The sequence below is a fragment of the Rattus norvegicus genome, chromosome 5, assembly GCF_036323735.1.
Source record: "Rattus norvegicus strain BN/NHsdMcwi chromosome 5, GRCr8, whole genome shotgun sequence".
Taxonomy (NCBI): Eukaryota; Metazoa; Chordata; class Mammalia; order Rodentia; family Muridae; genus Rattus; species Rattus norvegicus.
The window spans coordinates 29633514-29705602 of NC_086023.1; the positions used below are offsets into that span (position 1 = coordinate 29633514).

The 72089-nt window shown below is 42.6% G+C and overlaps 1 long non-coding RNA gene and 2 pseudogenes across 2 annotated transcripts; all 3 read left to right on the forward strand.

Moving 5' to 3' along the window:
* The first annotated feature begins 19509 nt into the window (after window positions 1–19509).
* Window positions 19510–41767, forward strand: LOC120102830 (uncharacterized). Its single transcript, XR_005504656.2, has 2 exons — window positions 19510–33270; window positions 35743–41767. It is a non-coding gene; the product is annotated as an uncharacterized LOC120102830 (long non-coding RNA).
* Window positions 41768–43156: 1389 nt separating this feature from the next.
* Wsb1-ps1 (WD repeat and SOCS box-containing 1, pseudogene 1) lies at window positions 43157–58072 on the forward strand (annotated as a pseudogene). The gene has a single exon (XR_005504657.2). The product of XR_005504657.2 is annotated as a WD repeat and SOCS box-containing 1, pseudogene 1 (transcript).
* A 10807-nt stretch (window positions 58073–68879) lies between these two features.
* On the forward strand, window positions 68880–70483 carry LOC134486922 (high mobility group protein B1-like; annotated as a pseudogene).
* Window positions 70484–72089: the final 1606 nt, after the last annotated feature.

Here is a 72089-nt window from a genome sequence, read left to right on the forward strand (position 1 = left end):
TAATTTATTGGATATTGGATTTCATTTTCTTATTGTGCATTCCTTCAAAGGGGACTTTCTTATATATTCATGGATGTGTACTCACAAAGTCTCCGTTTTGCAATTCCATTTTTGCAATGATCTTGGTAACATAGTGAGCCCAGCTACATAGTGAAAATAGAAGTGCAAATGTTGTGCACCTACTTCAAATGATAAACTTCCAAATACTTTCCCAAAAAAATAACCAGATATCGGTGAGCAAAGGACAACATGGACTGGAGATCGCTGTTCTGCAGTTCCACTAGATATCACTTCTCTGGTATCTTCCTTCCTGAGGTCCCAGGGCCAGGCCTGAGGGTGTTAGAGTTTGGACCATGATCCTGTACTCATGCCAAACAAAAGATTCAGGAGGTTGGGCAGGGAGTGGAAAGGCTTGAGGTCAGGGGAAAGCTCAACTTTAATGGGTACATAAGTTCAGGAGTGAGTCTATTTGGCATTGCCATCTGTTCTTGACATAGTTGTGTGGAATCCATATTAAAATTCCACCTAACATCATAACTGTAAGAATGTAAAAAATCATGAAGCAGGCCCTTTGCAAATTACTTTCATTGTCCTTTTCGATGCCCACTTGGCTCATGCAGTTTCACTACCACTAGGACCAAACAAGGGGATATTGTTGATAGAGTTAGAGGTTCACTGGGTCTCTCTGATAGTCAAAGGAATAGACTGTAGGGAAAACTGGAAGGACAGGATTTCAATAATGAAATGGTTGAAGGATTCTGCCAACTGTTGACCTCTGAGCCTTAGGAGCATTGGGGGATGTATTCTAAAAGTAATATTCTATGGATCAATCCCTCCCTCATGGAATACGGCAGGCCCAAAATAAGAAAAGAGCCTATCCACCCTTCCCTGGACTCTAATGAGAGTTTTCATGGTGTCTTTTTTAATGTCTTGTTCATTATTTCCACCTGCCCAGAATCCTGAAATATATACGCACAATAAAGATTTCAAACTATGCACAAATCTTTGACTGTTAATTCAAAGGCTTTGGCTGTGAAAGCTGGGCTATTAGATGACAGCATTCCTAATGATTGGCAAAATTAGGGGAAAAGTTCCTAGCAGAGTTTTTTAGTTTCTCTATGATCAGTTTCAGTCTGATGAAGAAAGCTTCTACTCACTCAGAAAAGGTATCAATAAATAAAAAACAAGCATGTTCTTTTATCCTACCCTAGCAGGCCATGTGTCAGTTAAATCAGGTTCCTATAATTCGTCATAGTGTTGACTACCGGTATGAAATCCCTTCTGGGTAAATGATCACTTTTTTATTTATATAAGTATGAACATGACATCTGACTTTGACATCTTCTTCCACACTGTCCAGTGTAGTAGGTATAATGTACCCTGGTGTTGGAAGCTCGTGGGTTCTGTGGACCCAAGACAAGTGGCCTGGTGAAGCTACCTGCCAGAAACCTGCCAATTGTTTCTGGAAGAATCATCTTTCCCTCTGGTGTTCACCACCAACCTGTGGGTTCAAGCTACGTATTTAATCCTTTTGCATCCTCACCTCTTGGTTATACTTGAATTACCCAAGATGCAAGGCACAGACCCCATGAAACTCAAGAAGGATGACCAAAATGTGGATGCTTCACCCCTTCTTTAAAAGGGGAACAAAAATATCCATAGGAGGGGATAGGGAGGCAAATTGTAGAGCAGAGACAGAAGGAACAGCCATTCAGGGCCTGCCCCACATGTGGCCCATACATATACAGCCATCAAAACTAGATAAGATGGATGAAGGTAATAAGTGCAGACCGACAGGAATTGGATGTAGATCGCTCCTGAGAGACACAGCCAGAACATGTCAAATACAGAGGCGAATGCCAGCAGCAAACCACTGAACTGAGAACAGGACCCCCATTGAAGGAATCTTAGAAAGGACTGAAAGAGCTGAAGGGGCTTGTGACCCCATAAGAACAACAATGCCAAGCAACCAGAGCTTCCAGGGACTAAGTCACTACCCAAAGACTATACATGGACTGACCCTGGGCTCCACCTGAATAGGTAGCAGTGAATGGCCTTGTTGGGGTAACATTGGAAGGGGAAGTCTTGCCAAGGTTGGACCCCCAGTATAGGGGATTATTGGAGGGTGCAGTAATAGGGGTTGGATGTGGAGGGGAACACCTATATAGGAGGGGAGGGGGAAGGGTTAGGGGGCTGATGGACAGGAAACCAGGAAAGGAAATAACATTTGAAATGTAAATAAGAAATATCCAATTTTTAAAAAATGGGAAAAAAAACAGACCTACAGAACCTTTATATTAAAATAAGCCAAGGGTGCAACCTGTAAGCAGTGAGCCTCAATGGTCTCTGCTTCAGTGCCTGTGTCCAGGATCCTGCCTTGATTTCCTGCCCTGACTTCCTTCAGTAGATTGTGCTATGGAATTGTAAGGTGAAATAAGTCCTTTCCTCCCCAGTTCCTGTTGGTCATGGTGTTTTATCCCAGCAACCGAAATATTGCAAGATATGACGCTGCCGGCCAGTTAGTCTGGCACACACACCAGTAAACCAAGGACCCTGTTCGATCAAGTGGTGGTGAGCATCAACAACCGAGGTTGTCCTCTGACCTCCACATGTGCACCACGAAATGCACATGTCTGACCTCATATGGATGTGCACACACACATACATGCACAGCACATACTCCATACATAGAGCAAAGGAAGATCCAACTTGTGTATGTATGTACGTGTGTGTGTGTGTGTGTGTGTGTGTGTGTGTGATATTTCAAACCTCTGTTAATCCTACAGAACTAGTGTGCTTACCCCTCAACAGGTGAGGTCGGCCAATAACTAAGCCTCTAGCATAGCCAGTCAGGACTGAATCTTGACGCAGACCAACAGTCAGTGCTGTTCCTCTGTCTAGGGAGTCATGGCTCCCGAGAGGCATCTACCTGGGTGACAGTTATCCAGAGCTTTACACACTGTTTCACAGAATGTTTTTCAAATATATTAATTCCTTGACCTCTCACAGAGCCATACGGCAATACGGATCCCCTTAGAGCTGGGTTCAGTCCCTGTGCTCTTTCCTCGTCTCACTATTTGTTGAGCTCTTCTCACAGAAGCAGCCAACGCTGCTCCACATTTCCATGGACTTAGTAGCTGTTTGCCTTTCTCACACCATAAGGAGGCTCCACTTATTTTGGAGCTGTAGTCTGTAAAGGCCATAGATTGGGAGGTTCAGGTTTATAGGCCAAGGGCCCACATGATGGGTGTTTGGTAGACACTAATAGAACCGGAGATAAAACACATCCCTGCAGACTTTTATTTCTTATCTTAGGTCTACAGGGGTTTTGTCTGCATGTATGTCTATGTGCTATGAGCTGTGAAGTTCCTGTGGGGACAGAAGAGGGGGTCTGATCCTGGGGATTGGACCCTAGTCCTCTGGAAGAGAGTAGCTAACAATGGCTTCTGAGCCATGTCTCCCCACACCCACCCCCACAATTGTTACTGATAAAATTAAAGATGTAATCTTTTAAAGCACAAACCCAAGAAAAAGGGACTTAACTCTTTTTAATAGTTTGAATACACCTTAGCTTAATTGGTCAGGAAACTGACTACAAACATTCATTTGTACAAACCTCTCTTAATTCCATGCTGCATCGAGAAGTGAAAAGCGGGCAGAGGTGGCCCGTGGGCTACATTTGGCTGATGTAGCATGGCTGTGCAGATGTGGTCCCTAAAGCAGCTGTTTCTTCACCAACTTTCTCTGCTGTCATTTCCCTGAGAAATTGGAAACCAAGGGAATGGGATTCCTTGCCATCTCATTGGCCAGGAGAGAAAAGAACAGATCAAGAAGGTAAGGAATCAGTTGGCTACTTCAAACCTCTCATCCTCCACTGCCAACCCTTCGCCCTTACCCAGGGCACCAGCAGCTGCAAAAACCAGTTTTTTGTTTTTCTGGTTTTTTTTTCCAGAACTAAATCTGTGTTTATCACAAACCTCTGGAATCTTCTGGAGATGAAGTAACTTTTTTCTTCTCTTAGTCTTTTTCCAGGCCAAATTCTGGAAGGTCTTGGGGCATTTCCGGTGAGGATAGAGTTTCATTTTTGTTGGTCATGATGTCTGTCATCTCTAGATCACAATTTCCTTGGGATGAAGGATCATTTGTCTTCAGCATGCTTTACAAACACCACAAAGATGACAATGCATAAAGGTGCTTGCTATGCAAGCCTGCTGAGAAGGCTTTACTCTGTAGAACCCAAAGATTGGAGGCAGAGAACTGACTCCTCAAATTTTTCCTCTGATCCCACATACCCACAGTGTACTCCCCAGTATCATATGCACACAATGAAAATTGTTTTTAGTTTAATATTATTTTAATTAGAAATATCTGGAAAGCTGGATAGACATGGAAAATAAATTTAATTCTAACAAACAATTTTTTTGTTTTTTTAATTACCCCCCCAAATTGTTCTGCACCTGGAAGGTTAATGCTATGTCTATAAGGCTTTCTACTATGCTATTCAATGCTTTTATTCTTATCAACCAGGCCAAAGAAGCTGCATTATTTATTTTCAAATAAGGAACTCAGAAGCTGAATCCACAGCCCCAGAAGTGAGAAACATCCCATCCTCTATATTCCTGTGGTCAATCAATAACTTATGCTCTAGTCTGCTCTGGTATCATTTCAACGAGTTGGCAAAATGTGTTATCATATTCATATAGTCTTGTCTTCTGTATTCCAATCCTCTACATATATAATGTACACACACACACACACACACACACACACACACACAAATGTACACAGAGAGAGAGACAGAGACAGACAGAGACAGAGAGACAGAGGCAGAGAAAGACAGAGAGGTAGAGAGTATTTAGTCCTTAAATTTAGAAATAAAATTGCCTAGAGATTTTGAGACCTTAGTAGGTCTTAGCCAGTCTTCCTAACCTTGTGTGTCCTTGTGGAAGTCAAGAGAGGTTTCTCTGTTGTGCTGGGGACTGTACTTCAATAAAACCTAATTTTAATTCTCAAGTGGATGTAGCTTAAACCCTAGGGATCAGGTTGAAATCTGAACTTGCCTGTGTGTGATAACTCTAGAGTAAGTAAACAGCAGAACCAATCATTGTTATCCTGGTTGCAGGCTGTGGGGCCCCCACAGGTCACTGAGACTTTTCAGCAGTTTGGTCCTGGCTGTAAAGCAGCTCTTGGCGGTGCAATTGGTTAAACTTGCTTCATGGCAGACCCCTAGCTGGGAATTAGAATAAAATGTGTAGGCTGTTTACTTTGATATTAACACCGAGAGAAGGAAGGCTGGGTTGACAAAAAGACAGGATTTTGGTCCTTCTTGCAAGAGTCCTTCACTGGACTCCTGGAATTATTGCTTAATGGCTACACTACTGGCTTTGATTTAGCCGTCTGCACCTTGGTCTCGGACTCTTAGTTCATCCCTCTGAAGACTCAGCAGTCTTCAAATACTTCTGGGAAGATCTTTGGTCCTCTTCCAAACCTAAGTTACTGTCTCTCAGGCCCCGTGAAAAGCCCACAGTACCTATGGATGATGTATTTATTGTATATTATATATTGTATATTGTATATTAGGTGATGTCTCTCAAGGGCTTGGTCTTTCTGTGTCTGAGTTTGACATAATAGGGTCTTAATGAATGTTTCCCAAATGAGTGACGACTCCATGAGGCCTTCACCTATCTTTCCATACCTAGACAGAAGGAAACTATTCCTGAGTCTTAACCAATTTGAGGTTCTTATTCTAGAAATCAAAGATCCATGCAGCTATTAGACAGACTCTATGCTAAATAAATGCAAATTGTATGAAGCAGTCTTGGACCCAACAGTATTTTAGATACCTAAAGGGAGCGCTAGAAGAGTCAAATAACACTGTTTCTGCATCTGTGATATCAGCTGATGCTAATGTATTAGTCACAAAATATTACAACCTTACATTTCATCAGGATAGACTCTGGAATACTCAATCAGATGTTTAAACACCCGCATTCCAGAATGAATGGTTATCACTGGGATGGAGAGGAGGGGAGGATAAATTACTTCTTTCTGTGATCATCTTGAACATAAACAGAAAACCACACCATACCACTATCCAATGGTTTAACAACAAACAGTATACTCTAGCCAACTCCATAAGCATGGGAAGACAAGAGGGGGCTGGCAGTCAGAGACAAGGAATCGCACATGGGCTCGGAGTGAGTTAAACTGACAGGAGAGTGGTTGGTCTACACTGATCTTTGTGTTAAAATCCTCTTCTGTACCTGTTTTTTTAAGTTTTGGAAAAGTATTATTACAAACTAAAATTAATGTCACTAAAATTTTGTAAGTTGCCCATCACTGCAGGCTTGAAAACACAACCGAACTAACCTGTGTTTTTCTCTCAGACTCTTGTTCTCAAGCTTCATTCTCACAGCTGTAGAAGCTCAGGGGTGCTGAGGATTGGGACATTGCTTCAGATTATACCCCAGGGCAAATGAACTCTTGGATTAAGACAGAAATAGGAAGAAAATGGAAATGCTGACTCCTATGTCTGTTATGACAGAGAGTGAGAAACACATGTTGATCTGAAGCATAAGGGACAGATCGGGTGAGATTTTGTGCCCAGGAATACACACAGTTGGGAGCAGTGTGCATGGTTTGCTCCTGCCATGCCTACTGGTCTAACTGGCCAGATCTGGGTGGCCAGGTGACAAAGCCCTATGGCAAAGACTGCCTTATCTTGGACCAGACCAGTTTCCTCGTTTCTGGCACATACATAAAGTACAATCTCTGCTCTCCTGGTAGTTATGTGTTATCGTATTGCTGAGTTCTAACCTTCCTATTGCTGCCTAGTCTCTGATGCTTTTCTCTGCCCTGGCTGAATAGAGGCCATCTGAGGTCACAGGAACAAGTGAACCTGGACAGAACCTAGACCTCAGAATGACAGTGTTGGGTGGTTACTGCCTACATGGGAATACGCATTTGAATGATATGTAAATCAAGCAAACACAAAGAGCACTATCATGTCATGGTGATGAGAATTTAAAATTGACCTTTCTGGATGTTGGGATGTCTGGGATTAGCCTAATGAGTGTGACAATGTCACCTTGCGTTTCCTCTGCAAGGGAAGCTGGTAAAGCTGAGTCTTTAATTGGATATATATATCAGCTGTACTGGTCAGTGATATTTGGTGGAGAACTAGCAGAATTGCCCACAGTACAAATGGTGCAGGGCTTGCACAATAATCAGGAGAAAGGGAGACTGAAATAATTCCTTGGAATTTGTTATTAGAAAGTCTGAGAGTTTGTAAGAGCCTAGTGTATTGTCATCAGATTGAAGATGCATATACCCAAAAGATGCCCCAACATATAAAAAAGTCATGTGCTCCACTATGTTCATCACAGCCTTATTTATAATAGCCAGAAGCTGGAAAGAACCCAGATGCCCTTCAACAGAGGAATGGATACAGAAAATGTGATACATCTACACAATGAAATATTACTCAGCTATCAAAAACAATGACTTTATGAAATTCATAGGCAAATGGTTGGAACTGGAAAATATCATCCTGAGTGAGGTAACCCAATCACAGAAAAACACACATGGTATGCACTCATTGATAAGTGGCTATTAGCCCAAATGTTTGAACTACCCTAGATGCCTAGAACAAATGAAACTCAAGACGGATGATCAAAATGTGAATGCTTCACTCCTTCTTTAAAAGGGGAACAAGAATACCCTTGGCAGGGAATAGAGAGGCAAAGATTAAAACAGAGACTGAAGGAACACCCATTCAGGGCCTGCCCCACATGTGGCCCATACATATACAGCCACCCAATTAGACAAGATGAAGCAAAGAAGTGCAGGCCGACAGGAGCCGGATGTAGATCGCTCCTGAGAGACACAGCCAGAATACAGCAAACACAGAGGCGAATGCCAGCAGCAAACCACTGAACTGAGAATAGGACCCCCGTTGAAGGAATCAGAGAAAGAACTGGAAGAGCTTGAAGGGGCTCGAGACCCCATATGAACAACAATGCCAAGCAACCAGAGCTTCCAGGGACTAAGCCACTACCTAAAGACTATACATGAACTGACCCTGGACTCTGTCCTCATAGGTAGCAATAAATATCCTAGTAAGAGCACCAGTGGAAGGGGAAGCCCTGGGTCCTGCTAAGACTGAACCCCCGTGAACTAGACTGTTGGGGGGAGGGTGGCAATGGGGGGAGGGTGGGGAGGGGAACACCCATAAGGAAGGGGAGGGGGGAGGGGGATGTTTGCCTGGAAACCAGGAAAGGGAATAACACTCAAAATGTAAATAAGAAATACTCAAGTTAATTAAAAAAAAATGCAGGAACTATGAGTCACCAGAGGTAGAACAGTATTCTTGGGTATGAAGGAACGAAATGAAAACATGAGAAGCCTGCTTCTTCAAACCCAGCAAGAGCTGTTCATAGTCTGAGGTTTACAAAGGGAAATGGTTTGGTTGTGGTACAGAGGCACATTCAGCAAGGAGGGCCCCACGTTAAGATAACTTGAAGTTTTTGTATATCTTACAAAAGTCAGTAAGTTTGGAGTCCCACAGTCCTTCATCTTCCCAGTGAAGTGTTGGGGTTTGAGAATCACAGAAGCCAGACCCCAGAATCAAATAGTGTATAAGTACAAAGAGAGTTTATTCTGCAGAAAAGGCCAGCATGCAGGGGTCACCACATCAAAATGTCATCCCAGACAGAGATGCTCAGGCTTCTTTTATAGGGAACTGGGATAGTTTTCTCTAATATGATTCATAGGGGCCAAAGCCCTGAAGTTAGGACAATTTATTGGCTATTATGTCAGTGTGACATAATATAAAACTCCATTGGTATGGTGAGGGGATGCCCCAGATGGACTGCATTCCTGCCTCAAGAATGAGAAACCACAGCAGAGGCTGCCCAGCACAGATGTCCAATCCTGAGGTAAGTTACCTCCCATTCATGTAGCTCTCTTCTGGCTGCTCCTCAGTTGGGGATCTTATTCTCTTATTCCTGGACTTTGGGGGTCTGTTTCTGGAGCAGATGTTTTATGGCCTAGTTTCCTGGTCTGCTCCTGGTACTGATGACCTATGAACTCCTTTTTGAGTGGAGCAAAAAAATGAAATAAATAGACCCCTTCAGAAGCTTCTCAAGAGGAAAAATACAATACTGAAAGAGGAACTGGTATTCTAAATTGTAGAGCCTGTAAAAAGGACTACCATTTAAAGATTTAAATAATACCTAGCAATCAATAGGTTCAAGATCTGTGGAACAGAAGGAAGCTAGTACATCAGAGCTGGGAAGATGGTTCATTGAATAAGGTATGTGCCATAAAGTGTGACGACCAGAGTTCGAATAAATCTGATAGCTTGTCTGTCATTCCATGGAAGATTCAGGAACAGAAACAGGATCCTCAGCATGAGATGGCTCACTAGACAATAAAAGGGCAAGCTGCTAGGTCCACAGGAGACCATGCCTCAGGAAATAAAGTGGAGAACAACAGAGAAAGGAAACTAGCAACCAGCTCCTTCGAGTTGTCCTCTGTCTTCACATGTGGAATGTAACATATGCATGCACACATAAATAACTCTTCAGATAATTAATAAAGAAAGAAATATTATTCTACAGGGAAAGAAAAGCTACTCAGCTGATCAGCTGCTTTACCACAAGGTACCTAGTAATGTAGACTCAAAGGACAGCAAAGGTCAAAGCAATCATTAGTTCCAGACTCATATTTCTAGTACATATCCACAGAAACTCTTATATCTGTACACACCAACTTTGAAAGTTCATATGCAGTACGAATTCAATTAAGAGAATATCAAAAGCAAAAACTAAAAGCCTAATGAAGAATTATTAAATTTGTGCTGTGGACTACACAAAGGGATTGAGCCATTAGAATAATGGGTCTTTGGTTTTTAATTCATTGGTGGTAAATATAAAAGTATATAATGATTTTAATGGTGGATCATTATGTAAGAAATAGGTGTTTAGTTTTTCCTCTGGCTTCATACCTTCTAAATATTATGATTCCCCAAATGAGGAAGTGCTGAGTGTATCTTTTATTCTAATAGTTTTGGGGACAGTTTATGACTTAAGCATCTGAGACCTCTATGATCTCTAAACAATAGGAGTATATGTATATGCTATGAGATGACTGGTGACAGCCATCAAAGGCACAAATTAGAGGTGAGAGACTGAGTCTAGAACTAGGTTTTACCTCCAATCACCCTCTAACTTAGCTGTGAATAGCTGTAGCTAGGCTCTGTCCCTGCTATCCCAGTGGTGACTTGGAGTTCACCAGAGAGCCCTGAGCAAAGCAGCCACTAGCAGCCATGCCTGGTATCTCTTGATACAGGGAATTTTGATCTTTGGAAGAAGATTAATGTCAGCTGTTGGGAACATGCCCAGACAGGGTTCTTAGGAAATGAAGAAAGGGTCGATTCTTAAAGTTTCACCATTAAGTAATAAGAAATCATCTATTTGTCTAGATAGCATGAGTACAAGATAGTGCACTTTTGTAGTTCTGCAGAAATCTGCTCAAAAAGGTGAGCTAATTCCTAGTGACTGTTATGTATATTTAATAATAACTGGAAAGCAAATTAATAGCAAGAATCTTTGCCCAGATGTAATCACCTCAGCCTTGCCTGAAGAAGGGAATCCAACATTTCAGCCCTTGGTGGAAACATCTCAGAAAGGTCACCTGCTAGTGTCAGCTTCTCTTAGATGCCTCCTGGCACCAAAGCTTCCTGTTAAAGTTGATTTCTCTCATACATTGTATCACAGAAATGGCATCTCACTAGTATAAATGATCAGATATCAATGTGGCAAGGCATAGCATAGCTAATAACCCAAAATGACAGCATTTGATACCTCTGGGGTGCATATTAACCACATGATACTCACCATTGTTCTCTTCACTTGGATTCAGGTCTGTAAGATGAATAATTTGTGGGGTCCTCGATTGGTTTTTAAAAGAACTCAGCAAGTGTTGATTGATCTGAAAAATCAATATTATCTTTGATCTTGATATTTTGGTCATCTGAGGCCTTTGTCTAAATCTCATTATGTACAGGACAACATTGGATGGCAAGCTCAGGACATACCCATGAATGTCATGTGTGCTGTGACTATCTAGTTGTTATACTATCGATGAATGAACAAGTGATTCCCATATTGCTTTATTCATAGTCATCTGGTTCTGATCACAATCTATGAATCTTGGAATCACCGTCTTTGTGCTGGATGTAGGTCCCCAAGAATGCCCCTGGATTATTTTGGGATTGCATCTTGTATATACATGCTATTTGGCTGATTTAACAATATCCAGAATCATTCATCATAGCACTCCAACATCATATTATCTGATCTTTCCAAGAGAAGAGATTGCTAGTCCCTACTTACCATGGCATATCATGTATGGTAGTTCTTAGAAAATTCATTGTAACTACTTAACCTGATAAACAACTTCAGCAAAGTGTCAGGGTATAAAATTAACTCAAACAAATAAGTAGCCTTCCTCTAACTCAAAGGATAAACAGGCTGAGAAAGAAATTAAGAAAATGACACACTTCACATAGTCCCAAATAATATAAAATATCTTGGTGTGACTTTAACCAAGCAAGTGAATGATCTGTATGGCAAGATCTTCAATCTCTGAAGAAAGAAATTGAGGAAGATCTCAGAAGATGGAAAGATCTTCCATGCTCATGGATTGGCAGGATTAATATAGTAAAGATGACCATTTCACCAAAAGCAATCTACAGATTCAATGCAATCCCCATCAAAATTCCTACTCAATTCTTTATAGAGATAGAAAGAGGAATTTGCAAATTCATTTGGAATAACCAAAAACCCAGGATAGCAAAAAATATACTCAAAAATAAATGAACTTCTGTGGGAATCACCATCTCTGACTTTAACAGTATTACAGAACAATAGTCGTAAAAACTGTATGGTATTGGTACAGAGACAGGCAGGTAGATCAGTGGAACAGAACTGAAGACCGAGAAATGAACCCACACACCTATACTCACTGGATCTTTGACAAAGGAGCTAAAACCATGCAATGGAAGAAAGATGGCATTCTCAACAAATGGTGCTGGTTCAACTGGAGGTCGGCATGTAGAAGAATGCAAATCAGTACATTCTTATCATCATGTACAAAGTTTAAGACCAAGTGGATCAAGGACCTCCACATCAAACCAGATACACTCAAATTCTATTAGTTTGAAAGTAGAAAAATTTCAACACCCCACTCTCATCAATGGACAGATCATGGAAACAGAAATTAAACAGAGACGTAGACAGACTAAGAGAAGTCATGAACCAAATGGACTTAACAGATATTTATAGAACATTCTATCCTAAAGCAAAAGGATATACCTTCTTCTCAGCTCCTCATGGTACTTTCTCCAAAATTGACCATATAATTGGTCAAAAAACGGGTCTCAACAGGTACAGAAAAATAGAAATAATCCCATGCGTGCTATTGGACCACCACGGCCTAAAGCTGGTCTTCAATAAAAATAAGGGAAGAACGCCCACATATACGTGGAAGTTGAATAATGCTCTACTCAACGATAACCTGGTCAAGGAAGAAATAAAGAAAGAAATTAAAGACTTCTTAGAATTTAATGAAAATGAAGGTACAACATACCCAAACTTATGGGACACAATGAAAGCTGTGCTAAGAGGAAAACTCATAGCGCTGAGTGCCTGTAGAAAGAAACAGGAAAGAGCATATGTCAGCAGCTTGACAGCACACCTAAAAGCTCTAGAACAAAAAGAAGCAAATACACCCAGGAGGAGTAGAAGGCAGGAAATAATCAAACTCAGAGCTGAAATCAACCAAGTAGAAACAAAAAGGACCATAGAAAGAATCAACAGAACCAAAAGTTGGTTCTTTGAGAAAATCAACAAGATAGATAAACCCTTAGCCAGACTAACGAGAGGACACAGAGAGTGCGTCCAAATTAACAAAATCAGAAATGAAAAGGGAGACATAACTACAGATTCAGAGGAAATTCAAAAAATCATCAGATCTTACTATAAAAACCTATATTCAACAAAATTTGAAAATCTTCAGGAAATGGACAACTTCCTAGACAGATACCAGGTATCGAAGTTAAATCAGGAACAGATAAACCAGTTAAACAACCCCATAACTCCTAAGGAAATAGGAGCAGTCATTAAAGGTCTCCCAACCAAAAAGAGCCCAGGTCCAGACAGGTTTAGTGCAGAATTCTATCAGACCTTTATAGAAGACCTCATACCAATATTATCCAAACTATTCCACAAAATTGAAACAGATGGAGCATTACCGAATTCCTTCTATGAAGCCACAATTACTCTTATACCTAAACCACACAAAGACCCAACAAAGAAAGAGAACTTCAGACCAATTTCCCTTATGAATATCGATGCAAAACTACTCAATAAAATTCTGGCAAACCGAATCCAAGAGCACATCAAAACAATAATCCACCATGATCAAGTAGGCTTCATCCCAGGCATGCAGGGATGGTTTAATATACGGAAAACCATCAACGTGATCCATTATATAAACAAACTGAAAGAACAAAACCACATGATCATTTCATTAGATGCTGAGAAAGCATTTGACAAAATTCAACACCCCTTCATGATAAAAGTCCTGGAAAGAATAGGAATTCAAGGCCCATACCTAAACATAGTAAAAGCCATATACAGCAAACCAGTTGCTAACATTAAACTAAATGGAGAGAAACTTGAAGCAATCCCACTAAAATCAGGGACTAGACAAGGCTGCCCACTCTCTCCCTACTTATTCAATATAGTTCTTGAAGTTCTAGCCAGAGCAATCAGACAACAAAAGGAAATCAAGGGGATACAGATTGGTAAAAAGAAGTAAAAATATCACTATTTGCAGATGATATGCTAGTATATTTAAGTGATCCCAAAAGTTCCACCAGAGAACTACTAAAGCTGATAAACAACTTCAGCAAAGTGGCTGGGTATAAAATTAACTCAAATAAATCAGTAGCCTTCCTCTACACAAAAGAGAAACAAGCCGAGAAAGAAATTAGGGAAACGACACCCTTCATAATAGACGCAAATAATATAAAGAACCTCGGTGTGACTTTAACCAAGCAAGTAAAAGATCTGTACAATAAGAACTTTAAGACTCTGAAGAAAGAAATTGAAGAAGACCTCAGAAGATGGAAAGATCGCCCATGCTCATGGATTGGCAGGATTAACATAGTAAAAAAATGGCCATTTTACCAAAAGCAATCTACAGATTCAATGCAATCCCCATCAAAATACCAATCCAATTCTTCAAAGAGTTAGACAGAAAAATTTGTAAATTCATCCGGAATAACAAAAAACCCAGGATAGCTAAAACTATCCTCAACAATAAAAGGACTTCAGGGGGAATCACTATCCCTGAACTCAAGCAGTATTACAGAGCAATCGTGATAAAAACTGCATGGTATTGGTACAGAGACAGACAGATAGACCAATGGAATAGAACTGAAGACCCACAAATGAACCCACACACCTATGGTCACTTGATTTTTGACAAAGGAGCCAAAACCATCCAATGGAAAAAAGATAGCATTTTCAGCAAATGGTGCTGGTTCAACTGGAGAGCAACATGTAGAAGAATGCAGATCGATCCATGCTTATCACCCTGTACAAAGCTTAAGTCCAAGTGGATAAAGGACCTCCACATCAAACCACATACACTCAAACTAATAGAAGAAAAACTAGGGAAGCATCTGGAACACATGGGCACTGGAAAAAATTTCCTGAACAAAACACCAATGGCTTATGCTTTAAGATCAAGAATCGACAAATGGGATCTCATAAAACTGCAAAGCTTCTGTAAGGCAAAGGACACTGTGGTTAGGACAAAACGGCAACCAACAGATTGGGAAAAGATCTTTACCAATCCTACAACAGATAGAGGCCTTATATCCAAAATATACAAAGAACTCAAGAAGTTAGACCGCAGGGAGACAAATAACCCTATTAAAAAATGGGGTTCAGAGCTAAACAAAGAATTCACAGCTGAGGAATGCCGAATGGCTGAGAAACACATAAAGAAATGTTCAACATCTTTAGTCATAAGGGAAATGCAAATCAAAACAACCCTGAGATTTCACCTCACACCAGTGAGAATGGCTAAGATCAAAAACTCAGGTGACAGCAAATGCTGGCGAGGATGTGGAGAAAGAGGAACACTCCTCCATTGTTGGTGGGATTGCAGACTGGTACAACCATTCTGGAAATCAGTCTGGAGGTTCCTCAGAAAATTGGACATTGAACTGCCTGAGGATCCAGCTATACCTCTCTTGGGCATATACCCAAAAGATGCCCCAACATATAAAAAAGACACGTGCTCCACTATGTTCATCGCAGCCTTATTTATAATAGCCAGAAAATGGAAAGAACCCAGATGCCCTTCAACAGAGGAATGGATACAGAAAATGTGGTACATCTACACAATGGAATATTACTCAGCTATCAAAAACAACGAGTTTATGAAATTCGTAGGCAAATGGAATGAACTAGAAAATATCATCCTGAGTGAGATTACTCAATCACAGAAAAACACACTTGGTATGCACTCATTGATAAGTGGCTATTAGCCCAAAAGCTTGAATTACCCAAGATGGAATCCACGGACAACAGGAAGCTCAAGAAGGATGACCAAAATGCGGATGCTCCAGCTTCTTCTTTAAAGGGGAAAAATATCCATAGGAGGGGATATGGAAGCAAAGTTTAGAGCAGTGACTGAAGGAATGGCCATACAGAGCCTGACCCACATGTAGCCCATAAAAATACAGCCACCAAAACTAGGTAAGATTGATGAAACTAGAAAATGCATGCTGAAAGGGACCGGATATAGATCTCTCCTGAGAGACACATCCAGAGCATGTCCAATACAGAGGTCAATGCTAGCAGCAAACCACCGAACTGAGAGTAGGACCCCCTTGGTGGGAATTAGAGAAAGGATTGAAAGAGCTGAAGGGGCTTGAGACCCCATATGAACAACAATACCAACCAACCAGAGCTTCCAGGGACTAAACCACTATCCAAAGACTATACATGGACTGACCCTGGGCTCCAACTGCACATGTAGCAAAGAATAGCCTTATTGGGGCACCAGGGGAAGGGGAAGCCCTTGGTCCTGCCAAGGTTGGACCCCCAGTGCAGGGGAATATGGAGGGGGCAGTAAGAGGGATATATAGGGGGAATACCCATATGGGCGAAGGGGAGGGTAGGGAATGGGGGCTTATAAACAGGAAACCGGGAAGAGGAATAGCATTTGAAATGTAAGTAAAGAATTATATCTAATAAAAAATTTTTTAAAAAGAAAGAAAGAAAATTCATTGTAGCCCTAAGTAATGCTTCTTCATAAATTATCACCAGCAACTGGTGTAATACACACAACTTTTGATATACAGCCTTTGACCTGTGAAAAGGAATAGCCTTTACAGCAGGCTGATCATGTACTGTGTTGGCCACTATGTTATTCTTTCAGCCAACACCTGCCTCTGTGTGCTTATTTGATACTAAAATACTGTATTGGGGAAAATCTGCCTATCCAAAAATGTCAAATAAAACTTTGATGTCCTGTATAAAACCTTCCTAAGGATCAATACTTTAATCCAGGCTTTGAGACATAACAATATACACCAATTTTCCTTATGGAAGAACAAATTACTGATAAGAGGAGTGAGGGATTGCTGTCATCTCCGTAGAGCATTAATGTCAGCATCCCATGGGTGTGATATGGCGTGGCTTCAATACTGTACTGTAGAAAGAATGTGATGCTTTTTGGTATAGTGTGTCTAAATAACAGTGTGACATCAATATAGTCCTCCATCCTACCACATATGGAGGACTGAGGATTCAGTCAACTTGCGAAAGCCCCTAATAGAGGAACTTTGCTCACCAACTCCTTGTTGTTGTCCCCCTTACTGGGACAACTTGCTGGTGGGTGTCAGAATTCTGAGCAACTCTTGTCTTTGGCTTCTTTATATGTCAGGCTAATTCCTGATGCTTTCTTTCCATTGCAATGGTTAGCCAACAGACTCATGCTTCAGATTAGGGCTGTATCCCCTGGAGTTCAGTTGGGATTTGCCTCACTGGTAAGCTCACAGCTACAGGACGTGTCTTTTCCTGAGGAGGCCTTGATCTTAGAGTGTGGAATGTTGTTTCCAGTTCTCTGTGGCTTTCGTTTGCCCCCTCAGTTTTCTCATGGGTGCTATCCGTGAAGGAAAGGCAGTCAGACACAGAAGCACTCTTGCTGGGCCACAGGCTAGACAAAATCAGGGCCTATTTACACACAGCAAAGCAAAGTAAAGGAAGAAAACCCACCCACAACTGCCATGCTTGCTGGGATTGGATGCAATGGTGGCTTACTTGCTGTGAACACTCAGTGCTCCTGCTGCAGCAGCTCTGTCTGAGGGAGCACTCATCCTGGGCTCTGCTACATCCTCATGCTAGGGGATTTTAGACCTGGAGAAAGAGGGGACGGACCTGGTGATGGGCTGCCATGTCAGCCGCAGAGTCTGAATCAGCTCTGTTCTGCTGCAAAATCTAGCAATAATTTTCAGTTGAGGTCATTCCCTGTATCCCAAGGAAATAGTCTCAGAGAACGTGTAGGCCTAGATTTTTTCAGCTATAAAAATGTTAGAAACACTATGAGAGACTAGAAAAAACAAACAAACAAACAAACAAACAAACATCACCTTTCTCCAATAGTTTCTTGGATGGGATAAGAGCACAGTGGGCAGGAGATACAGACAAGTATCGATAAGTGCTTTTCCTGTACACTGAATGAACAATAAAGGTTTACCCATGGGGTCTTGCCAGCGAGCTATGCATGCTTAGCAAGTTCCCAAGACTGTGAAATGTAGGCTTGGATGCCAGCACATCCTTAGACCAGCATCTTGTATGGTAGTGGACCAGCATCTTGTATTGCGCACTGTTTCCCAGTTGCTCCATGGGGAGCAGCTTCCTCCAAATGAAGCTCCCTTTACCTCAGCCAGCCTGACTTCAGGTTTAAATCTATAAGCCCAGGCAACTAGAAAATCTCCATAACAAGGAGCCAAAAATAAAACTTTCCTCCCTGTACTGTGATTGTGTCAGGGATATTCTGAGTAAGGTAAGGATGACTAGTTGAAGGCCAAGTGCTTACAAGTATTATCTCATACTGAGCAGTAGTCCATGTAAGGGCTGCTCTATGTTATCCTTTTTCACTCAAGACTCATGATATATGTATAGTTTCTCCTTTAGGGCTGCTCTAAGGAGGACCACTATGAACCTGATGCGCCCTAGTTTCTCTGAGGACACCTACTTCTTGTTCTGGAATCCCTGGGTCAACAGGGATTGCAGTTCATATATCTGCAGTTCATGGCTTTGTCATGGGGACACCCCATTTTACATCACCAGCACAGTCTGGAGGTTCACATTTTTTGCAACCTTCCTTGTGGCTGATTTTAACTCAGAGGGAATGATTTTGAAATACAGCAGTTACAGAGGGCTACAGACAGGACACAGTGAGCACCAACAATCATGGGCCTAAAGGGGCTGTTGGAGACCGCCCTGGTTTTTCATCTCAGCACAGCTCTGGGAATTTTACTGGATGCAGATGCAAATAACAAAATCCATGGCAAACTCAATGGCCAATGCTAACTGAGTCAAGGTTAGGCACAGCTGGAAAGAAAATGGCAGGAGGCGCTGAGGAAAACCATCCTGGATGCTGAGAAGGAACAATGAGTCCCCTGACCTTGCAGTGAACAGTCAGCATGCACCAAGGGCAGAAAACACACATAAACACTTAGGCAGTGTGTCCTGACCTTCAAGAACATGGATTTGCCACAGCAGCCTCCTTCTCTCCTCCATGTACCCATAGTCCTTGGTTTTATCTCTAACAAATTTCCATGCAGATATATAGCTTGCCTCTACAAATCTCTGAAAATCTGTGTTCACAGCAGGTTTTATTTCTGTTTGTTATAGGGAGCTAGGTGGCCATGTAAAATGTTGGGCTGCTGTACTTGACAATTCATTGGATGCCAAGTGAACTTACAGAGTACTTTTCTCATTAACATTGGTCTTTACCAACTTTAACATGTTTCCTGAGCAATTGAACATACATATCTTTAGAAACACAAATGAGTGTGTGCCTGCACACACACACTCTCATACATAAATGCATACAGGCACACATGCACACATACTTGTATATACAAGCACCCAGACCATAAGCACCTATGCAAGCATGTACCTACACATGTGTACAACATGGGCATCATCATGCTCTCCTACCTCTCTTACATCTAGGGACACACACACACACACACACACACACACACACACACACACACCTGAGAAAGAGAGAGAGAGAGAAAGAGAGAGAGAGAGAGCGCAGAGGAAATATTGCTGTGTTGCAGTACCTTTCCTGATGAATGAAAGGTGCGGGGACCAATACCATGCACAAAGTTCATAGCCTGTACTTATTTCTTCATCCATGAACATTTTCCATGCAGAGTCTCACTGATCTACAGGTAAGTTACAACCTCTGCATAGTTAAGCGGAGCCACATAGGGACAAATTCCTGCAGTAAGAAATATTTTATGTGCCTGGCCCTTTAAATGACCCTATGGTCTTCAGTGACAGTTGGCTCTTGGACTTCTGGGAACAGAATTGGGTAGAAAGCCAACAGAAGCTGAGAGGGAGGGGAGAAGTGAGAAGGAAGTGGGAGAGAGGAGGAGGAGAAGTAGGGTTCAGGAAACAGAAGAGTGTGTCAGCAAAGAAGAAAGAAGACCTTAGGCAGGGCTAGAAAAGAGTAGAGAAGACATTTTGAAGAGTGAAACTAAGAAACAGTTAAAGTGAGCTAGCAGTGAGAAGACAGTTGGTCACAGTTTACTCAGGAGAAGCTGGGCAGAGGCAGAGACAATAGTGTTAGGAAACAAACAAAAGAAGAACCCATGAAAAAACCACAAATGAAGTAGCTATATAAGTTTATAGAGAAAAAGAACAATAAAACAAAAAGGGAAAATTTTTAAGCCAAAGGAAAATTGAGCACCCAATGTGGAGTCTGTTTGAAGGAAGAAAAACAAATCAGAAACAAAACAAACCAACCTTATATTAAGAGACATTTGGCCACCATTGTGGCCAGGCAGGATGGGAAGCTTTATTTCAAGTACGATCAAGGAACAGAAAAGAAGGGATGGGTAATTTGTTTGAAAAAGCTGATAGTGTATTTACAGATGCTGTTGTTGGAATATACCCTCCATTGTTTTTAGTCATTTTCCCCTGTTTTTCCTTGTTTTGACTTAATTAGTTTATAAGAATGTTAAAACACTGGTTAGCCAACTGGAAACCTTACTGGCGGAAACAGAGCAACTTGGTAATAAGAGAGCATCAAGAAAAAGGAGAACAAATATGTTCATTTCCAGTGACTAATTCAAAAGGAGGGAGTTTCCCCACATAGAAAAAGAGGGAGGAAATGTGTCAATGGGCAGTTGTATCAAAGAAATGAAAAATAATGGTCAAATAAGAAAAGTTTTTTTTTCTTCCAGAAATAGGGATAAACCCACAGCAGTCCTTGGTCAAAATCACCAAGAGCGTTCCCAGTACTTACAAAGCATATGCCTGCTAATGAGGATAATCCACAAGGTTATCATGAGAGAGGTTGCATTCTATAGAAATGGAAGGCCTAAAGCAGTTTAAGGAGGCAATGATATTTTATTTGATGCACCCAGCATAAGTGAAACAAACGCTACATTGGAATACTCAGAATAGGTGTATTCCCTAAGAATGGAGGGCATTGGTCACAGTTGTACTAGAGGCTGGTCCTTAAATGGCAATGGTTTTCATAGTGAAGAGTAGTCAGGAATTTGGAACAGCACAATAGAGCAAGAGAAATTAATTTGGGGAGGGACCGGTTGATAGGTAAAAGTTATTATGCTGATATGCAAGAACAGTTCAATTGAAGAGGCAATCATAGAACAATGTTTCTTTAAGAGCATGGGGCAAAGTTTACAAGCCAGAAAAGAAATCAAACATCATTTACAGAAAGTTTCCAAGGCTTTGAAGCAGCCATCTTTGATTTTTTTTTACAAAGATTAATCTCAGCAGTAAATAAGACTAGACCCTAGCCATCGAAACTGAAAATGTGGAGTGTAAAAAGTCATAAGGCCAGTGAAGGAACAGGCTAAGCCCATAGATGTACAGATAAAGAACATGAATGATATTGGTTCTAATTTATACACAGCTAGTATAACAGGTCAAGCTACAGCTATAGGTCTCCCATATCAGAAGGCCTGGTTCTTTACTTGTGGGAAATAGGGACATTTGAAACAAAATTGTGACCAAGGCATCTCTAAGGGCAATTGTCTTCCAAAACATAATTCAGAAAGTGCAGACTTCCAGGAGGGTGCAGACGATGTGGCAAGGGTTACCATTGGACCAATGAACTTAGGTCCAAGAGAGATATCCAAGGCAATGTCTTGGATAATGCCATTGGGAAACTATATGGGGGTGGGGGCTTTAATAGAGTTAAACTTAATAGAGATGTCAAGATGCACACGTGGATCACAGAGATCCCAAACAGGACTCTATGTTGCCTTCGACTAATTCTCCTACTGGGCTCATTATGCAAAGGAAAGATAGTATTTTAGAATGGATTTTCAAAGCATACAAAGTAAAAAATTAAAGGCTTACAAGGAAAATGTTTCTCACTCAATTATAAAATAAGACTTCATGAATTATCAGGCATAGACACAGCACAAATCATAGTGCTTTATATAATGCTAAGATTACTTCGTTATGGGTAATCAATAAAGAATGGGAAAGAACTTGTGGAACCTCCTTGGGAGAAATTAACCATCTAATATCCTAAAAGCAGATGCCTTTATTTATAAAAAGTACTAATGGGATTCTCTTATGTATTTTAATGTTAATGCCAATTCCTGAAGTGCCTACATTTTTTTACTGATGCAAATAAATTAAGAATGGCCAGTTATACAGGAGAAAAATTAGCAAAGTAATGCAAAGCCCATGTAATTCAGTTCCAAAATAAAAAATTGAGAGAGAGAATTGTATGAAGTTCTTACGTATTGTATTAGTTCTATTAGATTTTTCTGAACCTATTAACATAATTACTCTCCATATGAAGAAAGAATTATTTTGCAGACAGAAACTGCTGGTAACTAAGAATTAACATTTTTATACAACTGCAATAATTAGAAACAAATTATTAAGTATGACCCATATTTGGTCTCCTACAGGCTTGCCAGGTCAACTAGCACAAGAAAGTGAGGAAATTGACCATTAGTAAAACAAGAGCTAGAAGCCTCAAAACTTCATAACCAATACTGTCTTAGTGGTAAAATTCAAATTTTTTTCTGTCACTTGGCAACAAGACAAGTAAATTATAAGAAAATGTCAATCTTGTTTTTTGTAGAACCAAACTTCATTACAAATAAGCTACCCTCAGAGTACCAAAAGAAATGAAATGAATGTGTTTCACTTTGCAGAATTTGAAAAAGTAAAGTTTGTACACATACCGTCATTGATATAGGCTCAGGGTTTCAATGAGCAACTGCTTTGAGTTCTGACAAGGCTGATTTTATAATTATAAAATTATTGAAAGTAATGGCAAGTGTGGGGATACCTGTACAATTTAAGATTGACAGTGATATATGTCTCCAATAAGATGAAGGGATTCTTTGCATATTATAATATAAACCACAATACAGGTATATGACACAAGACTACAGGACAAGTAGTTGTAAAAAGATCTAATTGTACCTTTAAAAATGCTGATACAGCAAAAAGGAAGGAAAAAGACCCCCAGGGGTGGACTAAATAATGCTCTGTTAACTTTAAATTTTCTGAACATTAATGAGAAAGGAACAACAGAAGCTGAAAGACACTGGGTTATAAAAAAAACCTTTGGAGTTAAATCAACCTACACACTATAAGGTTGTGTTAACATCAGAATGAAAGGTGGCAATGTATTGTGTTGGGGACATGGAATTGTTAGAAGCTATGGATACAATTACAACTAAGAAAGCTCAGATCATCTGAAAACCTTGAACACTGACCAAAAAAAAAAAAAAAGAGTAGGAAAGAGATCCTCACCAACCACAGCGTTTCCCTGCCAGTCAGCAGAGCCAAACAAGAAAAGTTGAGCACCCAATCACTGGCAGGCCTATGGGGATGACTTTGGTCTCCTACAAAAGACAGCCATGCTCAATGCAGATCAACAACAGGCTAAGGGGCAGGACAATAAGGGAGATGATGCTGAATACAGCATCCTGAAAGCCGACATGGAGACTAAGCAAAGCTTCACAGAGCTGGGGACAGAGACTGAGACCTGGAAAAGGAACTCCAAAGAACAAGATGTTGGAAGATAAGGTGGCCCAGAACATAAGAAAGGTTCATGAGGAAGGACCCAAATTGCAGGAAGGAGATCATCCCTGTGAGGGTCTTATGTTGTGGATATGCTTCTGATCGATCATCAGAAAGATCACATCAGACACCCAGAACCCTGGGAAAGTCATTGGAAATAATTGAGAAGCAGCTGCAAAACTGAGCACTGAGCTACAACAAAAGGGAGGAAATGCACTGTGAAATATTGTATGTGCCTGGCCCTTTAAATGACCCTGCACTGGAAAGTGAATTGGGCTGGCAGACTGAGAGGACAGTTGGTGACAGCTTGTCAAGGAGAAGCTGAACTGAGCCAGAGAAGATCTTAGGAGACAGATAAAAGGACACACAATGTAGCTAAGTAAGTTTATAGAGACAAAGAAAAAATGCAACTTTTCCTTTTTTACAAAAAGGAAGAGGCCTCCAAACAAAGCCTCTAGCAAGCTTCAAGTGGAAACATCGTATCAGCCCCACTAAACCTACCCTGGCTCCTGCACTGCAGACCTTCCACCAGCAATATAAGGCAGTGACTCGTGCTCCTTGCCCAGGAACTTCTCACCACAGTTTTTGTGATGTGAAAAGTGCTCCAAGGTCACCTGAAGGATGCTAATGAATTCACTGCAGTGATTTTACTGAAATGCAGCACACTGCACAGCTGTGAGGGAGAATCTGTCCTGAAGCCCAGCAATGCACATGCTCTACTCAGCAGCACAGTGTTAGCAGAGGGATACATTGTAGGAGTCCATGCATCCTTAGGGTGAGGCCAATAAGACATACCGGGAATTTCCATGGGCGTACCTCTGTGCAGGGAAAGTAAACTAAACTTCTTTAGTTTACTTTTATTTTATTTTTTTGTAAGTGTTTTTATTTATTATATGTAAGTACACTGTAGCTATCTTCAGATACACCAGAAGAAGGCATCAGATCCCATTACAGATGGTTGTGAGCCACCATGTGGTTGCTGGGATTTGAACTCAGGACCTCAGGAAGAACAGTCAGTGTTCTTCACCACTGAGCCATCTCTCCAGCCCTTTTATTTTTTAAAAAGCTATATGAAGTTTTAGTATATTAAAAAATGTTAGTTACAAAACAATAAAATTGTATAAATTGTAAAGAAAGCCACCATGTTCTTCCTCTCTCTGAGCAAATAAACCTTGTAGGAAATGAGACAAAACAGTCTACGTGAGAGGGGACAGGGGATCCAAAGAATGCTGGTCAGCCAGCTTTGCCCACCAATATACACATCTGCACAGACAGACACACACAGGTCATAGAAATTATAAGTGAGCAGAGAGCACTGAGGACATCATGCTGGCTGAACAGTTGGATTTAGATTATGCATAGGAGATATTTCAAGTGAGACCCATGACTCTGGTGTTCAACTTGGGGACTGCAAATGCCTAGGGACAGCAATGTTGAGGTCGTTGGAGAAATTTTTTTCTTTTGAATCCTCAAATCTGTCACACTAACCCACAACCTGTGAGAATCCTTCCCCACACCGCTGGTCATCCAGGCAGCTCAGGAAAGAATTCTCCAACAGGACGCACAGAAATAGGGCAAACCTGCTGCTACTCAGGCCCTGTGAGTGTGAATCAAGATGTGCAAAGGCTGAAGAGACCATCTTGTGATGCAAGGAACAAGGGGAAAGGCCACATGCCATTCAAAAAGGAGACAATGAGAACCATTCATTTCCAGTGGGCAATATCTTTGCAAGTTGCTTCCTACCTGTGACCTCACATGACCCCTCTAAAACCAATGAGCCACAGGCTCCTGACCACGTCAATCAAAGCTCTGTGCTTGCTCCAGAAGTGGCTCCCAATTAGCACAACTTCTGAGTCAGTGGCGTATCAGGGTGTGCTCTGTGATCAACCCATCTCCCTTGATGAACTGCAGCTTCAGTTAGAGCAGGAAATTGTCCTTGCCTATCATTCATTTTCATAATAGAGGCTAACTCCAGAGAAAGTCTTGTAAATGACCACAGAAATGAACTACTGGATGAAACATGGTTGAGCGCCTGTGTAAGGTGGAGGATGGTTGCATGGGCTTGACTGTTTATGGTTAGGCACGAAGGCAACCTGCCCCTGCTTGGTACATAGATTTTCCTGCTAGCCTCCCCTCTGAGCCCTTCCGTCTCCTCCCAGGACTCTCCTGTAGTGTAGTCTGCCCCCTGCAACTTTCTGCTCTCCTTCCTTAGTCCGAGAGGTACAAGTCCAAGAGGTTCAAGTCTCCGGGCAAGTCTTCTGCTAAGAGGCAGACAGTGTGGAACCGGAGATATCACTTTGGTTCAAAAGCAAAGAAGGGAGAAGGATTCCCTGCCAATTGCTGCGGTCCCAGTCCTATCAGTCCCGCGCAGTATTCATTTTCTAGTGTGAGTTCATTACATTTACCCGAAGACTCTTATGTGCGATCACTATGCTGCATCTGAGTCGACTCCCTCAACCTAAAACTAAACTACAACCAAAAAACTGGTGAAGCCCTGCCAGCCTCGATCTGCCTCCCACTACTTCACGTACTTTTAAGTACTAGACAACCAACGGGATTCAGGTACCTCGCAGAAGAGGATGTGGTCCCCACTTGTGCTTATATGTCTGTGGTTTTAGAAAACCATGAGCAGGGAGAGGGCAACTCTACTTCTCAGAGATGAGACAAGACTGAACAGGAATGCAATCTTTCTATGTCTCATGGAACCCAGATCTCTAAATCCGTGGTCAGAGCCCCATAGGCTCAGGGCTGATTGATCTCCCTCTCATAATGCACCCCCTTTTCTTTCTAGAGGCTCTGGAGTTGGGCGGGACAATGCTTGGGTGGCTCACGGATGGGTCACATTCAGGAAAACTGAGTCCGAGAGGTACAAGTCCAAGAGGTTCAAGTCTCCGGGCAAGTCTTCTGCTAAGAGGCAGACAGTGTGGAACCAGAGACATCACTTTGGTTCAAAAGCAAAGAAGGGAGAAGGATTCCCTGCCAATTGCTGCGGTCCCAGTCCTATCAGTCCCGAGCAGTATTCATTTTCTAGTGTGAGTTCATTACATTTACCCGAAGACTCTTACGTCCTGGGTGAATTTTCTGCAGGTCCCACATACCCTTCTGATGTTGCATATTTAGCATCTCCAATTCAAAGTTCAGCCTGAGGTAGGGCTCACCACTGTGTGCAAAGAACCCCATGAATACAGGATTCAAGGCTCAGATTAATTCAGGTTGCAGCCTGGAGTACTCCCTTCCAGAATATGCAAAATCCTTGCTCCTATGTGCTGGTTCTCTTGATGCTTACAAAATGTATTATCCATGTCCAAGACCAAAGGAGGCAGGATATAAAAAGGAGGGATCTGGGCTGGATAAGCTTAGTGGGACTGTAGGAAGACACCAGTGCTCTAAGAAGTTCCCAGAAGTCTGTACCACAGTCCTAGGCCCACCAGAAAGCCTTGATGACATTTCTTCTGTTTTCAGAACAGGGATTCTCCGTACTGGGTTCCTATTGCTACAGGAAAGCCCAGAGGACATAACCAATATTTCCAGGGAGGAGGCTTTATAAACTCACCAGGTGATTTCAGTTTGTCACCAAGGCGAGCACTGGGGCAAAGGGCTCTGCTGCTCAAAGTGGAGTTCTGTGACTTCATCATTGGGATCACCTGGAAACTTCAAGGCTGGCAAATCTTTAGGACTGACAATCACAGCACCTAGCATCTTGCATGAACCAATTCCTGTCAAAGCCTCGTATTTACATGAGAGCTCACACACTACAGCCCCTATGGCCCAGACCGTGATTCTGGTGACAGATTATGCTTCTCATTTGGAGGAAGAAAATTAGCTTGTGTCCCCATCCACTTCTATCTGCTGCTATGCTCTGCCTCTGAGAGGCACACAGGAAAATGAGTTTGTGTGTGAGGACTCCCTAGATGTGCAGCCTTCTGTGACATTAGGAAAGCTGAGTTAACAGAAAGTTAACAAGACAGCCAACAGGCAACTGGGGATAGTGACTCCCTGTTGTTTAAATCCTTTCTAGTGTAATGTGATAGGATTTTATGAAATTCGTTCCTTTCATTTTTAATTTTCTGGAACTCAAATTTCAGTTTCTCCAATTTCTTCATCTGATGCTCCTGCTCAGTGAGGGTGGAGGGTTGGTACGATGCCTTCGCAGCAGACCCTATAGGTAGATAAAAACAAGTGAAAAAGCATAGTTGATGTCACAGGCCCAGGAGAGACCATGCTGAGTCCCCAATAGAAGCCTGAGGAAGAGGGAATGCTAGAGACACAGTGAATCCCTGACAGAGCAGGAAAGCTGTCTTCATGCTGGTCTCCTCAGCTATGTCCCTGTTCCCAAAACTACCATAGCTAGACATATGCCTCACTCACTCTGCCATTCCCCCAGACCCAAAATGCATAAGCTGGCCTAGGCAGGAGGATTGGAGGGCATTGTCGGATCTTATCAGATGTGATACAACTAATTCCTGAAGTCCATAGTGCTTAGGACCACCGAGCCCTAATCCCGTGTTCAAGTTCAAAGTGTCTGAATGATTGAGACCTTGATACATGACCAGGGAGTATCCCTCTCTGTTCTTGGCATCGCATAGCCATGTAACTTAAAGGAGTCCATGGAGGATGAAGGGCCTCAACACCCAATCCTGAAGGGAGACTTTACTTCCTTCTGGCATCCTTTGCTACTCACAATGAAATTAAGGAGCTCCCAGCAGAATGACTTCATGTTTGTCAGTTCTTGGATCTCTGCCAAACTAACCATCAGAAATCCTCGGCTCTGGATCTGCTCTTTAGGAAGCCAGAGGCTCCAGATTACAAACCCTACTCCTGGAAGGACCAGTTCAAGCCTACCTCCTCCGTGAAGCTCCCTATCCCCAGCCTGTGGTTTATTCTGCCTTCACCAGGATCATTTATTTCTTCCCCTTTATGCCAAGTCCAAAGGTCAGCTTCCTTGTACCTCTCTCTGCTCTCTCTATGTGCTCCATTCTCCCTACGAAATGGACTTTGCAGTTGAGACAATATATCTATGAGCAAAACCTCAAGGCACTGAATGCCCTAAATACAGTTACTGTTGCCACAATCCCAGTTACTGTTGCCACAATCCCAGTTACTGTTGCCACAATACTGGTGGCCTCACAGAGAATGCTAAGGAATCTCAGAGATACATTGGAAGCTCCAGAGGGGGGACTGTTAGCTTCCCCTCCAGAAGCCCCAAATCACTAGCAGCCAAGCTGTCCTTTCCAGGAGTCTCCTGGAGACACAAGAGAAGACCTTCAATCGCCCCCTTCCAAAGGCAGAGATCTGTCTGCTCCATTAGTAACTTTTCACTCCTTCATGAATAGTGAAGATACACGTTCCAAACACAGACTAGAAATGGCCCTTCCCCTCCTAAAGATCTTTAATCAATGAGTTGATGAATAAAGGTTACTAGGACTATAGGTCAAATGGTGAGGAAGAAAGATTGCTCCCCTGTAGTGGTAATCATATCAGGGTAGATGTACAGGGCTCTTTGAATAAGTTGGGGTGATGAATGATTATGGGTGTTCTGTCAGAACAATGGGACCCTAAGAAATAGGATCTATCTCACTTTACAGAAGCTCTCAGATTCTAAGCTCCTTTCCTGGAAGACACAGTTCAAGTCTACATCCTCCAGGAAATTCCTGTTTCCATGCCCAGGACTCACTCACTGCATATTCTCCAGAACCATTTGTATCTTCTTGTACACCAAGATCGAATGCCACTTTCCCACTGCTCATCCTTGATAACATGTCTGCAGGTGAACTCTATAGGCGCTGAAGGAATAAGCCACAGGCAGTTGGTGTCACCACAAACATGGTGACATCACTGAAGATTCTACGGCTCTCTTGGATACAATACATTACCCAGAGAAGGGACAACATACTAATGACATTATTGGGACCTGCTCTAGCCTACCCACTAACTAGCTCTCCTCTAATTGAACAGAAGCTGTGATGCCCTATTCAGGAACCTCTCCTGTGACATGGGGAATCTTTCACCACTTCCTCCTTCCCAAGCTGGAGATTTCTCTATGCCCTTGTTAGAGCCTCACTTTTCAAACACTGCTCAGGGGTTAGTCGTTCCACTCAATTGGCAAAAAGGCTTTCCCTGCAGTGGACTCCCTTTGTAAACTTTATGTACTGTGTACCAATTTTGTAAATCCTCGAGGCAGGAAAATAGCCAGGCCCCTACCCGAGAAGCTCCAGCATCCATGCCCCTCCCCTGAACCTCCCTAAGTGTCATAACTGTCACAAAGGTCATCTTCAGACCCTCAACAGGAACCTCCTCATATTATGATAATATTAGGTGAAACATTTGAACAAAAGCCACCAATCCCTGAACTTCAAACAGAAACTAATCCCTGACCACTAAAACTCACCAATCCCTGGACAGGAAATGTGCTAATTCATGAGCTCCCTCAAACTCAGGACTTGAAATCCCACCAATCCTGACTCTGAAAAATCTCCACTCTAGGAAGCTCCCCTTACCTACTCCCAGGACCCTGTATAGGTCCTGTTCCTTGCCCAATTCTTGGTGTCCGCTCCCACTTGGGAGCAAAGCCAGGCACTCCTGGATTCAACCATTCACATGCTGGACCCTCCAACCAAGCCCTTTTTTGAGCTATGCTGCCCAGGGTGACTGACTCATAGGATGACAAGAAACAGTGAAGAGGAGCAGGAAAGAAGTGAGGTGAGGGAGCAGGGCTGAGGCTCCTGAGCTCCTGGCCTCAGCTGGGGAGACCCTCCTGTCTTAGGGTTTCCATTGCTCTGAGGAGACACCACAACCAAAGCATCTCCTATAAAGGAAGACATTTAATTGGAGCTGGCTTACAGGTTCACAGGTTCAGTCCATTATCATGGCAGAAGCACAGCAGCATCCAGGCGCAGCATCCAGGCAAGCACGGTGCTAGAGGAGCTGAGAGCTCTATGTCTTGTTTGGAAGGCAAACAAGAGAAGGCTTGGCCTCTCCTGGCAACTAGGGGGAGGGTCTCGAAACCCACCCCCACAGCAACACACTTCCTCCAACAAAGCCACACCTCCTAATAGTGCCACTCCCTGGGCCAAGCATGTTTAAATCGCCACATTCCACTCCCTGGTCCCCCACGGCTTTTTCAAACACTTAAGTCTATAGAGCTATACCCAGCCATAGCATAATGCGAAATGCACTTAGTCCAATTTAAGTCTCCACAGTCTATAACAGTACCAATAATGTAAAATGTCCAAAATTCAAAGTCTCTCCTGAGATTCATCCAATCACTTAAATATAATCCCCTATACAATAAAAATAAAAAAGCAGATCACATAGCTCCAGCCTCATAGGATAAATATTACCATTCCATAACATCATAGCGAGGAAATGCTGAACCAAGGCAAGATCAAAACCCAGCTGTGCAAACTCCAAACTCTGTCTCCACATCTGATGCGAAAGTGCTCTTCAGCTGTTTGACTGAAGCACAGTTCTTTCTGGTTGGTTCCACTCTCTACAGTCGCTTTCCTCAGCAGGTGTCCCCTGCCTCTGTCATCTCTAACATCTTGAGTGTTCCAGGGCAACTTCAAGCTTACAGCTTCTTGTTCCAATGTCTGTGATTTACAAATGATCTTCTCTGCACTTCCAAAAGACTTGGGTTCCACTTCCAGCTCTGCCTTCTGGAGCTCTCTACACTCTGATTGGCCCTACTCGACTGCTGCTGGATTGGGGCGTCATCCTATAGCACTGGCATCTTCTGTATGCTGAGTTGTTCTTTTGCAACTAGACTTCACCCTTCGTGCTGTCATGCATCCACTTTTTGGCATGATCCCTTAGTCCTGGGCTATGAACTGCAACTGAGGCTGTGACTCCACCAATGGCCTTTCCTGACCACTCAGAGTACCAAGCACCAGTTGCTTTCCGTGACCCTTCATGCCTTCAAAACCAGTACCACCTGGGAAATTGTCATACATTACCAAGTGCAGCTACAGCACAAGGTACAACCTTGGCTGTCTCTGGAGCACAGCTTCCTTGTATTCTCGGAAAATGCCTCTCAGAACATTTCACCTTCTTTGTACTCTCAAAAGTGTTTCCCATAAGATTTCACTTCAGTGATGCTGATCTCTTCTTAGTCACTGTTAATTTTTTAGCTCCAGCCAATCAGCATCAATTTCTACTCTCAACTCTTAAACCCAGAGCCATGTGGTCAAAGCTGCCAAGTTCTGCTTGCCAGAGGTGAAATATGGCCCCCTTGTTCTTTTATCGCCAGCTCATGTTTTCCTAATCCTTCACTTCCTAAGCCTGGCTGTCCTGGAACTTGCTCTGTAGATTGACCTTGACTTCTGAGATCTGTCTGGATATGTCTCTTGAATGCTGGGATTAAAAGCATGAATGGACCTAAGCTTGTCCTTGGACTTCCTCTGTACCAGGCTGGCCTTGAACTCAGAGATCTGCTTGCTCTGTCTCTTGGGATTAAAGCATGTGCCACGCTGCCTGGACCTAAGCTTTTCATTATATATCTTAACAAAGTTGAAAACCAAGAATAGCCATCACAATCTACATCTTGTCAAGTTGAAACAGAATCATATCTCCTTTTGTCCAAATGAAAACAGCAAACAGGTCATAACGCCTAATATGATAAAGTATCCCTTGTACACCTGAAAATGCATAAATTTATATGGGTGGGGTCTTGCCTTAAAGTTGTCACTCCCATAATTCCATTTAATATCCTTAAACACGGGATTTGGCTTCATTCCGCTTCCTGGTGCTTCTTTACTCTTTGACCTATACATTTTGTATTTTCCCTTTCTAAACTTGCTACATTTGATTAAACTGCTCTTCGTTAGAGTAAACCTGAGGATAGAGTATGCTGGAAGTTTTTGAGATGTCCTCTGTCAAAGCAATTAGAATGAATTTCTTCACCTTAGCCTTAGGCAGACTTTGCCCAAGGGTGAAAGGAAACAAACTCTCCACCAAATATCACAAGAACACTCTCTAGACAGCATATTGAAATTCTTCTCCTCAGAAACCACTTGGAGACCCCCAGACTTCAAATCACCATCGGCACCAATGTATTCCATATTCTTTCTAGGATGGCCCATTAAGTCCTGCTTAAAGCATTCCATGTCCCCAAATCCACATTCTTCTAATCAAAACATAGTCTGGCCTGTTACAGCAATACCTTCCAGTCTCTGGCACCAACTACTGTCTTAGGGTTTCCATGGCTGTGAAGGGCCACCGTGACCAAAGCAACTCGTACAAAGGACAGCTAATTTAATTGGGGCTGCCTTACAGGATCAGAGGTTCAGTCTATCATCATCTTGGTCGGAAGCATGGCAGTGTCCAGGCAAGTATGGTGCTAAAGCAGCTGAGAGTTCTATGTCTTTTTTGGAAGGCACACAGGAGAAAACTCAGCATTCTCAGGCAGCTAGAACAAGGATCTCAAAGCCCACACCCGCAGTGACAGACTTCCTCCAAGACCACACCTACTCCAACAAACCCACTTCTCCTAATAGTTCCATTCACTGGGCCAAAGATATTCAAACCACCACACCTCTCCTGGGAGCTACAAAGCCTCTGCTAAGGAGGCTTCATCTTACAGCTGTGTGGCTTCTGGACTCCCGTGTCTCTGGATACCCTTCCATTTGGACACTGCTTCAAAACTCTGTGGATCCTGGTCTTCCAAGTCTCAGGACACCTTCCCATCCCAGCAGAAAGTCCAGCATCTTGCTGTCATGACTTGCGTAGACTCTCTCTGGCGCCCGTGCTTCCCCTCCTCTGTAAGGATTGAACTGTGCGAGGACTGTGTATCTCATCTCCACTTGGCCTGCAGCAGCCTCACCTTCCAGCTCACCTATAGCTTAACACTACGTCCAGGAGCATCAATTGGGTAAGCTTCCCCTCCCAGTTGTTGTAATGCTTCCCAGTGACTGTTGAGTGTCTCTGGTATTCTTAGAGGTGGAAGTCCCCTCGAAGTCCCCAGCCAAGTCCTTAAAGGTTATGGCTGGCTCTATTCACTTGATTCCACTAACCTTGTTCCCCTTTCCACAACATCAACACCACCACTAGAGCTGCAACCTTATAACTCCTCAGGACCTCCTGGGCCATTGCACCCCTACCTGACCTCTTTGTCTGACCAGTCTTAGAGCTAGAACCTGGCAGTTTCTTTAGCCCCTCCTAGGCCATTGCAACTCTTCCTACCTTCTTCACCTGACCTTGTCCTACCAGACTTGGAGCTGCAACTGGGCAGTTCCTTAGGCTCTACTGGGTCATTTCATCCCTACCTACCCTTAAAGTACTTGGCTGTGGGTACCTCCACCACTACGAAAAGAAGTATGTCACAAGGAGTTGTTTTCCATCTGGAGTCCCAGGACCCAGACTGGAATGTTGTCAAAAGGTCTTAGAAAGATGCTCTGGGAATTAAGGTCAGTTTTTGTTTATCCTGGATGACCTCTCATACATTTTCATAATTTACTGCTTTAGGAGAGGCTTTACAAACTCATGGCAGGTAGACAAGTCATAAATTGATCCACAGCTAGGTTTAATATACCCTGGGTTGTTTTAATTCCATTCGGGGTCCTGGCTGAGGACTGCCTTGGTCCCAGTAGGGTGGGCAGTGTCAGTTTGGTGGATTTCATCTGTATGTGCCCTAGCCTGATCCCAGACTTGCCTGTGCTCCTCAGGAAGAAGATTGTCTATAAGGATCATATGGATATCATGCAGAGTGAGATTATAACTTTGGGCAATATGTTGGAATTGCTTTTAAAAGGTGGAGTAACTACCAGTATAGAACCCCATTCCCTTCTCTATCTGAGTCTGCTTAAAGAACTCTGTATGTACTCTGACCAAGCCATCCACTCCAAGTTCCTGCAAAGGGAGAGCAATAGTTTTTGCTTAGGATAGGTACATGGAGGGAAAGGAGGTCCTTTTGCAGAGCACGAGTTAGCAGCAGGAAGAGTAGTAGTTGATGGTGTGCTTAAAGTGGGTCCCAGGGAGAGCCGATTTCAGCAACCTGTTGGTGAAGAGGGATAAAGGAAAACTGAGGGAGTGGAGGAGAGTAAGCTGTAGGTTTACACCAATATTGGGGAGGTTCATTAGCTGGAGTGAAAATAGTGGAGGAATCCTCTTTGTCCAGGCTTTGTAGCTAAAAGGAACTAAGTGGGGAATTTTCATATTGCAATCGAGGATCAGTGGCACCCCAGGTGGGAGGCAGGAGTCACTGGTCATTTTTCCTATAATATTCATAACATGCCCATTAGCCACTATCTATCAATATGCAATTCTCTCAACCCTTGGGTATAGACACAGAAAAGGAATTAGTCCAATATTTCTCAAAGGTCCTTACATCACCTAACATCATTTGACAATACTGATCCCACCTATCTTCCATAGCATCTCTTGTTTCAGACCTCAACCATATCAGTTAATGAACGATGCTCTGCCTTACTGCTTTGGAGAATGATGGGCCAAGCTCACATCCACCATGCATGGCCTTGTCTGTTGGCTTATTAGTTTCACCTCTCTGCTCATTAGATCCTTTAAGTCAAACATTACAACCAGCATATGTCTTTTCCACATCCCTTGCTTTGGTATTGCAGACTGCTTTAACTCCTCAGGGGCACACTTTGTGGCCACACTAGATCCTGCAGACTGCAATAATACCATAACCCTTAGCACTACCACCCAGACACTCTGTCAAAGTGCTAACCATGCCTCTAATCTGTGCAGCACTCAAGTCTATCACTGCGTACCCACTGAGTGGTCTAGGACATGTGCTCTCGTATTCTGTCCCTTTTTGTAAAGCCAGGCGTGGTACCTGGTGAAGAACCTTTGCCAGGTCCCAACACAGGGTTTATAGCAAAAAAAAGGCATAAAAATGACCATTTCATATCCTGCCTTTGCTTGCAATCCTGGTTGTAACTGCTGGTGTTACAACCAAGGCAGGACTGACTATGTCTCTAGTTATTTGCCGTCGGTTTTTCTCTCTTTCATTAAGTATCTCCAACGAGTGGAGCAGATCATCCTCATTCTCCAGGGCCAAATAAACTCACTGACAGCTCTGGGGCTACAAAATCAGCAAGGATTAGATTTTTTTAAATGGGGGGGGGAGAAGGAGAGGGAGAGGGAGTGGGGGGGGGAGATCCTACAACTCCAAATAGGTCTCTGAAAACATGGAGAACAGCTTGATGCCTCTGGCAGGTGGTTTGCCAATAAATCCGGTATGGAATTGGAGACTCCCTGTTCCCCCTTCTCCTTTTATTAATCCTACTCATCCCATCCTGCCTCATACACTTCCTGTTTAGACTCTTCCCATAAAAATCCAAAAGATTTCTAACTAGAGTTTAATCGGTTATTATTACAGGATTACCAGCCCTCAGTTCTGAAGCCAGAGACTGCAACTGCTGGTTATACCCTGAGAGTGAAGATTGAACTTGCTCCACAGACTTCAATCCCACAGAGCAGTAGGAGAGATGAAGAGGATGGGGCCTCTACACCCACGTTCAGCAGGACATAGTCTAATGATGTGGCTCCCTTCCCCAGCCCTGACTGCTCATCAATAGTAAACAAAAGGGGGAGGGGGACGTTAGCTATTCAGGCCACACAGGTGGCAGGAATGGCTTTCCCTACTATGGATTCCATCTGTAACCTTTCATACTTTGTACACTTGAAAATAGCAAATTAATTACAACAACAACAACAAAACAACAAAACCTCAACCGAGAAAAGAAAACCAAGCACCCAAGGCAAAAAAACAAAACAAAACAGAACAAAACAAAATAAACCTCAGACCAAAAACCAAACACAATAATTAGGGTAAGCAGCAGATTTAACAGCACAGACGTCCAGCTTGTGGCTCACCTTGGAAATATAACAGAAAGGTGCTCAGTGATTAATACTCTTGAGGTAAATGTAGCGTGCACCTGGGTGGAGTGGGGGTTGATGGACAAGTCCTCCCAAGGCTAAGCACGACACTTGTTACAGGCTTTAGCTCAAGGTCTTTCAAGTTCTCTTGACTGATCTCCACGAAACTATTCTTGATGACTGCAGTGGCCATTCCTGGTTGTCAACTTGACGATATCTGGAGTGAACTACAATCCAGAATTGGATGGCTCACCTGTGATCCTGATCTTGGGGCTGAGAGATACAAGTTTCTGACCTGTATTTTGACGTGCAGATCTTAAGGCAAATGGCTATGATTCCCAGGAGCATAAGGCAAGAGATCTCTGAATTCAAGGTCATCTGGAACAGGCAAGTCCCAGATCCAGTCATGTTGGCACATGCCTTTAATCTGGGACACACCTTCAGCTGGAGACCTACATAAAGACATTGGAAGAACAAAGACTCTTTTTTTCCCCCCTATCTCCCTTGTGGGACTGAGCCACTGTTAGATCCTTGGATTTCCATTCACAGCTGCTGCTGATCATTTTGGGGAGTTGGACTACAGATTGTAAGTCATCAACAAATTCCCTTTATAGAGACTACCCATAAGTTCTCTGAGAGCCCTGACTAATACAATGACCCATCAGGGCAAGCACGGATTTACACTGTCAGATTCCTCCTGGATGCCCAGCAGTTCTTGATTTGCCTCAGCACTTTTCTGAAATCCCTTCAGGTGCATATTCAGCAAGAGGGAACCTCTTACCTCTGTGTGGAAACTCACTTCCCTTTTCTACCAGGGCCACTGCATTTACTCAGCTTAAATATTTCCCTCCTAAGGATTTCTCTCCAGTATGGACTCTTTTGTGTATTTGGAGACTACAGTTTTGGGAATAGGCTTTATCATATTTATTTGAAGGGTTTCTCTCCAGTACAAATCCTTTTACACATTGGGAGATTATCGTGTCCTGAATAGGCTTTACCACATTGATTACATGTGTAGGGTTTTTTTTTTCTGATATGAATTCTTTTATGCCTTTGTAGAACAATATGTTGTGAAAAGGCTTTACCACTTTCATTACATTTGTAAGGTTTCTCTCCGGTATGAGTTCTTTCTTGCCTTTTGAGAGTACTGTGTTTTGCAAAAGCTTTAACACGTTGATTACATTCATAGGGTTTCTGTCCAGTTTGTTTTTTGTATTTAGAGACTTGTGTAAGGTGCAAAGGCTTCAACACGCTGAATAACTTTGTAGGACTTCTTATCTGAGTGGATCCTTTCATGCCTTTGAGCATGACTGTGAGTGTGACTGTGAGTGTGACTGTGAGCATGACTGTGAGCATGAGACTGTGAGCATGCCTGTGAGCATGCCTGTGAGCGTGACTGTGAGCATGACTGTGAGCATGAGACTCTGAGCATGCCTGTGAGCATGCCTGTGAGCATGACTGTGAGCATGACTGTGTGAGCATGACTGTGAGCATGACTGTGAGCATGACTGTGTGAGCATGAGTGTGAGCATGAGTGTGAGCATGAGTGTGAGCATGACTGAGCATGACTGTGAGCATGAGTGTGAGCATGAGTGTGAGCATGACTATGAGCATGAGTGTGAGCATGACTGTGAGCATGACTGTGAGCATGACTGTGAGCATGACTGTGAGCATGACTGTGAGCATGACTGTGAGCAAAGGCTTTACCACAGTGAGTATATTCGGAGGGTTTCTCTGCACTCTGACTTCTTTCATGTCTTTGTCTTCTAGCTCTTTGACAGTGTTCTTCAATATTTTGGTCTTCCTAATTAAAGCCTATAGCATAGAGGTTCCTACAGGTCTCTAGCATGACATCTTTGTAGAGCTTCTTATGGGAAGGATCTAGGAACTCCTGATCTTCCTGAGTAAAGTTCACATGCGTGTCCTCATAAGTCACTGCATTCACACTGGGATTTAGTAGCTCAGCCACTCAGCACTCCTCAGAGCCATCCAACAGCAGAGGTCAAAGCACATCACACCAACCACTCAACAATGCAGGTGAACCTGCAGCACCAGTTTCTTGGGTTCTTGGCTTGAAGAATTCTCAAAGCTCTTCCTGTCCCTAGACAGGTGTTTGTAACAACGACCTGGTGAAACCCACAGCCTTGAGAACTGAGCAACTGCAGGCACACGCAGTCAAAATTGAGCTAGAAGACATGTCTGAAAGGCATTTTCACAGTGGATCCAATTGTTAGTGTTTTTGGTGGTCATTCCTCTTAAGCTTTAGAATGTAAGCATCCATCATTCACGTATCAAGAGAGGGATATGAATCTTGAATTCTCTCATTAACACTGAATTTACCTTGCTTGTATACACTTCATATCCTCCGTAAATCCTGAATGCCACACACAACAGAGATGAAGTCAATAGTTTGTTAGATATGCGTGGATGTCTAGATCGGTCCTTGGTAAGTCATGCCACATGTTTGAGCACACATCGTCCAAGTTAGCACTTGCCATTCACATGCTTTTTTAACACCAAATACCTCAAAATAAACCATTTGCTGATACCTCTCAGGTACATATTAACCACATAGAAGTCACCATTAATCTTCCCACTGGAATTCAGAACATCATGGTGAACAATTTGTAGGGTCCTCAGACTGATTTTTTTTCCAAAAATGCCCGCTGAATGTCATGTTTCCTGCTGCTTCCTAGTTGATGTACTGTCACATGAGGTATAAGAGATTCCCCTTGGGATGGCGGGCTGCTCAGAGCAGCTTAGTTTGGCCCAGAGGTCTCAGCTGGGGCTTGGGGGACAGATGGGTGGAAAAAGGGAAGCTCACCTGTATAGCGTAGGGGTCTGATGGAAGTAGAGAGGCAGCAGGAGAATGGAGGTCTCCTGGGATGGCAGGCTGCTCAGGGAGTGAATTGGGAGGAAGGGGGAATATGGAGAGAAATGGGGGTTCAGGATCTGGTGTACTGAAGGCTAAGAGAGGTGAGTAGTGTAGGCATAGTGCAGTAAAGGTGTAGTGGAGGCTGGAGGACCATGACCATGAACGAAGATCTGCAACTAATGAGGGTGAGAAGGTGGGGGGCATCTCTAGGTGAGGGACAGAAACCTGGGATAAGAGAGGCACCCAAGAATCAATGAGGGTGACCTTAGATGTGGCTTAGTGTCCCTCACGCGACCTCGCCAGCAAGAAAACACGCAGGGACATACGGATCCTTGCTACAGCCAAAACTTTTATTCAATCTTAAGGAGAAGCCCCACGTGCCCGCATGGCGCGGCTTATATACACCCTAGCGTGGCGAATCCACACCCGATTGGTCACTTACCCATGATCTCATATGGCACGCCCCGGAGTGGGCAAAGACCTGGCATGAAGGCATTCTTGCACATGTGCACACAGTTAACTTCCTGAAGGGAAGTCGGCTGGCGCGGCGGAGGCCAGCGCCATCTTGTAATGGCGAAAGCTATCCTGGCCTTCCACGTGGGGCGCAGTGGAAGCCAGCACCATCTTGTGGTGGCGAATGTTATAGCGGCCCTCTACATCTCCCCCTTATAATTTATATATAACAAATCATTTATTTTATAACAAATCATGATCACCCTATCGCGTGCAATGAGGAAACCTCAGTGATGTGGAAGGGCTGATCAAAGGATCATTGAGTCTCTCTCATCCCAGTGCAATGGATCCACAGATCCATGGGGTGCAAGAGCAGAGAACTCAGATACCGACTAATTTTTTGAAGATAGATAACCAAATTCCAGGGGAGGCCCCTTGTTCAATGGCCACAAGTGCTTGAGTGATAACAGCCTTGTCACGTTTTTGTTGAGATCTGAGTTAGCAAACCAACCATAGCATGAACACTAATCCACAGCATAGGGCTGCACCAAACAGAGCCACTCCCGATAAGTAGTGGGCACCTCATCTGGTTCACCTCAGCTGTTACCTCCAAGGGCCGTAGTCAAGCCGCTCCTATAATAAAATTTAGAATTCTCAATTGTTAGCAACTACTCCAGAAAGTTCACCCACTGTGCTTGCCTAACAATAGATTGGGGGAGGATAACTCCAGACACTGCAGACACAATGTCTGTAGCAGTAATGGCTGCTACAATAGCAGCGAAAGTGTCAAGGTCTTTTCCAGGACAGTTCAGGATCTCTGGAACAACCAGCAGGCAATGGAACCATGTCTGAGATCTGTATAACCAGGACAGAGTTCCCCAGTCCACAGCAGCTTCACGCAGGTGGCATTCCTGTGAAGCTACAGTCTGTAAAATGACCAGTTAAGGCAGCAAGAGTCACCAGGGAAATGAGGGGGGCAGCAACGGCTGGAGTCCAGTCTTCTCCAGCAAGCAGCAGTACACAGAGGGTCAGAGAGCAGGCCACAGTGGGACAGGACACACGCAGCGGTAACACTGACTGCAGCAACGGCAAAATCTCTGTGATGTCAAAGGATGAGGGGGTAATCTTCCATCTTCCTCTGGGGGCAGAGGGATGACTCCAGGGACCCGAACCACGAGAGCTGAATCTTCATGTAACCAGGATCAGCAAGTCTCAGCAACCACCTCTGACAGCTGGCATACTCTTGTAGCATCCTGTAGAAAAAACACAAACATTCCCTCTTCCCCATATAAAATATCTGGACAGGATCATGTCAATATGTGGATCTCTCTATTTCACCTAGGCAAAAGTATGCCTAGTTGTAGGGTGCCATAAACTTTGGCATCCAAATTTTAAAATTGAAATAAAAGGAGCATTATTTAGCATACAGGGATAACTCCCCCTTTTTATTTATTAAGATATAGTAAAGATATTAAGGTAAGTCCTCGAGGATTAAATTGAGGACACTGAGCACTTGTATTTATAAATTGACTTGTATACCAAATTATTGTCTCCAGCATTATTGTTTTGGATATATAAAGAATGAGATTTTTTGACTAATTGTTCCTATGTAAGGCCTATAATCTGTCTGGTATCAATGTCCTCCCTTGTTACGGAGCCCAGACAATCCAGTTTGAGTTCTTAAATGGTCTATTAAGGAACAATACTTAGTGCTCTTAACCACTAAGCCATTTCTCTAGCACCTCAACAAACTTTATTTACCTAAACATAAGCATTAATTAGAAATGTCAAATCCTGTAAATATTGTCCAGATTCAGTCGTACTAGAAATCCCTGAACTGGCAGGGTGAGGCTGGGAATTGAAAGCAAGCAAATGGAGTCTTCCTCTTTTCATATCAACTCCATTACCATTTTCAAAGAGCTGGGTCTATGGTTTTGTTTAGTTGTCTGAGCCAGGGCACTGAAAGGACAGTGAGTTGTCAGACATTCACACTGAAATCACTCATTGATTTTAAGTAGAAAATCTGTCTCTAATAAAGCATTAAGTAATTGAAATCAATTGTAATCCACAAGCCACACATTGGCTATCAGTATGTGAATTGAAAGTTTAATTTAAAAACAGTGGCTAAACCATGGAAATTAATAATCTGTGTTGAAGCAATAGAAACTCAAGAGAATAAACAAGTGATCCAATCATACATGTAGCCTTTTCATTAGGTGAACCACCTATAAATGCACTAAGCGCATTTCCTATGGGTTGTATGCACAAATATATAGGAAGTACAAAAGCATGTAAAGAGTAAAATCAATTTTGCCTGAAAATTTTGTATATGTAATAGGCCAAATATCAGTATTTTGTAATAACCAATTAACTGTTTGGAATAAGATATGTTTCACCAGGTTTCTTTTTAAAATACTTCCATGACTCTAGTCTACAATTCTGTATTAACACAGCTGAAGCTTTATCTCCAATGTGCAAAACAAAGACCTAAGTCCTCTGGTAGGGTGAGGTACTTAGCCAATTAACATATCCTTAGAAGCTTAAAATTAGCTTCAAACGTTCTTTTCTGGAGTAGTGCAACAGCTACTCCCCAAATATTAAAGCTCATTTTGAGAGCAAAGGTTTGTAGTAAAAATTTCCATATACACTGAAAGATTCAAGGTTCTAACTTCTTACATCGAAGAAGCAACAAAATTATTTATAATAGCCAGAAAATGGAAAGAACCCAGATGCCCTTCAACAGAGGAATGGATACAGAAAATGTGGTACATCTACACAATGGAATATTACTCAGCTATCAAAAACAACGAGTTTATGAAATTCGTAGGCAAATGGTTGGAACTGGAAAATATCATCCTGAGTGAGCTAACCCAATCACAGAAAGACATACATGGTATGCACTCATTGATAAGTGGCTATTAGCCCAAATGCTTGAATTACCCTAGATCCCTAGAACAAAGGAAACTCAAGACGGATGATCAAAATGTGAATGCTTCACTCCTTCTTTAAATGAGGAAAAAGAATACCCTTGGCAGGGAAGGGAGAGGCAAAGATTAAAACAGAGACTGAAGGAACACCCATTCAGAGCCTGCCCCACAGGTGGCCCATACATATACAGCCACCCAATTAGACAAGATGGATGAAGCAAAGAAGTGCAGACCGACAGGAGCCAGATGTAGATCGCTCCTGAGAGACACAGCCAGAATACAGCAAATACAGAGGCGAATGCCAGCAGCAAACCACTGAACTGAGAATAGGTCCCCCGTTGAAGGAATCAGAGAAAGAACTGGAAGAGCTTGAAGGGGCTCGAGACCCCAAAAGTACAACAATGCCAAGCAACCAGAGCTTCCAGGGACTAAGCCACTACCTAAAGACTATACATGGACTGACCCTGGACTCTGACCCCATAGGTAGCAATGAATATCCTAGTAAGAGCACCAGTGGAAGGGGAAGCCCTGGGTCCTGCTAAGACTGAACCCCCAGTGAACTAGTCTATGGGGGGAGGGCGGCAATGGGGGGAGGGTTGGGAGGGGAACACCCATAAGGAAGGGGAGGGGGGAGGGGGATGTTTGCTCGGAAACCGGGAAAGGGAATAACACTCGAAATGTATATAAGAAATACTCAAGTTAATAAAAAAAATAAGCAACAAAATTACATAATATAAGGCTATTAGCCATTCTTAATATCACTCTATGGGCTCTCTAAAATTATAAGCTAGCTCACGAAATGAAAACTCAAAATCAATCCTCTAAATCTATCTTGAAATGGCAGCTGGAGTAAACAGACTGGCTGTAATGTTCTCACAAGTTCTAAAACCTCATCAATCTTTCATAAATCTTGTAACAATCTCTACCTGTTTGATTTTTTCTTAATTAAAATAAGTTTGAGTTAGTCAATGTAACATTGGCAATCCTTAATCACAATCTTTAAGTTCTCCTTGTGACACCAGAGCACAACCATAAGGTCACCTGAGTTCTGAGTACCTGACTAGGCAGCTGTTCTTGGGGCAGTGGAATTAGCATCAAAATACAGATAGCTTCAGGGCAAACCACGACTAGGAAAGCAAAACTCGACCTCCAACAATCTAGTACAAAGTTTGACTGCCAATTCCTACATATGAACGCACGATGGTGTAGTCTCCAGTACCTCAACAAAGAGACATTGTCCTAAATTCTTTTAGAAGCCTGGTTTCTAGGATAAGAATTCCATAAAAATATTACCTCAATTTAGACCTGTTTCCCTAGGTTGGCTCATGCCACATGTTGTCTAGAATGACTCTATACAAATTACCAGCTTTATGTCAACTTTCTGTTACCAATATTATACCTTTTTAACCATATCCAATAACTAAAAAGCCAACAATCTATGACCAAGGCAAGTAGAGCATATTTACACATTTAAAACCAATCAGAAACAAAATTGAAGTGGCTACACATATCTTTAATATTTAGACCAAACACCATTTTTACCTTTTTAGCTATGATTTTAAGAGAAGCACCTTGTCACCTGTTGAGTCAAATAATAAGTCAGGGATATCTCTAAGAGAAACAGCTGTCAGCTCTTGTATCAAAGAAGCTGAGAAGCTGCTGGCGCCTTTAAGATCAGCTCGTGCAGACGCTTAGCTCCTGGGCAGCTTCTCCAGCTGACCCAGACTCCTGACTGCAGGTGCAGGGCTCTAAAGGCCTGATTGAAACTGTTTTTTATTCATTTGTCCCTTTTTGAAACGAGTTAAAACCAAATCAAGATGTAAACAACCAGCAGATAAAGTTTTTTACCATTTTTTCTTTTGAACATGAAACATAAAACATTTAAACAACAAGAAGCAAGAACCACAGACATAAACTGACAGACATGGGGACATCCTGGTGCACCAAGAACAGACAATAGACAAAGAGGGAAAAAACCAGATGGTGTTCACGGTGACTATCCACTCGAGTGGAGTCGATATGGACGATGGATTGTCTCAATTCCTGGACTAGTCCATCAACGTGTTGAAACCCAATTCCTGTAAGATACTGAGATATATTACAGGATATCTGAGCAGCACAACTGACGTTCACAAATGGTATGGAAGTGAAACACAGTCCTGAGTATTTTCACTCACAACCCAATTACATTAACTCCATCAAGCTGTGCATGGGCATTGAGATGTCCTTTTGTTTGATTCTCCTGAATAAATTTTCAGGCGGTCTGCCTCTATCAAGTCTAATCAGTATGACTCTGCAAAGCTTCCAGAGCCTAATCACACCTTTTACAAGTACAAAGACAAAATTTTTCTCCCAAAATACTGTGTTCCTTTTATCTCCTCCCTTTTTCTCTCCCGGGGCGTTTTTTCCCCAATCTTTCGCTTCCCCGGATCCAAGGTCCTTGGAAGGGCTTTTTTTCTTAAGTGCACCTTTCCTTATTAAAGCTTCTAATCTTTCACCAGCTCTGTTTCTGACATGCTGCCTTGCCCTTCCCCCAACGCTCTCCGCTTTGCTGTTACAACTGGGCGGCTCCCATGCGACCTCTGACGCCGTCTGACGGTAGATAGAAGCTCAAAGGCCAATAGAGAAAACCCGAGGGCTGCTACCATAGAGGCTTCCGCCGCATCTAGCAGAGGAGTGAGGTGGAACAGATCAAGGCTAAACATCGTCTCTCAGAGTCTCGCCCGCGTTCCGCAGCTTCTGGATTCTTTCCGTGAATGGAGGCTCTTCTTCGGCGCCGGCGATGATGAGGCGTTTATCCCGGGTTCTCGGCACCAAATGTCCCTCGTGCGACCTCGCCAGCAAGAAAACACGCGGGGACATGCAGATCCTTGCTACAGCCAAAACTTTTATTCAATCTTAAGGAGAAGCCCCGCGCGCCCGCATGGCGCGGCTTATATACACCCTAGCGCGGCGCATCCACACCTGATTGGTCGCTTACCCATGGTCTCATAAGGCACACCCTGGAGTGGGCAAAGACCTGGCATGAAGGCACTCTTGCACATGTGCACACAGTTAACTTCCTGAAAGGAAGTTGGCTGGCGTGGCGGAGGCCAGCGCCATCTTGTAATGGCGGAAGCTATCCTGGCCTTCCACGTGGGGCGTAGTGGAAGTGAGCGCCATCTTGTGGTGGCGAATGTTATAGCTGCCCTCTTCAGCTTACTACATTGGAACCTGAAGTGGTCACCATCTGTAGCTACACAGGAACCTGAGTGCATCAATAGAGATACCAACCCACCGACAAAAAGTTCAACCCGAAATGTATCCTGTCTACAAGTAATGCAGGCACGGAGGAGTAAGCAAAGACTGAGGGAATGGCCAAACAAGGAGCAGCCCAACTTGAGGCCCATCCCATGGGCAGGCAAGAATCCCTAACACTGTGAATGATCCTGTGTTATGCTTGTAGATGGGAGCATGTTGTTCTCTGTTAGGCAGCACCTAGCAGCTTACTCAAATAGACACCCACAGCCAAATGGCAGACAGAGCTTAGAGCCTTTTAAGGAAAAATAGGGGAAGATTTCAAGCCCTAAAGGGGATAGGAGCTCCACAGGAAGACCAACAGAGTCAACTCATCTGGACTCTTGGATCTCTCAGAGACTGAACCACAAACCAAAGAACATATACAGGCTGTACCTAGGCTTCCCTGCCCAGATGTACCAGATGGGCAACTTGATCTTCATGTGGGTCCTAAAATAATGGAGCATGAGCTATCCCAAAAGCTGTTGCTAGTGAGTGGGACATGTTCTACTAGCTGGGCTGCTTTGTCTGGCCTCAGTGGGAGAAACATGAAGCCTCAAAGAGACTTGAAGTGCCATTGAGGGGGGGATACAAGCACTCAGTGCTCAGAGGAGAAGGGGAGAGGGAAAGGATTATGGGAGGGGTTAACCAAGAGGAGGGGCAGTGAGTGGGGTATAAAGTGAATAAGTAACAAACAATAAAATTAAATTTAAAAAAAGATTCCAACATAGCTTTCATTTATACTCAGCTGGATGTGATCAGATTCTATGAAACCGAGAGCCAACCTGTACGCAGGATGAAGGTCACCACACAGCATCTGGAGAATTTTCCAATGGCTTCTTCCATACAAATGTTTTTTAGCACTGATTTCACATTTTCCAACAACACACCACATAACCATTGAGCATCATAATAACTAGTTTGCCAGACAAATGATTTATAGTTCCTATTGCCCACAGGCTTATAACATGGGAGTTCCTATTTCTTTCTTTGAGACCCTGAGGGATAGTTCCAGATAACTTATCACCTACTTCTGGCATAATATACACAGCATTTTATACAAAGCCTTTGACCTGCGATAAAGAATAAAGGCTGATCCTGTAATGTGGTGGCTACTACATGATTCATTCAGCCAACACATGCCTGTGCATGCTTATTCTAGACACAACCAATGCAGAGGGATCATCCTCCTGTCACAAAATGTAAAAGACGACCCAGATGTCCTCTATAAATCCATTTTAGGAACCAGTCATTTTAGTCCAGGTGTGAAACTGAAGAATACCCAGCTGTTTTCTTTATGGAAAAATAAATGACCAACATGAGGAATGAGGGACTTTTGTCATCTGCGTAGAGCATTAACTTTAGCATCACATATGTGTGACAAGGAGTATCTTCAACACTGAACTGCAGTAAGAATAGGATGCATTTGGGTGTGCTCTGTTTGGATAAGAGTGTGGCATCAACACAGGATTCCATGACAGCTTCACCACCTTATATTGAAAACTGAGGACTCAGTCAGCTGCCAAAGCCTCTGGTAGAGTGACGCTTTCCCAACAACCTACCTTCCATATTGTTGTGTCCTTTACTGGGGTTACTTGTTGAGGGTCAGAATTCTGAGTAATTCATGTACCTCGAGTTATGTATCTGAAACTAATTTTCTTTCCCCATGGAGTAGTTAGCCAACAGACAATGGATGAGATTCCGGCTGCATTACCAGACCTCAGTTGGTATTTGCCTCACTGATGAATTCACATCTACAAAAAGGTATCTTTTTCAGAGGAGTCTTTGACCCTAGTTCCAAGAATATTGTGTTCAAGTTGTCAGGGCATTCTTTGCCCCTTTACAGTTCTTTCAACGGTGCTGTCAGAGAAGAAAAGGCAATCAGACCAGAAGCACTGTGGATGGGTCAGAGTCTAGGCAAAATCAAGGCCTATTCACAAATAGGAAAATAAGTAAAAGAAGAAAAGATTGGCATGGTTACAGGGATGAGAAGCAATGGTGGTTCACTTGCTTTGCACACTCAGTGTTCCTGGTGTACAGTGCTGTCTGAGGGAGCTCTCGTCCTGGTCTGTGCCCTGCTTGAACTTCTGCTAGAGTATTTCTGCCCTAGGAGAGGAAGAGAAAAAGAGAAATCTGCCATTTCAGCTATCCAGCAAACACCAGCTTGATTAAGCAGGACAATCCAGTATGACCTTTCTAGCTTTAGACAGAGAACATATGGAAAGGTTTCCACTGTGTCACGGGAGAGGCTCCTGGAAAGGGCACCCCAGAATCTGGTCACTGTAAGGAAAGCTGGTTAGCAGGTAGCCATGGCAGTTCCCAGTGACGTCATCAATAGACACTTCCCTGCACAATCTCTTGTACCCAGGAGAGCCCTAGCATCTTCTGTGATGTCACAAGTACTGTGATGGCACCAACTACCTGTGGGATGTTTCTTCAGTGCCTCCAGGCTTCACTAATCAACCTGTTATCCAGGCTAAGCAGGCCATTTGGGAGAAAGAACAAAGAGCATGAAGGGATTAGAGATGGGGAGAAGGAAGCTGGCCTTCTGTATTGTTGTAAAAAAGGAAGAAATAAATGGTGCTTGGGAAAGCTCAGTGAGTCGTGGGCAAGGGGAGAGGAGGTTCCTTGAGCTGAGCCTTCCAGGTGTGGAAATCAGGAGCAGGGAGCCTCTAAGAAGCAACTGAACTTCATTGCTTATTATAGTTCTCGGAAGCCAGAGACTTTCTCTACTCCAGAAGCCAGTTGTTGGGAAGGGCACCACTGTTTTCCTGAGACCTAATGGCTTTTACTCCTTTTGCCTAGAAGACAAAGGTCCTTGGGAAGAAGGGAGAGACTAGTGTGCTGTCCTAATCTCAGGGCTGACTGCTCCCCAATTGCACTGGTGCAGTTTGTGTCTGACACTAATATCTGGGAGAGAGAAGTACTTCTAGATGAGACCTCATCATCTCAGGCATTCCACTAGAGTTATTCTGACTACCATTCCTTGACAGTGCCCCCCTTAGGTTTCTGAGTCAACACATGTGTCAGAAAGTTTTCTAGTGCAGTGAAGAACTGTTAGTCAGTGAACCAGAACAGGGACTGTCTCCTTCCTGACTACAATGGTTGTCCTGAGCAGTCAGTGAGGGAAACTAAATGACCATGTTCTACCCCTACAAGACATCTATATCTATAGTCCTGGGGTCTGTAGAGATCTATCCATGACTCTGGGCATCTCCATAGCAACTGAGTGCTGATGGAGTTTGTAGTTTTCATCCTGGCTTCTGTAATTACAGGCGATGGTGTTCTGAGGCCAAGTTCCATCCTGACAGCTGTGAATACACCTGAGGAAGCTGTCTCCTCGGTTTTCTGAAGCATCGCTAAGGGAACCAGAGGAAAGCACCCCCTGCTCAACAGAGCTCCGGGGATGTTGACATTCACAGCTTCAGCTCTTTATCAGGCGAGGTCAAAAGATCACCTGTCTGGTCCGTCCTTGAATATCCTCCAGTGTGCGGGGTTGGACTGTAATGAAGTCTGCAGGAGAGGAGCTGGCCCTCAGATGCTACATGTCAGTGTGTGTGGGAAACACCTGAACTCTGCCACTACAGATCAGAGAGATGAGCTGCAATCTCATGCAATAGACTGTGCGCATTCCTGGGCTTTGGCTATGACCATGCAGGTCTGTTGTCTCATACTTCATTGTTCATGTGGACAAGTAGTGGGAAAGCACCACTCACAATTGTTTCCCTTCCTCCATTCTTGGGTCTTAGATTTTAGTGCAACACTTCACATCTGATCTTCTAGGCCCACTGTCCTAACTTTACTTCAACATGCATGTCTCTATTATCCCTACACCATGTGTGTGTGTGTGTGTGTGTGTGTGTATGTGTGTGTGTGTGTGTGTGTGTGTGTGTGTGTGTGTGTGTGTGTGTACAGTTTGCATACAAGTTTAGGGAAACATTGCTACTGAAATCCTATAGGAGTCTATGTAAAATATCTGTAAGCTGTGGATGGGGCAGAATCCAAATGTTCTCCCACGATGTGGCCTTCTAGAAAGAGTAGCATAAATTACAGTAAAAGAACACACTTGAAAGTAAGACTTGGAGGAAATGCCCTGGTGTATCCACATTACCACTGTGAACTGTGACATTGCTCTCTTGGCCTCTGGGGCCAGACAGGAGGGCTCTGAATCCAAGCTGCATCCTGTGGAGCTGTGCATAAGCTTGAGGCAGCTGTCAACTGGATCAAATGAAGCTTGTGAATGGAGTGAGAAGACAGTAGCAGGACATTATGACACTGCCCTCCCAATGGAGACATGGAAGTGTTGACAATCACAGTGGGTGAGTGAGTCTCAAGCCTGAACTTTGCGAGCCAGTTAGGCAAAGTTTAACCTGTCAGTCACGTCCTGCATGTCCACCACAGGCCAAGGGCGGGCTCAGATGAAGCTCTGTTGCAGACAGGAGCTGTCCCTTGTGAGCTGCATCTCAGGGAATGCGGAAGACCATTCAGCCTCTTGTGATATGGGAGATCAGAGTAGTAAGAGGCAGACAGAGGGGACAGTTCTGTGTTTGTTTTTCTGGGCTACCATAACTACATCTTCCAGGCTAAGGATTTGCTCATGGAAGTCTGGTGTCTCACTTTTGTAAAGGCCAAGCTGTCTGAAGTCTCAATAACACAACTGGCTCCAGGCTTCTTCCTTAGTCACTGGGATTTACAGGCCGTCCTTCACACCTTGTCTTCTAGATCCACACATGCTTTTCTGGCTTCATGTGTACAAGACATATTTTCTCATTCTCTCTCTCTCTCTCTCTCTCTCTCTCTCTCTCTCTCTCTCTCTCTCTCTTCCTGTTTCCCACAATAGTCTTTACTAAGTAAGATACATTTCATACCAGTTTGTGCAATGCTTCTCTCATAAAGTCCAGTGTGATCTCAACTTGCTGTTCTCTAGAGAACCCCAATTAGGAATAGAGCTGACATCCAATTCTGCTAGACCAGGACTTCAACACCTGAGAAGATGCAAATCATTCAACAGCTCTCGTCAAGCCTAGGGTACAAGGAGCATGTATGGAAGGAAAAGTTTCAGAGATCCGAGAAATTGCATGCCAGGCTGACCATGGGCTGGCTTCTCTTTGCAGAGACGGTCAGCGTGAGAGGAAAGGTGAAATGGGGCTTTAATAAACCTGTATGGTTTAAGAATACTAAGTCTCTCCCCTTACTTTCCCCTTCCCTGCCTGTGTGTTCCTAATGGATGTTGTACGTAAATGTAGCAGTGTCAGCCTTTCAAGAGCATGGAAGTTGTCACATGTGGCACCCAACAGAAGAACTTGACCTTTGTCCCCTTCTTTGTATGTGTGTGTGTGTGTGTGTGTGTGTGTGTGCGTGTGTGTGTGTGTGTGTGCGCGCGCGCGCGCATGTGTGTTTGTGTGTGTCTATGTGTCTCCCTGTATGTCTGTATTTCTGTCTTTGTCTCTGTCTGTTTCCTCCACACGATAGCCCAGGATGACCTCTTAATTGCTCATTCCAAGTTTGACCCATCATGCTTTCTGTGAGTGTTTGCTTTTGATGTCTTAAGTCCCACCCGTGTTGACCAGTGCTCAGGTGTCTGAAGCCAGACCTGTGAACAGAGGACCACATCACTCAGTAACATCCTCCTGGATAAAATAAGTTTGTGAGCCTCTGAAGGAAGATTTTATCAGAATTTATGTAATTTTTTTGTTTTTCACTCCCCTACCCAAGCTGTACTACTCTGTGGATCTTCCCCAAGTCTATCAAGAAGAATCCCTTAGGGCCACAGAGATTGATCTAGGAACTCCCACACAATTCTAAGACCATGGCCAGGAGGGACAAGAAATCACTTGTCTTGGAAACATCCAATAATATGATGGTGTGGAGCTATGGGGAGTGTTACTAGATAAGGAGAAATCACCTAAAAAGCACATACATGTATACAAGATGCTATTCAAAAATTATCCAGAGGTACTGTGGCAACCTACATTCAGCTCAAAGAGATTGATTCTCCACCTCATAGATTCTGATCAGATCCCTTGAGTATAAAGAAAACTATATGGGAACTCACTTTCTTATCACATGACAGTACAACTAGGTAGTCACAGCAAACAGGACATTCAGGAAGCATGGCCTGATCTTGCCAACAGTGAAGTGAGTACATGTAGCTGATGAGGTCTGGCATGACCCTCAAATGTTTAAAATACCAAGATTGACATTAGATTTTAGTTTACTGAATAATCAATAATTTCTGAGGTTTGGAACAAAATCAGAATCTAAAGACTCCAAAAATTATTTACCATGAAGCTCTGAATTCCAATGGAGAGATTAATGGTAGATAGTATGAGTTTAACCTGTGACCCAGAGGTATAAGGAAATGGTGTAATTTGGGGTCATTGGATAAGTTAAAGAAGCAAGCAAAACAAAAGAGTTTGTGTTGTCTTTGAGCAGGTTTGCCCCTCAAACTTTTAGCAGGAGTTACCCTGGAATGATACATAGACACCCACACACATCCTACAAATAATTGTCTTGGTCTCTTGCCTGGGGCATACAGGCTTTATCCAAGATATGGAGTGTTTACCCCAAGACTAAGTTAAACCCAATTTCAATGAGAGAATTCAGAATTCCTCTTCCTTTCTTGAGAAAGCATTCTGTGCCTGAGTAATGCTTGAAAAGACTTGAAAACAGTAACAACTGAATCCCACTTTTAAAGCAGCTTTTCAGAGATGTCTAGCGGCTCAATTTTGATTTTATGGACCTGCAGTTGCTCAGTTCTCATGATCACAGGATTGGACCCGGTCATTACTAGATATAACTGTGTAGGGACAGTAAGAGCTTTGACAATTCTTCAAGCTGAAAAATCTAAGAAATCATACTGGCAACAGCTTAATGCAAAGGCAGAAACTTGTGAGTGGATAATGTTCAGCACCTAAGACTGAGCAGCGGGTTGGGAGCCAAGGAGAAACAGTGTATCTAAAGGAGCAGTGCTGGGTGCAGGACTTGTTACTAAAATGATGAAAGCTAAGGGCTTCAGGAAATATGCATCAGGAAGACTCTGAATGGTGGAAATTATGCATAAATTTATTGGTGCACATTGAGAGGATGAACGTTTTCCAATGTTTATCTCCTTAGGAGTGAAAATATTTGAGCTGAGTAAATGCTGTAGCCCAGGTAGGAAAGGGAAGTGGGTTTCCATACAGACATTGGAATTCCCCTCATGCTGAACATGAACATGGGAGGGCTTCAGAGAAGTGTTCAGGCACATTCAGAGCTGCTGGGCATCCAGGAGGAGTCTCAGAGTGTAAATTGGTGCTTGTCCTGAGGAATCTTCAAAAATATTAGTGTAGATCAGTGAGGAGAATTTCAAAGACTAGAAACAAAATCCTGTACATGCCTCATCTTAGCCTTGGAAGGCCTTGACCTACAAAGGCCCCAAAGAGGCATAGCTTGCATCATCTTTAATAGGGTATAGCAATTGGTGACTGACAGCCTTTCCACTATGTTTCCAAGGCCAGCCACAGGCTGTAGGACTGTGGTGCCAAATCTTCAGCAGAGAAGGCTGCTTAGCTAAATTATTGTGTTTGGTTTTTGGTTTGAGTTCTGTTTGCTTCAGGGGTTGGTTTTGTTTGATTTCGCTTGAAGTTTTGTTATTTATTCTTCATTTTTGTTCTTGTAATGGATTTGCAGTTCTGCCAAGGTCATACATTTTACAGTTTGACGTTATCCTTTAAGACCCTTTTGGAAAAAATTAATTAATAAATTCTTTAAGGATAAAATGTGTTTTCAACTCTTAAGAAACTTGATTTTTTTGAGTGTCTGGTTTGGTGGCGGAAGCAGTGGCTGGCTGTTTGAATCTGTCAGTGGAAGGCGCGCTGGCTCTGTTGTCTGAGTGTGATTCGGTGGCTTGGTTCCAGGCATTCTGGTGACTTCCCCGGAGCAGTCTACAGGAGCCACAGCGGCCGCCCGTGCTCTCTGTTCAGTCCCCATGCCCGAGAAAGACCGAGCCCATGTCATGCCCCTCCGCCCCCATTGAGTCCCTTATCTGTCGTCGCGCCTGAATTGAGTTCCCAGAATCAGACGGTGCCCCATAGATGGCCAGCTTTCCCCCAAGGGACAACGAGAAAGAGATCGTGAGGTCGCGCACTATAGAAGAACTTTCAACTCCAGCAGCCCCTTTCGACAGGAAATGTGGTGGTGAAAACTGGACTGTTGCTTTTGCTCCAGATGGTTCATACTTTGCATGGTCACTAGGATTTCATATAGTGAAGCTTGTCCTGTGGTCCCGGTGCCTTAAGAACTTTCTTTTGCATGGTTCCAAGAATGTTACCAATTCAAGCTGTCTAAAATTGGCAAGACAAAATAGTAATGGTGCTCAAAAAAATAAGCCCCGTGAACACGTTATAGACTGTGGAGACATAGTCTGGAGTCTCGCTTTTGGGTCTTCAGTTCCAGAAAAACAGAGTCGTTGTGTTAATAGAGAATGGCATCGGTTTTGATTTGGACAGGATCAGCTACTCCTTGCCACAGGATTAAATAATGGTCGCATCAAAATCTGGGATGTGTATACAGGAAAACTCTTCCTTGATTTGGCAGACCACATTGAAGTGGTTAGAGACTTAACTTTCGCTCCAGGTGGGAGCTTACTCCTTTTATCAGCTTCAAGAGACAATATTCTTAGAGTGTGGGACCTGAAAGGTGATGGAAATATGAGTATTGTGGGGCCATCAGAATTGGGTGTACAGTTGTGCGTTTTCTCCCGACTGTTCTACGCTGTGTTCAGTTGGAGCCAGTAAGGCAGTTTTCCTTTGGAATATGGATAAATACGCCATGATAAGGAGACTGGAAGGGCATCACCATGATGTCGTAGCTTGTGACTTTTCTCCTGATGGAACATCACTAGCTCCTGCATCTTACGATACGCGTGTGTATGTCTGGGACCCACCCATTGGAGACATTCTGATGGATTTGGGCACCTGTTTCCCCCGGCTACTGGAGGAGGAAACGACTGATGGGTAAGAGCTGTGCCTCTCAGTCATGATGGACTGCACCTTGCCAGCCTTGCTGATGATAAAACGGTGAGCTTCTGGAGCATTGGTGACGATTGTCCAGTACAAGTTGCACCTTTGAGCAATGGTCTCTGCTGTGCCTTTTCTACTGATGGCAGGATGTGCGTACGTGCTGTTTGTGGAATTTTTGTTCTTTTTTTTATTTGGGGCACTGAGTTTGCATGACGCTAAATAAAACAGAATTTCCTCACAGGAAATGGGGTGGGTCAGGATGGATGGTGTGAAGCTGACTGATGAGAGGTTTAGTATGTGAAATTTTCCAAGAGAATGGTTTGTGGGAGTTTGACTGTGACGTGTAAAAAAGAGCCAAGGAAAAAGATAGCTAGAAAAGGGTTGGCTCTTGTAGGCCTTAATTTTGGAAAGCAGCTACTTACCTACCCCTCAGAGAATAAAAAAGTATTATGCATTCTTGTCAATTTGAAAACTACATCTACTATATTATTGCTTAATATTTTGTCAATACTAAGGGACAATTATTTTAAGACCATTGGTTTTATTTTTAACCTATTTTGTTTCTACAAGGATGATATTGGTGACCTACCAAAGAGAAGCAATACACAATATGTCTGCTTTAGCCTTCTTTTATTTATCTTATCTGCAGATGTTGAAAATGTATGCATTGTGTAAAATGCTTGTTTTGTATCTTTGTTGAGTTTTTTTCATTAAACAACATAAAAGTTAAAAAAAAAACTTGATTTTTTTTTTATGTGTCGTTTCACAGTCCTGTAATCCCAGAAACCATAGGCAGAGATAGATCACTGAAACTTGCAGGGGCTTTGGATTCATAATTTGTTCCCATCCAGAGCTACACATGTGGATTGGACCTTCCATGTGGCTGGTGTGGCCACTGTGGACACTAATTTCCTGATGGAAAAAGTACTCATGCTGTATCCTTGTGGTCATTTATTTAGCTACTCCTGAAATATAGTTCTCCAGGGATGATCGCATAGAACACACTAATGAGAATCTCAACAGAATTGCTCTGATGATTCTCAGGAAATGGAAACATTCACCAATGGAGTAAAAATAGAAATCAGGAAAACCAGAGCTGTCTGTGTCTGGTTTCTTGAAATATAGTCTCAGAGAAAAGCACATAGGACCATGTTTTTAAAAACCGTTTTTACATTTATTTTTATTGCCCTTGAATATGTATTTTGTGCCTATTTTGGATGGTTGTTTGGTTTGGTTTATTATCATTATCATTATTATTGCTATTATTTCTTTTATACATAAGTGTTTTGTCTGCTCTAAGTACTGTGCACCAAATACATGCAATTCCCACATAGGCCAGTAGGGGGCAGTGAACTCCACCTGGAACTGAGTTACCCTTTTGGTTCTATGTTAAACAAATGCCCAAAATGGATGAGCTGTCTCTCCAGCTCCTGCACTTGAAAGTTATCCTTCTTTTTGTACTGTATTAGTTCTCAATCAAAGAGAGAAGTTTCTTGAGACCTGTAGGAACACATATATAGGGTTAGGCATGCTTATTGTCTAAACTGCCAGGCATCCATGTAGGGCATTAGTGGATACAGCATCATATCTCAGCATCTCTTATTGTAAGGTCAGAGCAGAACTCTCACATCTCATCCTGGGTGACAATGTAGATTGGACCCATCAGACGAAATGAAGAATTGAAAAACTCTCCTGGGGGTGAAATTGATAAGGATATCATGTTGATGTATCATAAATGCAGTGCTAAGAACAAGCTTCAGACAGCCTGGGGGGATGCAGCCTGCAGCAGAGACCACAGCTCTTTGGTGGAGAATGATTCAGTTCAAAACTGGGAAGGGAGAAGGATAGTTGATATTGTTCCAGTAGATCTCACAGCATATAAAAAGTTTCTTCCACATCAGTGAATGATTCTTGTAAAGCAGCTCCGGGAATGGACTTCTGAGACCAAACATGAGCCCCAAGAATTAATGTGTGGAAGAAGTAATCCTGTGGGTCTCCAGACTGATGCTTTCAAACCAACAGACAAAAGTATCCACTCTAGAATGATACACAGATATATACGCAGAATACCAGGATGGATACAGAGTTTCTTCAGTTCCATGAACGAGGAGATCAGCAGGTGAGTCCGCTCACTAAGTAAAGGTAATCGTTGCCGACTCTACACACCTGAGCTCCTTCTCTAGAACCCACATGATTGAAGAAAAGTACAAACCTCCCACAACTTGTCCTCAGATTTTTATGTAGTTGGGGTTTCCCAGTCTTGGTCCACAGAAGCCAAAACATCTGGTTTTCCAATTCTTGTTTATCCTATAGTCCTTCTCTCTGATGCACTCATGCAAATATTTTACCGTGCATTTCATTGATAGATTACTATTGCTATTTTAATTCTGTTGCCAAGAACTATAGAAAATAAGAAGGTTTATATCAAAACATCATATGAAAATCATGCTAAGGGAATGTGTCCATTGGGAATTTGTAACTGAGCTGAAACTCTTATTAGACACAAACTGCTCTGAAAGGTCTTCTCTACATACCTGGTGTAGAAGTGAGTGTTCCCTAACAGAACTTAAAGGATGAAACTCTCTGTACAGAGAAAAGGGATTTGTCACAATGATTACAGGCTATGGACCAGCTAATTCAACAATGGCTGACTTTATGTAAAGTCCAAGAATCTGGTAGTTGATCAGTCCACAAGACTAGATGTCTCAGCCTGCAGCAGAGACCACAGATCTTTGGTGGAGAGTGATTCAGTTCAAAACTGGGAAGGGAGAAGGATGGTTGATATTGTTCCAGTAGATCTCACAGCATATAAAAAGAGTTTCTTCCACATCAGTGAATGATGATACTAGATGACCATCAGTATATGGTCAAATACTCAGTAAGCAGGCTCTAATGTCTGTGAGGGAAAGGATTTGGTAGCAATTTGTGTGCAAGCAGGAAAAAGTAAAAGCTTCTTTCTTCCATGTTTTTATATGGGCTTCGAGTAGAATGCATGGCTAAGAATGGATCGGGATTGCTGTTTTACACCAGACCAGTACCATCAACTGAATGTTCCTTCCTGGAAAGCTGCAGCCTGTCAGCATGGCTCAGGAGTTTGTGAACTGCAAGATCCCATCTGGGAAGGTGGTCGTGTTCATCAAACCCACTGCTCCTATTACAGAAAGACCCAAGAAATCCTTAGTCAACTCCCTTTCAAACATGGTCTTCTTGAATTTGTGAACATCACAGCCACTAACAAAACCAACGCAATTCTAGATTATTTACAACAGCTCACCAGAGTGAGAACAGTTCCTCAGGGCTTCATAGATAAAGAAAGACTGCATAGGCAGATGCAGCGATCTAATCTCCATGCCAGAGAATGGGGAGCTGATGACCTGGCTGAAGCAGATTGGAGCTCTGCAGTTATGTGAGGGGTGGCAGGCAGAGCTGACAGCAGTTGTCCAGCCATGCTGTGGCTAGCGCCCCTGAGAGTTGATGTGCATCACAGAGGATGTCAGTATTTCTGCTGACTGGGATTTTTAACAAATTGGCTTTTATTTCTTCTTTTCCTCAGTGCTTAAAACTGTTGCTGTTTGCATCTAACCATGGGGCTGGGAAGCTTAACAGACCACACTGGTTTGATTATCCATTCTTCATATGCTGACACATATCTGCCTCTTGATCTAAATCCCCAGTGAATCTGTTGCTGGTTTCCTGCCACTGCTGGTCAGCTGAAGTCATTTTGCAGAAGTCCACTTCCTGAATGGTTATTAAATCAATGGATATTGTGAGGTTGTTTATGAGCCACACTCAGGTCTTTCCCTCCCTCCTGCATGCACCGTCCCACTTCTGCATTCACAGCTCTCAGGCAGTGTTCTCAGTCTTGCCCTCCCACAACCCACAGAAGTCCACACTTGGATGAGGACACCGTTTGAAAAATCAGATGAAGAGCTTTAGCATACTTGGTCCTCACTGTAGCCATATTCACATAGACGGCAGAGCTGATGGTGCTTCAGATCCATTCATGAAGGTGATTAAGTGCCCAGAAAATCCCAAGAAATTGTGTGCTGATCCTAGTCAGAGTACCAGCAAAGTCAAATATGAAATGCAAAATTGCCGAGCTCTCCTTCCAAGAATGTCTGTGAAAGAACTTGTTTGCAAAACATTGTCCTAAATAATTTCTTCCATTCACATTCTGACATTTTGCTTTGATGCCTTGCTATGACATTTAATTTTCATGGAACAGTAGGTTTCTTCTCTGGTCTCCAGTGAGAAGGACTCATTCCTAATAAAGCTGTATCTGTGTATAACTAAAAAAAAAAAAGAAGGAAAAATAGATCAGGATTAAAGTTCTGGGTTAAAGGTGCAATTTCCTACCTCAAAGGTCCAGAGTAGAAGTAGATTTGACTTTATATTAAGCAGAAGTCCCTCTCAGATTTCCCTTCTACCATTTGGGTTTGGTTAATCTCAGATGAAGAAAAGTTGGCCACCAAGTATAGCCTTTAGAGTCATATCCCTCCCCCTTCACTAATCTTCTTGAGCAAATGAAACACTAACAGATCACAAGGAAGGAATGGTTATAATCAAAAGCTACATCTGGATCGGCTCTAACTCTCTTAGTCAAGGTGACTTTGGATACGCTCATGGATTGCTCTCATAGGACTCTGTAGAGTGTTGCTCCTACTGCCTCACTTTAAGCTCCAGGCAGACCAAGCTACCATCCCAGCCCATGTTCCCTTGGATTGCACATGAAAGACACACACATCAAGATACTTTTGATGTGCTTAAGTTCAATGGCCAGGTTCCTCTAGGCCTCTCCCAAATACGATGCCCTCCTTCTTACTCGCAGCTCAACATCTCTAAATCTGCTCTCAGCTTATTGTGTTTCTAACCTCCTGCCTGCTACCCCAGGCCCAGTCTGGGAGGCTGCCAATGGCCACTCCACCCTAGATCTCACATGGCTGGTGGCTCTTACTCCCTCTGAAGTATCAAATCCTTTCTCCTCCCTTGTGTCTACTAGCCTGCCTGCAGAAAAACTAGAAATCCTGCCTAAGCTACCCAGCTAGTTGGCCACCGTCATCTTTATTGAACTATCAAGAATCAGTTGGGGAACAGGACCTTCAGTGTTCACAGGCAGATTCCTTACCAAAGCAACCGTGTCCTACAGGACGCAGTACCTGACTCTGGTTTTGGGTGGGAGATGGAGCAGTAAGAAAACTGTGACGAAAACTCAGGTCATTTTTTACAGTTGGAGAAATGAAATTCAAATAATTATGATACATATGTTAATAATTACGCCTGGATAAGAGGCTCCAAGAGAGTGGAAATGGGTAACATTTAAGGCAAAAGGGAAAAAAAGCCCAATGCAGCAAACAGTGGACCTGTCAGAAAGACAGGTCTTTCTGGCCATGTGAATTTGGACTTGAACTTCTTCAGACCACTTCTTGATCACTCCATGCATCCTGAGAAGAATAGGACAAAAAGAAATAAAACAAAACAAAATTAAATTTAAAAAAATCACCAAAACGAAATGAAAAGCAAAAGCAAAAACAAAACAACCCCCTTGCTAAAACAGGAGGCCCGAGGGAAGATTGCTTGAGGTCTTCATTGTAAACTACAACTACAAGCTACCAATTGCTCTCAATGCAAAAATTGTTTATTATTTTATCTGAAGCTTCTCTGTGGGTCAAAGAAACAGGGTTGGGAGGCAGCAACACCAGGAAACAGGAACAAATCACACTGTGGATCTCACCACTGATATTACCATGGGGACTGACTGTGGGCAATGCAGAGAATACTGGTGTTAGACAATGGGTCTTGTGGTGTTCTAGATGCTTGCAATATTTATGACTCTGAAATGAGTTAGAGCCATCCCCAAATCATGACTAAATGGACTCTTCCATTTCTTTGGAGCACAAGATCTGGCATCCAGTTGACTGACTATGATTTGTATTGGGGACCTGGCCTCTGTAGTAAGGCTAAGGCTTCTGATGGAAAATCTTCCACCAAAACACTGGATGGTCAATGGTGGTGCCAGTCAACAACCATGCCCTGAGTCTACCCTGCAGCCTCCAGAAGAGGTTTCAAGAAGTCAAACTTACCAACATTTCATTTGTGGCTTTGGCTTGTTGTCCCTTTTTATTTTAAATACAGTGTAATTTTCTGGAATAATTCCTTCTAATTTCTTCCTCACATAAAACTTCACTTTTGACCTTCAATTCTATTCATGAAGGGCTACTTTTATCTAAGGTTTCTATTTCCCCTTTATGGCTTGCTGTGATGGCTAATTGTGGCTGTCTAAATGATGCACTGTTGAGCAATTGACTCCATCAGAATGGCTTGTACGCATGTGTCATTGGCATTTTCTTGATGGCCAGTTGATGTATGGGGACTTAGCCCACTATGGGTGGTACCAGCCCTAGTAAGGTGAGCAGAGGTCATAGAGAAAGGTAGCTGAGCAGATGAGTAGGCAGAGTTCCTCTCTGCTTTCAAGCCCTTGCATTGTGTTCTTTCCTTGGATCCCATTGATGAACTGTAACTGGTGAGGTGAATAAAACCTTCACTTTCCCACATTGGCATTTTTATGTTTTACTATAACAATAGGAAACTGACTGGAACATTTGACATTTCCTTGAGACCTGCTCTGATGGTCCCTCCTCCTGCAGGTATGTAACCTCAGTTTTTAAATCAATAAACACAGTTCCTGGACACTCTAATCCATTGAAATATTCATTCTGCCGACCACATCACACTGCTTAGGTAACTATTAAATTTTTTAATCTCATGACATTTTTGCCTCCCTGGTTTTTTCTCTTTAAAATTATCTCTCAACATGTTAGCTCTTTGTACTTTAAAAGTTGTCCTTTGCCCCATAGTAGAATATTTATAGTCAGATTCATGAGTTTCATAAAAGTGGGTGATTTATTGTAGCAAAATTTTCTAATCATGATTTATTGTATTAATTTTATTAATTTATCAAAACTGACCTTATTATATTATCTACTTAAGGATAAAACTATAAAAGCATTGATTTATTCAAGTCTTTAAGGTCATTCATCAGCTGGAAAGTTCTTATATATATTCAGGATGGATTATGGGTACTTCATATATTGTCTTACTAATAGTATGCTTTATAATTATGCTAAAGTTTCATAAAAATTAAGCTTTAAGAAACTTAATTTTTTAGAGATAAATTTTTAGATTTTTTTAGTAGAACCATATCATCTCTAAATAATTAAAATTTGACCTTCCCATTTTCATTTGTATCCATTAGAACCTCAGTTGTCTTCTTGCTTTACCTAAGACTTCAAATACTGTATTGAATAGGGAATTAAAGCATGGAGAACATTGTCTTATTCTGGAGTGTAAAAGGATTACTTTGAATTTTTCTCTACTTCGCATAATGCTGGCTGTGCAGTTGATGGGCATTGCCTTTTTTGTGTTTGAGATATACTCTATACCCCTAGAATCCCTTTTTCGGGAATGGATAATGAATTTTGTTAAAGCCCCCCCACCCCCTTTTCATCCAATAATGTGATCAGATGGTTTGTCCTTTAGTCGTTTTATGTAATAGAATAAATTTGTCAATTTATATATGATAAATCATGTCTGTGTGTCTGGAATGAAGAAGAGTGGTGAATAATATTTTTATTTGGCACACCGGCGGATCCCGGACCGCAGCAGCTCTCTGCTCCCAAACCCCGTGGGAGAGAGACCCCACCGCCTGATCAGGTGGGCACTCCTGAGGCTGCAGAGCAGAGGAGACCACCAACACTGCCCACCCCTGCCCACATCCCTGGCCCAAGAGGCAACTGTATAAGGCCTCTGGGTTCCCGTAGGGGAGGGCCCGGGAGCGGCAGGACCCCTGCGCCTGAGACACTGCCGGAACCTGAAGGAAACAGACCGGATAAACAGTTCTCTGCACCCAAATCCCGAGGGAGGGAGAGCTGAACCTTCAGAGAGGCGGACACGCCTGGGAAACCAGAAGAGACTGCACTCTGTGCACATCCAGGCGCCAGAGGAAAACACCAAACGCCATCTGGAACCCTGGTGCACGAAGGCTCCCGGAAAGAGCGGCGCAGATCTTCCCGGTTGCTGCCACAGCGGAGAGGACTTAGGCAGTACCCCACGAGCAAACTTGAGCCTTGGAACTGCAGGTAGGACCAACTTTTCCCTTGCAAGAAACCTGCCTGGTGAACTCAAGACACAGGCCCACAGGAACAGCTGAAGACCTGTAAAGAGGAAAAACTACACGCCCGAAAGCAGAACACTCTGTCCCCATAACTGGCTGAAAGAAAACAGGAAAACAGGTCTACACCACTCCTGACACACAGGTTATAGGACAGTCTAGCCACAGTCAGAAATAGCAGAACAAAGTAACACTAGAGATAATCTGATGGCGAGAGGCAAGCACAGGAACCCAAGCAACAGAAACCAAGACTACATGGCATCATCGGAGCCCAATTCTCCCACCAAAGCAAACACGGAATATCCAAACACACCAGAAAAGCAAGACCTAGTTTCAAAATCATATTTGATCATGATGCTGGAGGACTTCAAGAAAGACATAAAGAACTCCCTTAGAGAACAAGTAGAAGCCTACAGAGAGGAATCGCAAAAATCCCTGAAAGAATTCCAGGAAAACACAATCAAACAGTTGAAGGAATTAAAAATGGAAATAGAAGCAATCAAGAAAGAACACATGGAAACAAACCTGGACATAGAAAATCAAAAGAAAAGACAAGGAGCTGTAGATACAAGCTTCACCAACAGAATTCAAGAGATGGAAGAGAGAATCTCGGGAGCAGAAGATTCCATAGAAATCATTGACTCAACTGTCAAAGATAATGTAAAGCGGAAAAAGCTACTGGTCCAAAACATACAGGAAATCCAGGACTCAATGAGAAGATCAAACCTAAGGATAATAGGTATAGAAGAGAGTGAAGACTCCCAGCTCAAAGGACCAGTAAATATCTTCAACAAAATCATAGAAGAAAACTTCCCTAACCTAAAAAAAGAGATACCCATAGGCATACAAGAAGCCTACAGAACTCCAAATAGATTGGACCAGAAAAGAAACACCTCCCGTCACATAATTGTCAAAACACCAAACGCACAAAATAAAGAAAGAATATTAAAAGCAGTAAGGGAAAAAGGTCAAATAACATATAAACGGAGACCTATCAGAATCACACCAGACTTTTCGCCAGAAACTATGAAGGCCAGAAGATCCTGGACAGATGTCATACAGACCCTAAGAGAACACAAATGCCAGCCCAGGTTACTGTATCCTGCAAAACTCTCAATTAACATAGATGGAGAAACCAAGATATTCCATGACAAAACCAAATTTACACAATATCTTTCTACAAATCCAGCACTACAAAGGATAATAAAGGATAAAGCCCAACATAAGGAGGCAAGCTATACCCTAGAAGCAAGAAACTAATCATCTTGGCAACAAAACAAAGAGAATGAAAGCACACAATCATAACCTCACTTCCAAATATGAATATAACGGGAAGCAATAATCACTATTCCTTAATATCTCTCAATATCAATGGCCTCAACTCCCCAATAAAAAGACATAGATTAACAAACTGGATACGCAACGAGGACCCTGCATTCTGCTGCCTACAGGAAACACACCTCAGAGACAAAGACAGACATTACCTCAGAGTGAAAGGCTGGAAAACAATTTTCCAAGCAAATGGTCAGAAGAAGAAAGCTGGAGTAGCCATTCTAATATCAAATAAAATCAATTTTCAACTAAAAGTCATCAAAAAAGATAAGGAAGGACACTTCATATTCATCAAAGGAAAAATCCACCAAGATGAACTCTCAATCCTAAATATCTATGCCCCAAATACAAGGGCACCTACATATGTAAAAGAAACCTTACTAAAGCTCAAAACACACATTGCACCTCACACAATAATAGTGGGAGATTTCAACACCCCACTCTCATCAATGGACAGATCATGGAAACAGAAATTAAACAGAGATGTAGACAGACTAAGAGAAGTCATGAGCCAAATGGACTTAACGGATATTTATAGAACATTCTATCCTAAAGCAAAAGGATATACCTTCTTCTCAGCTCCTCATGGTACTTTCTCCAAAATTGACCATATAATTGGTCAAAAAACGGGCCTCAACAGGTACAGAAAGATAGAAATAATCCCATGCGTGCTATTGGACCACCACGGCCTAAAACTGGTCTTCAATAACAATAAGGGAAGAATGCCCACATATACGTGGAAATTGAACAATGCTCTACTCAATGATAACCTGGTCAAGGAAGAAATAAAGAAAGAAATTAAAAACTTTTTAGAATTTAATGAAAATGAAGGTACAACATACCCAAACTTATGGGACACAATGAAAGCTGTGCTAAGAGGAAAACTCATAGCGCTGAGTGCCTGCAGAAAGAAACAGGAAAGAGCATATGTCAGCAGCTTGACAGCACACCTAAAAGCTCTAGAACAAAAAGAAGCAAATACACCCAGGAGGAGTAGAAGGCAGGAAATAATCAAACTCAGAGCTGAAATCAACCAAGTAGAAACAAAAAGGACCATAGAAAGAATCAACAGAACCAAAAGTTGGTTCTTTGAGAAAATCAACAAGATAGATAAACCCTTAGCCAGACTAACGAGAGGACACAGAGAGTGCGTCCAAATTAACAAAATCAGAAATGAAAAGGGAGACATAACTACAGATTCAGAGGAAATTCAAAAAATCATCAGATCTTACTATAAAAACCTATATTCAACAAAACTTGAAAATCTTCAGGAAATGGACAATTTCCTAGACAGATACCAGGTATCAAAGTTAAATCAGGAACAGATAAACCAGTTAAACAACCCCATAACTCCTAAGGAAATAGAAGCAGTCATTAAAGGTCTCCCAACCAAAAAGAGCCCAGGTCCAGACGGGTTTAGTGCAGAATTCTATCAAACCTTCATAGAAGACCTCATACCAATATTATCCAAACTATTCCACAAAATTGAAACAGATGAAGCCCTACCGAATTCCTTCTATGAAGCCACAATTACTCTTATACCTAAACCACACAAAGACCCAACAAAGAAAGAGAACTTCAGACCAATTTCCCTTATGAATATCGACGCAAAAATACTCAACAAAATTCTGGCAAACTGAATTCAAGAGCACATCAAAACAATCATCCACCATGATCAAGTAGGCTTCATCCCAGGCATGCAGGGATGGTTTAATATAAGGAAAACCATCAACGTGATCCATCATATAAACAAACTGAAAGAACAGAACCACATGATCATTTCATTAGATGCTGAGAAAGCATTTGACAAAATTCAACACCCCTTCATGATAAAAGTCCTGGAAAGAATAGGTATTCAAGGCCCATACCTAAACATAGTAAAAGCCATATACAGCAAACCAGTTGCTAACATTAAACTAAATGGAGAGAAACTTGAAGCAATCCCACTAAAATCAGGGACTAGACAAGGCTGCCCACTCTCTCCCTACTTATTCAATATAGTTCTTGAAGTTCTAGCCAGAGCAATCAGACAACAAAAGGAGATCAAGGGGATACAGATCGGAAAAGAAGAGGTCAAAATATCACTATTTGCAGACGACATGATAGTATATTTAAGTGATCCCAAAAGTTCCACCAGAGAACTACTAAAGCTGATAAACAACTTCAGCAAAGTGGCTGGGTATAAAATTAACTCAAATAAATCAGTTGCCTTCCTCTATACAAAAGAGAAACAAGCCGAGAAAGAAATTAGGGAAACGACACCCTTCATAATAGACCCAAATAATATAAAGTACCTCGGTGTGACTTTAACCAAGCAAGTAAAAGATCTGTACAATAAGAACTTCAAGACACTGAGGAAAGAAATTGAAGAAGACCTCAGAAGATGGAAAGATCTCCCATGCTCATGGATTGGCAGGATTAATATAGTAAAAATGGCCATTTTACCAAAAGCAATCTACAGATTCAATGCAATCCCCATCAAAATACCAATCCAATTCTTCAAAGAGTTAGACAGAACAATTTGCAAATTCATCTGGAATAACAAAAAACCCAGGATAGCTAAAGCTATCCTCAACAATAAGAGGACTTCAGGGGGAATCACTATCCCTGAACTCAAGCAGTATTACAGAGCAATAGTGATAAAAACTGCATGGTATTGGTACAGAGACAGACAGATAGACCAATGGAATAGAATTGAAGACCCAGAAATGAACCCACACACCTATGGTCACTTGATTTTTGACAAAGGAGCCAAAACCATCCAATGGAAAAAAGATAGCATTTTCAGCAAATGGTGCTGGTTCAACTGGAGGTCAACATGTAGAAGAATGCAGATCGATCCATGCTTATCACCCTGTACAAAGCTTAAGTCCAAGTGGATCAAGGACCTCCACATCAAACCAGACACACTCAAACTAATAGAAGAAAAACTAGGGAAGCATCTGGAACACATGGGCACTGGAAAAAATTTCCTAAACAAAACACCAATGGCTTATGCTCTAAGATCAAGAATCGACAAATGGGATCTCATAAAACTGCAAAGCTTCTGTAAGGCAAAGGACACTGTGGTTAGGACAAAACGGCAACCAACAGATTGGGAAAAGATCTTTACCAATCCTATAACAGATAGAGGCCTTATATCCAAAATATACAAAGAACTCAAGAAGTTAGACCACAGGGAAACAAATAACCCTATTAAAAAATGGGGTTCAGAGCTAAACAAAGAATTCACAGCTGAGGAATGCCGAATGGCTGAGAAACACCTAAAGAAATGTTCAACATCTTTAGTCATAAGGGAAATGCAAATCAAAACAACCCTGAGATTTCACCTCACACCAGTGAGAATGGCTAAGATCAAAAACTCAGGTGACAGCAGATGCTGGCGAGGATGTGGAGAGAGAGGAACACTCCTCCATTGTTGGTGGGATTGCAGACTGGTAAAACCATTCTGGAAATCAGTCTGGAGGTTCCTCAGAAAATTGGACATTGAACTGCCTGAGGATCCAGCCATACCTCTCTTGGGCATATACCCAAAAGATGCCTCAACATATAAAAGAGACACGTGCTCCACTATGTTCATCGCAGCCTTATTTATAATAGCCAGAAACTGGAAAGAACCCAGATGCCCTTCAACAGAGGAATGGATACAGAAAATGTGGTACATCTACACAATGGAATATTACTCAGCTATCAAAAACAACGAGTTTATGAAATTCGTAGGCAAATGGTTGGAACTGGAAAATATCATCCTGAGTGAGCTAACCCACTCACAGAAAGACATACATGGTATGCACTCATTGATAAGTGGCTATTAGCCCAAATGCTTGAATTACCCTAGATCCCTAGAACAAAGGAAACTCAAGACGGATGATCAAAATGTGAATGCTTCACTCCTTCTTTAAATGAGGAAAAAGAATACCCTTGGCAGGGAAGGGAGAGGCAAAGATTAAAACAGAGACTGAAGGAACACCCATTCAGAGCCTGCCCCACAGGTGGCCCATACATATACAGCCACCCAATTAGACAAGATGGATGAAGCAAAGAAGTGCAGACCGACAGGAGCCGGATGTAGATCGCTCCTGAGAGACACAGCCAGAATACAGCAAATACAGAGGCGAATGCCAGCAGCAAACCACTGAACTGAGAATAGGTCCCCCGTTGAAGGAATCAGAGAAAGAACTGGAAGAGCTTGAAGGTGCTCGAGACCCCAAAAGTACAACAATGCCAAGCAACCAGAGCTTCCAGGGACTAAGCCACTACCTAAAGACTATACATGGACTGACCCTGGACTCTGACCCCATAGGTAGCAATGAATATCCTAGTAAGAGCACCAGTGGAAGGGGAAGCCCTGGGTCCTGCTAAGACTGAACCCCCAGTGAACTAGACTATGCGGGGAGGGTGGCAATGGGGGGAGGTTTGGGAGGGGAACACCCATAAGGAAGGGGAGGGGGGAGGGTGATGTTTGTCCGGAAACCGGGAAAGGGAATAACACTTGAAATGTATATAAGAAATACTCAAGTTAATAAAAAAAAATATTTTTATTTGATTTTGAATTTGGTTCACAATAATTTTATTGAGAACTTGTATGTATATGTCATCAGGAAGACTGGCCTGTAATTCATTCTCTGCTCTGATTCTCTCTCTCTCTCTCTCTCTCTCTCTCTCTCTCTCTCTCTCTCTCTCTCTCTCTCTCTCTCTCTTCCGCCCTTCCTCCCTCCTTCCCCCCCCCAACATAGGGTAACCCTGGCTTCAAAGAATGCATTTGGGCGTCTGGCTCCCGCTCTTATAGCCATTGCAGTACATTGAGCTCCATAGAGACAGCGCCGGGGCACGCGAGAGCCGCATGGACACTGGGCAACTCTGTGCCTCGCGGAGGAAACTAAACACGGGCAAAGGAGATCCTAATAAGCCCAGAGGCAAAATGTCCTCATATGCATTCTTTGTGCAAACCTACCGGGAGGAGCACAAGAAGCAGCACCCGGATGTTTCTGTCAACGTCTCAGAGTTTCTCTAAGAAGTGCTCAGAGAGGTGAAAGACCATGTCTGCTAAAGAAAAGGGGAAATTTGAAGATATGGCAAAGTCTGACAAGGCTCGTTATGAAAGAGAAAGGAAAACCTACATCCCCCCCCCCAAAGGGGAGACCAAAAGAAGTTCAAGGACCCCAATGCCCCCAAGGGGTCTCCTTCGGCCTTCTTCTTGTTCTGTTCTGAATACTGCCCAAAAACCAAAGGCGAGCATCCTGGTTTATCCATTGGTGATGTTGCGAAGAAACTAGGAGAGATGTGGAACAGCACTGCCGCGGATGACAAGCAGCCCTGTGGGAAGATGGCCGCCAAGCTGAAGGAGAAGTATGAGAAGGATATTGCTGCCTACAGAGCTAAAGGAAAACCTGATGCAGCGAAAAAGGGGGTGGTCAAGGCTGAGAAGAGCAAGAAAAAGAAGGAAGAGGAAGACGATGAGGAGGATGAAGAGGATGAGGAAGAGGAGGAAGAAGAGGAAGACGAAGATGATGATGAATAAGTTGGTTCTAGCATAGTTTTTTTTCTTGTCTATAAAGCGTTTAACACCCCCCCTGTACACAACTCACTCCTTTTAAAGAAAAAAATTTAAATGTGAGGCTGTGTAAGATTTGTTTTTAAATCGTACAGTGTCTTTTTTTTTTTTTTTTTTTTTTTGTATAGTTAACACAGTACCGAATGTGTTAGCTAGCTCTGTCCTGGTGGTATTTTCAATAGCCACCAACCTTGCCTGGTACAGTCTGGGGGCTGTAAATTGGCATGGAAATTAAAGCAGGTTCTTGTTGGTGCACAGCACAAATTAGTTATATATGGGGACAGTGGTTTGCTTTTTAGTTTCTTTTTTGTTTTGTTTTGTTTTGTTTTGTTTTGGTTTGGTTTTCTTTTGTTTTCTTTTTTCCATCTATAGTTGTCTCTGAAGCAGCGTATATGAAGATAATTGTTGTTCTGTTAACTGAACACCACTCTGTAATTGCAAAATCATTGTGTCTGTTTTGTTGACATTCTGAATGCTTCTAAGGAAATATAATTTTTTATTAAAAAAAACAATACATTTGAATGAATCTCTTTTCCTGATTCGAGGAATAAACACAAGAGTCTTAAATGTTCTTTAAATATCTGGTCAAATTCTACACTGAATCCATCTGGTTCTGGGCTTCTTTTAGTTGAGAAAATTACTGTTTTTATGTCATTGGTTAGTCTGGGACTCTAAATTATTCACATTGTCTTGATTTAATTTTGGTAGATCATAAAGATATAGAAATTTATTAATTAAAGAAAGATTTTTTTCAGTTGGCAGAATGTAAATTATAAAAGGATTGAATGTCTTTAATGTCTTTGCCTCTTTAACTTTGATATTTTTATTATTCTTTTTCTTTTGGCTAACTTTGCCTGGAGGTGTGCCAATCTTGTTAGAGTTTTCAAAGAAACAACTTTTCATTTCACTGATTCCTTTATACTTTTTTCCCCACTGATTTCAGCCATGAGTAATGGGATATCTCTATTATATCCCTTCTACAAGGCCTTAAAGGAAAATGGAGCAGAAAAACTCTAGGAGCCCGAGGTCAGGGAGAGTAGAGGAAAACGGTGTCTTCTGCCCTCATAGCAATGGTGATCACCTGCACAGTCAAGTTAGTAGCACTCGAGTATGGAATAAGTAGGTTCCACGAGCCCCTACTACTGAACAGATGCACGACGGACAGGTAATGGCTTCTGATGGAGGGAGGAAAAGTTTTCTTCAAGGGTCTGTCCCTAGGAGTATTAAATAATGAAGAAGAGATACAAAGTTGAGAGTCACAGAAGGAGGAGCAGATTTGGGGGGGGGGGCGTATGAGAGGAATATGATCAAAAGACATTGTATGAAATTCTCAAAGAATTACTATGAATACCTTAAAGTATATTCACCTAAATTATCGATATAAACAAGGTATTATTATATATGGATCTTTTATTAAGTGACTTTAATAAATCCTGTTAACTGCTGCAACGTATATGTCTTTTTTTGTGTGTCCGCCCATAGAGAATGGTCTAATTTGCCATTAATAGTTTAACTAGCAAGCTAAAACTGAGAAAAATTGGGGTTGGGGATTTAGCTCAGTGGTAGAGCGCTTGCCTAGGAAGCGCAAGGCCCTGGGTTCGGTCCCCAGCTCTGAAAAAAAGAACCAAAAAAAAAAAAACTGAGAAAAATTATTTCTAAATATATATACACTACATGGTTAATATCAGAAATACATTAAAAACCAAAAAAAGGATATTGAGGGAGCAAATAACTTAATTTAAATAGGGAACATATCTAAACAGAGAAGTTTCACTATAGGAAATCCAAATGGCTGAGAAACACTGAAAGAAATGTTCATCGTCCTTGTACATCATGGAAATGTAAATCTTAACTACTTTGTGATTCCATCTCTCAGAATGGCTGAGATCAATAACACTAGTGACAGCTCATGTTGCCTAGGATGTGGAAGACGGGAACATATCTGCTGATGGGGATGGAAACTTGCATAGCCACTGTGGAGATCAATGTGGTTCTTCCTCAGGAAGCTGGGAGTGCATCTACCTCAAGATCCCTCTCTCGTGCGTATGTGCAAAGGGTGTTTCATCCTGCTACAGAGGCACTAGCTCAACCATGGTCATTGATGCTCTTCATAATAGTCAGAGGTTGGAAATATCCAGTGTGTCTCTCAGCAGATGAATGGATTAAAAATGCGATACATTTATACAATGGACCATTAGCAGTTTAAGAAGGAAAAAGAAGGGGTTGGGGATTTAGCTCAGTGGTAGAGCGCTTGCCTAGGA